Raw genomic sequence first — 72,089 nt, forward strand, 5'->3', positions numbered from 1 at the left:
GTCTCCAAGCCCAAGATATGATCAGTAGCTCCATTTTCAGCCCAAATGACATTAGTGACATCCTCAGCATTTTTATCCAGATTTGATACTCCAATAAATGCCATTTGCTTTGTCAAGGTGTCTTGCACTAGCCCACTCAAAGCTTCCTTAATTCTTTTAGCTCTTGCTCTTGTGATTGGTCCAGTTGGGATTTGCAATGGATCATTGGAAGTTGAGGAGTTAGCTTGCTGTATCGCATCAGTATGAAGGAAATGAAATCTAAGATAGCCAACAACAATTCTTTCACCAATTCTAGGATGAGTGCATTGGATCAGAAGATTGAGCAGTGGGAAACTAAGTCTGCTGATCTGAATAATTTTGTCACTCAAATGTCTAATACACTTAACGATCTGTAAGCAAGAAGTGGAGGGTCTCTACCTTCAAATACAGTGATTAATCCAAAGTCATTGAATGCCATTTCTTTGAGGAGTGGAAGACAAGTTGGAAAACAAGTCAGTTTTACTTTGGATGAGGATGATGAACAACTTAAAGAATCTGATAATATGCAACAAAATGATGATTTTGTGGTGACCCCTCAAGTTCAATCTGAAAACAAATGTGAGAAGAAATTGTTGTCAACAAAGAAAAAAGAGAAAGAATCAATTTCCACACATGATGACGATGTAACTTGGGCTGCGAACTCTCAGCATTCTGGAATTAAGGAGTTACAGCAAGTACCCAAAGTAGTCCCAACTCCTTGTGGTCAACAAAATGAGGAACTTCCAGAAATTCAGAAGCAATCAAGGAAGGGTAAGAATGAGGTAAAGATTTCAGAGCTTCCTTTTCCTAAATCATTTATTCTTAGTAGGAAATTGTTTAATGAGCAAGTTGAGAAAGATGCTTTGAATCTATTTAGCAAGCTGGAAGTTAATGTACCCTTGTTGGATTTCTTGAAAAGTATGCCTAAGTATGTGAGATTTTTGAAGGACCTGTGTACTAAGAAGAGGGAAATGCAAACCCAATGAATTGTTTCAAATAGGCTCAAGTGTTTTAGCACTTTTTAAGCCACATTTACCAGTGAAGTGTTCTGATCCAGGATCATTTACAATTCCATGCACTATTCGAACTTATTATATTAGATTTATATTAATATTAGATAATAATAATAGATTAATGATTAATAAAAAAATCGATAAAAAATAGAAATCATAGAAAGATAATTAGTCTATCTATAAGAGGAGATGATATCATATGAAAAATATAACCGATTCTTTCCTTTCTTTGGGTTACTGGCCATCCGCCGGGAGTTTCGGGTTTAATACCGATATTTTAGCAACAAATCCAATAAATCTAAGTGTAGTGCTTGGTGTATTGATCTTTTTTGGAAAGGGAGTGTGTGCGAGTTGTTTATTTCAAGAATAGGTTGGTTCCAACCAACTGCACTCTTTTTTTTCGTTATAACTAGGAAAAGGTGCATGATCCCGCGAATTACTTCTGAATAAATTATGAATAAATTAAGAAATCATATTTAAGAACCATAGCATTTCGTGATTCATTGGTACACTTTGATTCTCTATCAACCAATAATCTGGGACCATTAACATGGTTAAAGCTAAGCAGTTTGAAGTCTAGACGCAGCGTAGTACTCTTTCTACTACTATGTTAATATAGAAAAGGTTTCAAAAAAAAAATAGTTGGAATTTCTTTTTTTCGATATAGAACACTCATGTCGATAAAATGATTTGAACGGGTGAAAAATGGAAAAAATGAGTATTTCATTTCAGCCCCCCCTTTTAGTAAATTGAAAATTTTGAGATAGTGACGAGGTTTTTTGGCATGAAACATGCCAAAATAAAATCAGCCTCCAATAAGTGTCTTAATTGTGGAATTTGGCAATGATATCTTGCTTTCTAGAATACTCATGTGAAATCGAGCCTAAAGGGAGTGTTCTCATAGAATTTTGAGTTAGTGACGAGATAGCTTCGGATGAGTACTGAAATGCTTGAATTTGCCCATAACATTTTGCTTTCTCTAATCCTCATGCAAAATTGAGCCTAACGGGAGTCTTTTTGCTGCATTTCGAGATAGCGACAAGATTTTTGTTCTATTAGCCTAAAAATTGCCAAAATCAAACCTGCTTTAAACAGGTGTCCAAATGGTGGAATTTAGCAATGATATCTTACTTTCTGGAATCCTCATATGAAATCGAGCCTGATGAGAGTGTTTCTGCTGCATTTTGAGATAGCAAGGACATTTTTGTTCTATTGGCCTCAAACAGGCTAAAATAAAATCGGCTTCAAATGAGTGCCCAAATGCATGAATTTGGCAATGATATATTTTTTTTCTGGAATCCTCGTTCGAAATCGACGCTAATGGGAGGGTTTTCTCTTAATTCAAAGATAGTGATGAGGTTTTTACTCTATTGGCTTCCACTAAGTGTCCAAATGTTGGAATTTGGTAATGGTATCTTGCTTTCTGGAATGCTCATGAAAAATCAAGCCTAAAAGGAGTGTTCTCACTCAATTGAGTTAGTGGCATAACTTTGGTTCTATTCTCCAACAAGTTTTTGTCAAATCAAATTCAGATGAGTACCCACATGGTTAAATTTGGCAATGATATCATATTTTCTTGAATCCTCATGCGAAATCGATGCAAACAGGAGAGTTTCCATTGCATTTTGAGATAATGACGACATTTTTGTTCTATTGACCTTAAACAAGCCAAAATCAAATCGGCATCAGATGAGCACCCAAATGGTTGAATTTGGCAATGATAGGGCTTTCAGGAGTCCTCATCCAATATTGAGCCTAACAGGAGCATTTTCACTGAATTCTGAGTTTGTGACGAGACTTTTGTTATATTGGCCTTGAACAGGCTAAAATCAAATTGACTTCCAATAAGTGTCCAAATGGTGGAACTTGGAAATGATGTCTTGCTTTTTGGAATCCTCATGTGAAATCAAGCCAAGTAGGAGTGTTCTCACTGAGTTAGGGATGAGTCTTTTGTTCTATTGGCCTCAAACAGGCTAAAATTAAATCAGCTTCGGATAAGTATCCAAATGCTTAAATTTGGCCATAACATTTTGCTTTCTCAAATCTGATATTAGGGTACATATGGGCTGGCCAAAAACAAGTATAGGATTGGATGAGATCCTAAGAGAATCTGCCTCTTGTAGTCCCAAACATGATAAAACTGAAGGGACGATTGAGGTAAGACCTTAAGAGAACCTGTCTCTTACAACCTTGATACTGTCAAGTATTCTCACAAGAATACAAGGATGCAAGCAAGACTCACACAAAGAGAAATAAAATTATCATATTATTAATTATTTAAACCCTAAACCCTAAAAACCTAATTGGTAACCTAAGCCCTAAAAGCCCATTATAAGCTATTAGAGCCTAAAACACTAACTAAATAAAATGCATCAAAAATAGATGCGAAAATATAATAAAATTATGAAAATCAAAAAGACCTTCTAGAATACTCTAACTTATAGAATAATCTAGATCACACACTACCTAGAAGGATCCCATCATCAATGAGAAGGATCTTATTTGACTCTCTACTATTTAATGCAATACAAAATAGGTAAGTCATTGCATTCAAGAAGCAATCAATACAAAATAAGAAAGTTTAAATTAGTAAACTACTTAAAGCAAATAGAATCCTAATTGCTGTCATATAAAATCACTCTTGATGCTTCTTGAATCTTCTTAGACCTTCCAAATGGATCATCATAAATGCTACTCAAGTTCATAAGCATGTTTGGGCTTTTAGACATCCATTTGGACTTGAATATAGTTGAATCACGTTCTGTAACTCCTATGGACTATAACACAATACATTTAGACCCCAATTTAAAAGATTATAGATCCAATGGACTCCTCCATACATATATAATTGTGTTGGGCCTTGAATAGCATGAGAATTGGCTTCAAATACTACTTTTGGGCTCCTAGAACATGCTCTTATCTTTCCCAAGGTCCATGTTTATACTCTAATGACTCACTTGCCATGGTGGATTTGGGGTTGACCTTTCATATATCGTGTCAAGCTCTATATATGTCCATGTCACCCTCCATGCAATGATCTATGTTATCCTCCATGTAAGTATTCTTGATCTAGAGATGTACCAAACACTTTGGATGGCTTGTTGGACTTTAGGACCTCTCTATGGAATGCCTCTTGGTATGCTATTAGAATTCTTACGTGAAATCAAGCCTAATGGGAGCGTTTACACTGTATTTTGAGATAGCGATGAAATTTTGTTCTATTCACCCGAAACATGCCAAATCAGCTTTGAATAGGTGTACAAAAGGTGAAATTTAGCAATGACTCACTTGTTTCTATTCACTTAGCTCAGTACTCTCATTTTTAGTCTCATTATTTGCACAGCACTCAATGCTCTCTATTGCACTTGTTTCTGTACTCAAACTCTCTTCTTTTTTACAATTACCTACAACAATAGAGTTATTGTCATTTAAATTGAATGTGGAGATGACATCTTCCTCTTGGTTGTTCTTGTTTGAAAAGGAGCATTTTCTTTTTGAATGCTTCTTTCTCTTGAGTTCTTGCTCATGCTTGCTAAGTAGAGAAACCAAATCATTAATCTCCATGAAGCTGGACATTTTTGCAACATGGGCTAATCTAGGATTAAGCCCACATATAAAATGATCCATAGTGGCTTCTGGAGTCTTTTTCACACCAGCTCTAATCATAGCTAACTCCATCTCATGATAATAATCCTCAATATTCATGGAGCCTTTTTTCAACTCCTATAATCTTTCATGCAAATCTCTTTTATACTTAGAGTTGCGATTAGACTTTATCTGATCAACTTGAGCATTGTACCTTTGGACTTCCTTAAGAAAGACTGAAATGTTAGAAATAAAGAGAAATGGACCTCACCACTCTGTTCACGCATTTTACTCAAAACAATTTAGGCCACTCATGTTTCTCTCAAATTTGGTTTTTAAATTGATGCAAAACATTCTTGCCTTTTACCACTCAAGCTTGCCTCCTATAATATTCTTGATTGAAACTCAACAAAAATAAGAGACAATGTTAGTTTGTGGCAATCTTCACAACCAGAATTGGTAAGAAACTATGAGAGAAAATAAGGAATATGGGATAAAGGAAAAAATGTGAACGAAAAGTATGTGATGGAAAAAAAGATAGGAGCGAAAAACGTGAATAAAAAGGACAGAAAATTTATGGACACAAATACAGTTATGGAAAAAGGAAAGTGGGAGCAAAAGACTTTAGGAAAGGTACTACCTTGAACGCATTTTAGGAAAGTGAGTACCTTACAAGAAAAAAAATTCAAATTAAGGCAAGTAGTATGAAAAGGATAGAAAAGGAATAGGAAACAAAAGAAAGAAGAAAACTTGAAGAAAGAGAATAGGAAAGTAGTATGAATAGGAGACGAATTCAAAATAGGAAACTAGATAAAACAAAAGAAAGTTGAAATAGGAAAGTAGGAGTCTTACCACTCAAGTATAAAGATTTAGGAAATTAATTGTGACTTGCAATGGAAGCTCTTTCAAATTAGGAAACTTGCCTCTTATTTTGCAATCTCCAAAAACCTGAAACTCTTTCTTTTCTTTTATTTTCAAATTTTTTCCCCAGCAATTTCGCAGCCCCTTTTTTTTTTTTGGTTTCAACACAACAACACTCTTTTTTTTCTTCTTTTTTTTAATGATTTTTTGCTTTTTTTAACTACTCAAAAGAACAAAACAAGTCAAATAAACAATAAAACAACGGGTGGGAAGGAAATGAAAAGGGAAAAACAAAAAAAAGGGGGATGGAAATAAGGAAGAAAGAATGAGGAGAACGGAAACGAAAGAAAAATGGAAGCAACAGAGAAAGAAAAAAACTGAAAACACAAAAGGAAAGTGGAAGTAACAGAGAAAGAAAAAAAATGAAAACATAAAAGGAAAGAACTTGAAATCTAGCAAACCTTAGCTTTGATACCACTTGATATGAACAGGATGCACGGACCGGCTAGAATCAAGTAACAAATGAACGGTTGATCTAGGTAGGACCTTAAGAGAACCTGTCTCTTACAACCCTAGCCATGATGACACCAAGGTTGATCAATCCCTTGATACTGTCGAATATTTTCACGCAAATGCAAGGATGCAAGCAAAGCTCACACAGAGAGAAATAAACTCAATTCTCATTCATCTAAGTCTAAATTTAATTACAAAAAAACATAGCCTATATATAGACAATCGTAGAACACTTTAGAATCAGTATCTTAAGACAAAAATGCTAGGAATGATGCCTCATTAATAATTATTTAACTATAGAAGGCACTATTTATTATATAGAAATAAAAGGAAATAACTTAAACTTCAAGAACAAGTCTGCTATTTGAAAATAAGAAACTAGATCAAAACATAATCTTCTAGAACAATCTTTGACAAAAAAAAAGCAAATTTAAATCATAATCAATTCATAATGATGCCTTCTTGACCTTCTTGAATGTTCTTGGACCTTCCAAATAGATCTTCATAAATGCTATTCACGTCTACAAGCATGTGTGGACTTTTTAGACATCTATTTGGGCTTGAATATGGTTTAATCACGTTCTGAAACTCTCACGTTCCACAACACAATGTATTTTGGCCCTAATTTAAAACGTTATAGCTCTAATGGACTCCTTTAGGCACATGTAATTGTGTTGGGCCTTTAATAACATAGGAATTGACTTCAAATGCTCCTTTTAGGCTCTCAGAATTTGCTCGTCTTCCTCAAGGTCCAAGTGTCTATACTCCAATGACTCACATACCGTAGTGGCTTATCACACGTCACTTCAAGTTTTGTATTTGTAATTATCCATATCATTATCCAAGTAATGATCCATGTCCTCCTCCATTAAAGCATTCTTGAGTTATAAATTACTTGAATACTCTGGGAGGCTTGGGCCTCTAATTGAATAAGTGCTATTTAGGCTTCATGACCTTCATATTGAACACTTTCTGGTATGATATTAGTTTTTGATGTAGTTTTCACTACCATTATTGTTATTGAGTCTGGTTAGAGATTTTAATGGTTTTTGGGAGCTAGAAAACCTAAGAGGGCATGCTGCATGAAATTTAAGAATAGGGAAGGATGAAATTGATGTTAGAATAATGATTAAAGGCCTGAAAGGAACAAGAATCAAGTGGTTTTGTGGTGAAATTGGTTGGATTTCATGATTATGTAACTTAAGTAATATTTCAGCCAAGGCTTGTTCAGGGGAAAGGAGTTTGATTTTGATTATTTTGAGCTTAGAAATAAATTATACATGCAAAATTATATGGGATTAGCATGTGGAATTAATTTTAGAAGGGTTGGAAATCAAGCTCGAAAGTTAGAAGCTAATATACCTCAAAGAAAACAAAGTATTCATATTGTCAATTATCATGGCTCTAATGAATGAATGGAAATGATGTGTTAGTACATTTAGAGCCATGAGACATCAAGAAAAATGAATAGAAAAGGTTGAGCAGGCAACCTTAATGGTTGGAAGCAAAAGGGAGTAAGAAAAAAGCTTAAGGATACAAGGTAGTGAACTTACCCCTTTATATGCTTGATATGGTATGCTTATGTGTTGTGTTGATTATATGATGTAGTGACATGATAATTGTTGCTTAAAATGCTGTTCTTAATATGTTTTTATGGTCATGTTTTTTTATACTAAGCATAAGGCATGATGGCATGTCACTAATTAACCTAAGTTTATGAAAAATTACATACCATACATTAGCATCCATCTTGCACATGTATGTAGTAATGTTTGCTACTAAGATTCTCCCAAATCTCACCCTCCCTTAACCAACCATAATAGGTGATAAGGATCAAGCAAATGATGCATGAAGGGGAAGCAAGGAAAGAGAAAAATAATTGAAGAAAGTTATTGTATAACATTGCATAGATTGTATAATTTGAATGTTCATGTATGATGTCAATATACCATTAATGCTATGTGATGTTAAATCATGATGATGGCTTGTATAATTGGCTATGATGCTGTATAGGAATAGTTTATGGATTGATGGAATGATATTATGCAAGGAAAGAATTAATTATGAATTATTAATGTAAGTTAGGGAGATAAAGCATCCCTAAAGGAGCCACGAATTAGTGAAAAAGTGGATGTAAGACAAACGATTAATTCTACCCATGAAATTTGATATGATTAAAGTACACATTCTAAGCTTTAAAACAATGGTAGACCACCTAAAATGGATGTGTGTGCTAAGAGCTATGCTTGATCAAAGTTAGGGCAGAAAAACTAGAACGTGTAGTTTTGACCAAATGAACAATAAATTTTAATGAATAAACTGTACGAATTGACAAAGGTTAAGTCCAATTTTTATATTTTTTCCTTATAGAAAACTCCTAGAGCTTCAAATAGAATTTTGAATAATCTCAATATGATTTTTTTATAAGTAGTTATGATTTTTTAAAGTTGGACCAAAAATCTGAAATTTAACCAGTCAACAGTAACCCGAGAACTAATTGCCAATTTTCAATCTATGGGCTTGTTTCATGAATCGCTTGAACCGCAATGCTTCCAAACATGTACCCTGAGGGGTTAAAGGAATGATGTTTTATTTTGGTATCAAAGCAAAGGTTTTGGCAATTATTTAAACAGAGTAAAGTCTCTGGTAAAAGTTGTGACAAGGGTTTAAATAGAGCACTGGTTCAAGCGAAGCCCGGCATGAGAGAAAACCTTACATGCAAAATGATGTGTTACTAGAATTGGTCCAACTAAGGTTAAGAGATTGAGGTGATTTCTCAAGGAAAAATGGACATAGAGGAGAAGTAAAGAATGACAAAAAGTAACCTAAGAGATAGGTAGTCACTACTAAGAGACTCCCTCTCAAGAAAGGAATGGTTGAGTTGAGAGAGCTTGACCGATGTATGAGTCAAGGCTAAAAGACTCTCCTGAAGGGTAGTGGCTAAAAGTACAGTGAGTCAGTCAGGGGTATGAGTCAATGCCCCAGTAGCGGAACCAAGTGGCAACCTAAACCTTAGGTAATCCATGTGACCTTGATAAAGGCAAGGTAATAGGACAAGATGCTTGAGGTTTATTCAAATGCCTGAATAGAGGCAGAAACCCCTAAGGGATAGTAAACCAAGAGGGATAGAGATTAGATGATATTAAATGAAGAATTAATGATGAGTTAGGTGTCTGACCTAGACATAACACAGCAAGGTGATTAAATATTCACTGTGTGATGTGATCAGTACATGATGTTTAATACCTGACCATAGGAATGATTGGTTAAAAGGTAAAGAAGGTTAGAAAGAGTAGAGTCAAGCAAGATCCCTCTTGAGGATAGAGTTGAACAGAAATAGATAAGAATGTGATAGTTGATGGTTGCACTAGGAATTAAGTAAGTTCCTGATGATACCTAGAGCCCGACAATGCTTAGATATACGGTAATGTTTGGGACTAGTGAGTATCCCTTTATGTCTTTAAGGCATCTATAAGAAGTGTGACCGTAGCACTCAAGCCAGTAAGGAATTTAAGAGGTAAAATTCCTATAGATGGATGCCACTACCATAGTGATCGAACGAATTAGGTCAAGAGGCTCCCCTAATAGGGATTTGACATGCAAGAATGCACCGGGATAGAGATTAAGTAACAGGCACGTCTTGGTCATAGAATGTCTCTCAAATTAGGAGGTGTTTCTCTGGGTAGAGTTAACACTGTTTTACTAAGGGCGAGCTATTCTCTGAAGGAAAAGAAAGGAAACAGTTACGATGGGGTTGATAATGTTATAAAGATAACAGCGCATCCTCGCAGAGCGGTAGAGTCAGCGCCATACCTGTGAAAGTGTTATGTCCTCCATCAAGGCAGGGAAAGTGGTTTAAGTGATATTGCTCTGGTACAAGCAATACATTCTCTCCCATCCCCACAAGAAAGAGTAACAACCACTGAGGAAAGGCTCACGGACTTAACCTTACCCTAATGAGAGTGAAGTTGGCCAAGAGTAATGAAGGGATGGAATACCTAAGAAATCGTAAGACATGGCAGACTAGTATTGATACGATGACAAGCCCAGAAGGCCATGGATATGAGCCAATGGCCTAGAGAATTAAAAGGGCACAATGAAAGGGAAATAGGCTGAGGTAGCTAAAAGCTAAGAGAAAAGGAAAGGCAGTAAAGATGAATGATTTTGAAGTTGACAGAAATGATTGAGTAAGGCCTAAGAAGACAATACTGGTATTTGTGATTAGTCTTCTGGAATGATTAGTCAAGTTACTAGCTGAGGGTAGGCGACTTATTTTTTAACTTAGTCCACTAGTCCAAAGGCTCCAAAGAACGGACCATGGCTTGGTATAATGCGAAAGAATCTAGGGTCATGGTAGATCCTAAATAGGCCTACGGGAGAGCGTGCTAACTCTCAAGGTCACAGTAGACTAAGCCTAAAGGAAGGTTATTGAGCCACAGGGGTAGTATCTCTTTGGAGGGTGAGATTTAGATGACCAGGAATGAGTCTAAGATAAGGAAACCTCCTCAAGCTGGTTGCTTAGTACGGAGAGAGTACCCTTGACTTTTCCACAGACACTATTATTGTTGAATAGGCTGATCTCAATTATGTTCTAGTCAATAAAGGAAAGTAAAGAGTTAAGGGAACCATAGGCTGTAAGTCCTGAAAGTTATGTATTCAGACAAGCTGTATGTGAAACGAGAACGTAAGAGAAAGAAGATAGGCCCTTAAGATAAAGACGAGAAAGGTAGAGTATGACAAAAAGAACAGATACATTATTAGAGGAACCTAGAATGCTATGGTACAGTAAAAGACCATAAAGACAGGTACACTACTATGGCATTATTATGAAAGAATAGGCCTAAAGCATAGGAAAAGTGCGAGCGGTAATGACAAAATATGTAAAAGCAAAGGCCATGCTCGTATAAATGACAGAAAAGTAACAAAGGAAAAGCTATGTAAGTATGAATTCCAGGATTGAAACCTGTCAATGAGATATAATGAGAAGTTGAAAAGGAAAAAGTTAAGTATAAGTGGGGATATTCTCCTCAGTTAACCTCTCATTAGGGGTAAGAATAGAGGTTTAATTCAAAAATTTGGAGGATAAAATTTCTTTTGAGAGGGAGAGAATTGTCACATCCCAAATTTTGGGCCTAGAAGTACCGGAATTAGCTTGAAATGAGCAGGCTACCAGACTTTTTTTGGCAGAAGTTCCAGAGATTTAGGCTTAAAAGTACCAAAATTAGCCTGAATTGGACAGGCTACTAGACTCCTTTTTGGTAGAGGTCCCAGAGATTCCCTAGAAGGACAGTGAGATTCCCGGGGACTAAATCGCAAAAAGAAAAGTTTTCTAAGACTGAGAAAAGAGAAAGATAGAGACTCTAGTGAAGTCTCGAGGCCTAAGAATAAGAAATAAAGATGAATGTAGGCCAATAATTATATTGAAGGCCTCAATAAGGTGAATTTTGAGGTTAAGCCAAACTAGGGGCAAAATCATAATTTTACAAAGTTTTGGGCTGGTAAGAGCAAAAATGGAAATTATGCCTGAAAATCTCAGAAAATAGTAAATGGTAGGTTAAGGCCTGAACGCTTCAAAAAAATTCTAGAAAAATGGGAATGAGGTTCAAAGGCCTATATGAGGCTAAAAATGACAAAAATACCCCTAGAAGGAAATTGTGGAATTTTTAGGATTTTGACTGATTTGGAATATTTTAAAAAATGATTTATTTAAAGTACAAGGGGGCTTCAGATAATTGGAAGAAAATAAGAGAAAATACTTGAGAAATTATCACGGGTTTTAAAAATAATTCCATCCCCAGAAAGCGAAGAGGTTGGCTTTAATGAAATTTAAAACCTATTTATACACTATCCGCGGAAAGTCAAAGTCGAAGGTCTAGAGGTTGACCTTAGACTTAAGAAAAATTAGAGGAATTCCCCGTGATGAATAAATAGTATTAGTACCTAGAGATAGATTTTTGGAGTTATGGACCGGTAGAAAGAATTCGGTCAAGATCACTTCAAAATAAATATTATTTATTATTTTAATTACTTTAATGGAAGAACAAGGGAGGAGCATCACTCCCTCTTTAGGCATGTTATATAATGCCATGTGGATTTATTTGAGGTGAGAAAATAGTGCCAAAACATGTTCCAGTGGTCCCGGGTAAGTCAAGACTAAAAAAAGTACCATATACGATGCAGAATAGCAAGATAGGTAAAGGAATACCTAAGGGCTGTATTTTGCACGAATTTTATATTAATTTCCTCCCTATTTTAATGCTAAAATGATAAAGGGACATGGAAGAGACAAGCGTACAGTTATATAGGAAAAGAAGGTATTATGTGTATCGTTGGACGCAAGACACGTGCATGGTCAGACGCAAGACACGTGTATAGTCAGATGCAAGACACGTGTACGGTTGGATTAAAAACATATGTATTGATGAGGTAAGCATGATGTCATCATGATGAGGTAAGCAAGATGTCATAGGACACTTGTCACCATAAGATTAAAAGAGAAAATAGACGGTCCAGATCAAGCCCCACATTTTTAAGATCAACAGTCCAGATTTAGTCTTGTTTTCTATAAATACCCCTTCTCCTCCCTCATTTTCATCCAACCTAGAGGAAACCTTAGGGAAGATTTGGCAAAATAGTTTCTAGAGAGAGAAAGAAGTGGGAGAAAGAAAGGCCAAGCGGTCATATGCGAGATCAAGCTCTAAAACAAGGTATGTTCATGGTTTTTGATATAGTTTTCACTACCCTTGTTATTGTTGAGCTTGGTTATGGATTTTAATGATTTTTGGGAGCTTGAAACTCTAAGTAGACATACTGCATGAAATTCTTAAGGATAGGGGAAGATAAAATTGATGTTAGAATGATGTTTGAAAGCTTGAGAGGAACAAGAATCAAGTGGTTTTATGTTAAAATTGGTTGAATTTTATGATTGTGCAACTTGACTAGTAATTCAGCTAGACCTAGTTCTTGTGCCTAGAATGTGATTTTGATGATTTTAATGCTTTCAATTTGTTTAAAATGAAAAATTGTGTGAGCTAAAGGTGAGAAAACAAGTTTGGAAACATTGGAATTGAAAATGAAAATTTTGGACCCTAAATGCATACTATCCAGTCAAGGTTGATTCATGGGAAAAGAGTTTGATTTTGATTATTTTGAGCTTGAAAATGGATTCTACATGCAAAATTATGTGGGAATAGTATGTGGAATTAATTTTAGAAAGATTGTAAATCAAGCTCAAAAGTTAGAAGTTAATATAGTTCAGAGAAAATAAAGTATTGATGTTTTTTATTACCATGACTCTAATGAATGAATAGAAATGATGTGTTGGTGCATTTAGGGTCATGAGACATTGAGGAAGATGAGTGGCAGAGGTTGAGCAAGCAACCTTAATGGTTGGCAGTAAAGGGAGCAAGAGGAAGCAAAGAGAAAGTTTAAAGACATAAGGTAGCAAACTTGACCTTACTCTTATGTACTTGGTATTTGCTTGCATGTATGACATTTTTCTATGTTATATGATTTTATGAACTCGTGTTGTGATTGTGAATGTGTTTGAGATATGCCATAGGCCTATATGTTTTGTGATAAATGCATGATGATTTCCAAACATGTCATTATGTTATAAAGATGTTAAGTTGCAAGCATGTTATAAATGCCAAGCTTGCCATGTATGTTTGGGTGGTTATTGTTTGCTACTAAGATTCTCCCGAATCTCACCCCTCCCTAACCAACCATTTAGGTCAAGTATGATGGATAATGATTGCATGAAGGAGAGCATGAGAAGGAAGGAGAAGAAAGTAGAGAATTATTTATGTTAATTATTGAAGCGATTGGTTAATGCATAACTCTCTTATTGTGTAAATTATGTATATGAATGTTTATGGCATGAATGGAAATGTATAAGAATGAATGGGAAAGGATAGGGCCAAGCTATGTATGCCAAAACAATAAAAAGAATTAAAGCAAGAATTGTCCAATGGATAAAACATAGGTCCTAGAGCAGTCAGTTTCCAGCTCCAATTTGACCTATCAAATATATGAGTTAAGCGATGGAATTCGATATGTTAAAGTACACAACCTGAGCTTTAAAACAAGTGGTAGATCACCTAAAATGGATCTTTGTGCGAAGAGTTATGCTTGGTCAAAGTTAAGGTAGAGAAACTAGAACGTACAATTTTGACTAAATGAACAGTAAGATTTAATGAATAAACTATACGAATTGGGCAAGGATAAGTCTAGTTTCATAATTTTTTCCTATAGAGAATTGAAAGAGCTTCGAGTAGAATTTCGGAGCACCCCAATATGATTTTTATAGAATTAGTTATGATTTTTCAAATTTGAACCAAAAATCTGAAAGTTAACTGGTGAACAGTAGCCTGAGGACTAATTGCAAACTTTCAATCTACGGGCTTCTTTCATAATCTGCTTGAACCGTAATGCTTCCAAACACGTACTCTGAGGGGCTAAAGGAAGGATGTTTCACAATGGGATTCCCGGGGACTACATCACAAAGGGAAAGTTTTTTTTGGGATTGAGAAAAGAGGAAGTTAGAGATTCAGTGAAGTCTCAAGACCCAAGAATGAAAAATAGAAATGAATATAGACTAAAGGTTATGTTAGAAGCCTTAATGAGGTGAATTATGGGGTTAAGCCGAACCGGGGCACAATAGTAATTTTGCAAAATTTTGGGCTAGTAAGAGCAAAAATGAAAATTATGTCCTAAAATCCTAGAAAAAGAGAAATGGTAGGTTAAGGCTTGAATACCTCAAAAAATTCCAGAAAAATAGGAATAAGGTTCAAAGTCTCATATGAGGCTAAAAATGATGAAAATGCCCTTAGAAGGAATTTATGGAAGTTCCAGCGCTTTGACTAATTCTGAATATTATTGAAAATAAATTATTTAAAGTAGGGGAGGCCTCAAATAATTGGAAGAAAATAAGAGAAAATACTTGAGGAATTATCATAGGTTTTAAAAATAATTCAGTCCCCAAAAAGCGAAGAGGTTGGCTTTAATAGAATTTAAAGCCTATTTATACATTATTCGGGGAAAGTCAAAGTCAAATGTCTAGAGGTTGATTTTTGACTTAAGAAAAATCAAGAAAAATCCTCGTGGTGAATAAATAGTATTGGTACCCGAAGACAGATTCTCAGAGTTATGGACTAGTAGAAAGAATTCGGTCAAATTTACTTCGAAATAAATATTATTAATTATTTTAATGGAAAAACAAGGGAAGAGCATCACTTCCTCTTTAGGCTGTTATATAATGCCATATGAATTTATTTGATGTGAGAAAATGATGCCAGTTCCTAGTAGTCTCGGGTAAGTCAAGACCCGAGAAAGTACCGATATAGTACAGAACTGCAAGATGGGTAGAGGAATGACTAGGGATGTATTTTGCATGAATTTTTTTACTAATTTCCTTCCTATTTTAATGCCAAAATGATAAAGGGACATGAAAGAAACAAGTGTATGATTAGATAAAGGACAAGTGTATGGTTAGATGAAAAAAATACTTGTATATTGGATGCAAGACACGTGTACAGTCGGATACAAGACACGTGCAGTAGAATTAAAGGCATGTGTCTTGATGATATAAGCATGATGTCATGAGGATACTTGTCACTATAAGACAAAGAGGGAAAAATGGATGGCCAAAAGTTAATCTTGCAATTTTAAGATCAATGGCTATAAGACAAAAAGGCAACCTTAGTGGTTGGAAGCAAAAGGGAGCAAGAAAAAAAGCTTAAGGATACAAGGTAGTGAACTTACCCTTTTATGTGTTTAATGTGGTATGCTTATGTGTTGGTTTGTATATGTTGATTATATGATGTTGTGACATGATGATTGTTGCTGAAAATGTTGTTCTCAATATGTTTTCATGGTCATGTATTTTTATACCAAGCATACGGCATGTCACAAATTAACCTAAGTTTATGAAAAATTACATACCATACATTAGCATCCATCTTGCACATGTATGTGGTAATGTTTACTATTAAGATTCTCCCGAATCTCACCCTCCCTTAACTAACCATAACAGGTGATAATGATCAAGCAAATGATCCAAGAAGGGGAAAACAATTGAAGAAAGTTATTGTATTACATTGCATAGATTATATAATTTGAATGTTCATGTATGATATCAATATACCATTAATATTATGTGATGTTAAATCATGATGATGGCTTGTATAATTGGCTATGATGCTGTATAGGAATAGTTTGTGGATTGATGGAATGGTATTATGCAAGGACAGAATTAATTATGAATTATTAATGTAAGTTAGGGAGATAAAGCATCTCTAAAGGAGCCATGAATTAGTGACAAGATGGATTGAGACAAATGATTGATTCTGCCCATAAAATTTGGTATGATTAAAGTACAAGTCTTAAGCTTTAAAACAAGTGATAGATCACCTAAAATGGATATGTGTGCTAAGAGTTATGCTTGATCGAAGTTAGGACAGAAAAATTGGAACGTATAATTTTGACCAAATGAACAGTAAACTTTAATGAATAAACTATACAAATTGGCAAGAGTTAAGTCTAATTTTATATTTTTTTTCCCTGTAGAGAACTCTAAGAGCTTTAAATAAAATTTTGAATCACCTCAATATGATTTTTTTATAATTAGCTATGATTTTTCAAAGTTAAACTAAAAATCTAGAATTTAACCAGTGAACAGTAACCCGAGAACCAATTGCAAATTTTCAATATATAGGCTTGTTTCTGAATCGCTTGAATCGTAATGCCTCCAAACACGTACTCTGAGGGGTTAAAGGAAGGATGTTTCATCAAGCCTTGCCATCAGCTTCTTACCCCCCCCTTTTTTTTTTTTTTAAATTTGGCTTTTATGCAGTCTTTACTGATTTCTCTTCTTCCTTCTCATTTTTTTTCTTTTTATTTTCTTCTTATCTTTTCTCTTCTTTTTTTTTTTCCCCATACTGCCTCTTTTCTAGTGCTAAATAGCAAGATTTCCAACTCTCTGATTTATATATATCCAACTACTACTACTCCCTTCAGACAAGTTTGGCAACGTAACATGATATTCCAATTAGTTAGTGCAGCATCACAATAATCATGTAGGGTTCTATTTGGGGTGAAGGGTTTTCTTAAAAGAAATGCCCTCCTCATTTTCACAATCTCTAGTTACCAATGTAGTCTCAACTAGGGATCCAGACAAGTTATGAAGGGAGCTTAAACAAGATGCCCACTCATTGATATGGAATTACGGCTCAAGTTTCCTTCCAACTGGCTTACTCTCCCTGCTCCATTTACCAAGATTAAACTACATAAAATCTGAACTTAAAGCCTTTATATATCTTATTCAATGTATCTTTCAGAAAAAAATAGAAATTCAAATGACCTACAAATCGACAGAATTCATTCCAAATCATTGCATAACAGTCCATTAATTCAGAAAGATCTTATTTAAATTCAGAGTCATTGAAACATTCTTCCTTTAACCCCTCAAAGTACATATTTGGAAGCGTTATAGTTCAAGCAGATCATGACACAAGCCCATGGATTAAAAATTTCAACATAATTACTCAGATTACTATTCACTGTCTAAGTTCCAGATTATAGGTTCAACTTTGGGAGGACATAACTCTTAGCACACACATCTATTTTAAGTGATCTATCACTTGTTTTAAAGCTTAGGATATGTACTTTAATCATGTCAAATTTCATGGGCAAAATCAATCATTTGCCTCACTTCTGCTTTGCCATTATTTTGTTACTCAATTAGGGATGGCTTATTCCCATAACTTGCACTAACAGTTCATGATTAAGTCTTTCTATACATAATACCATTCCCATACATTATCATAGCCAATCACACAATCCAACATCATCATTTATCATCACATACCAGCAATGGCACAATTACAATATACATTGGTATGCAAAGTGTACAACGTAATGTAATACATTTCTTAAATTCTTTTCCTCTCTTTCTTGCTCCACTTCTTGATTTCTTCTCCCATCCTCTTGCACCTAGTATGGTTGGTTAAGGGAAGGTGAGATTCAGGAGAATCTCAGTAGTAAACATTACCATTTATGCATGCCAGATGGATGTAAGTGTATGACATGCTTTTGTGCACATAACTTTATCATTCATGCATAGTGAAATGCCATGGAAAGTAAGCCAGTTCATTCATATTCAATAACATAATGCCAGGGCATGCTTAACATAAACATAGCAATCATAATTCAACAATATAGCTTAGTCACATCATGGCATTTATAGCACATACACATATACACATCAAGCACACAAGAAAGGTAAGTTCGTTACCTTGTATCCTTAAGCTTTCTTTTGCTTCCAACCATTAAGGTTGCTTCCTCAACCTTTTCCATTCCTTTTCCTTGATGTCTTATGGTCTTAAATGCACCAACACATCATTTCCATTCATTCGTTAGAGCCATGGTAATTAACAACATCAATACTTTGTTTTCTTTGAGCTATATTAGCTTCTAACTTTTGAGCTTGATTTTCAGCCTTTCTAAAATTAATTCCACATATTATTCCCACACAATTTTGCATGTAGAATACATTTCTAAGCTCAAAATAATCAAAATCAAACTCCTTCCCCATGAACCAGCCTTGACCAAAATATAACTCAAGTTACATGGTCATGAAATTCAACCAATTTCAACATAAAGTCACTTGATTCTTGGTCCTTTCAAGCCTTTAAACATTATTCTAACATCAATTTTATTTTCCCCTATTCTTAAGAATTTCATGCAGTATCTCCTCCTAGAGTTTCAAGCTCCCAAAAATCATTAAAATCCATAACCAAGCTCAGCAACAACAAGGGTAGTGAAAACTACATTAAAAACCATGAACATACCTTGTTTTAGAGCTTCATCTTGCATATGACCACTTGGCCTTTCTTTCTCCCTCTTTTTTCTCTCTCTAGAAACCATTTTGCAAGAGTTTTCTCATAGGTTCCATGGCTTGCACGAAAATGAGGGGTGGGGAGGGGGTATTTATAGAAAACAAGACTAAATCTGGGCCATTGATCTTAAAAATGTGTGGCTCAATCTGGACCGTCCATTTTCTCTTTTAATCTTATGGTGACAAGTGTCCTACGACATCATGCTTACATCATCAATCCACATGCTTTTAACCTAACCGTACATATGTCTTGCATATAGCCGTACACGTAATACCTTCTTTTTCCATCTAACTGTACACTTGTCTCTTCCGTTTTTCTTCATCATTAAGGCATTAAAATAGGGAGGAAATTAATATAAAATTCGTGCAAAATACCACCCTTAGGCATTCCTCTACTTATCTTGCCATTCTGCACCATATATAGTACTTTTTAGAGTCCTAACTTTTCCAGGACCACTGAAACATGTTCTGGCGTCATTTTCTCACCTCAAATAAATCCACATTGCGTTATATAACATGCCTAAAGAGAGAGTGATGCTCTTCTTTTGTTCTTCCATTAAAATAATTAATAATATTTATTTTAGAGTGATCTTGACCGAATTCTATCTATCGATCTACAACTCTGAGAATCTATCTCCGGGTACCAATACTATTCAATCATCATGGGGAATTCCTCTAATTTTTCTTAAGTCAAAAGTTAACCTCTAAATATTTGACTTTGACTTTTCTCGAATAGTGTATAAATAGGTTTTAAATTCCATTAAAGCCAACCTTTTTGCTTCCTGGGGATGGAATTATTTTTAAAACTTGTGATAATTCCTCAAGTATTTTCTCTTATTTTTTATCCAACTATCTGAGGCCTCCCTATGCTTTAAATAATTCATTTTTGAAAATATTCCAAATAAGTCAAAACCCTAGGAATTCCACAAATTCCTTCCAGGGGCATTTTCATTATTTTTAGTCTCATATAGGCCTCTGAACCTTATGCATATTTTTCTGGAATTTTTTTGAAGTGTTCAGGCCTTAACCTACCATTTCCCATTTTTTGGCATTTTTCTGGGATTTTCGGGCATAATTTTCATTTTTGCCCTTACTAATCCAAAACTTTGCAAAATTATAATTTTGCCCATAGTTTGGCTTAACCTCAAAATTTACCTTATTGAGGCCTCCAACATAACCTTTGGCTTACATTTATCTCTATTTCTCATTCTTGGGTCCCAAGACTTCTATTGAGTCTCTAATTTCCTCTTTTCTCAGTCCCAGAAAACTTTCCTTTATAATTTAGTTCCTGGGAATCCTACTATCTAGATAACCTCGGGACCTTTGCCAAAAAGAGTCTCGTAACCTGCCCATTTTAGGCTAATTTTAGTACTTCTAGGCTCAAAATTCGGGATGTGACAGTCATTCCCCCCGACACTTAAAATAAGCATTGCCCTTAATGTGATAAAAGATCTAAAAGAAATTCAGATGACTTTTATGGAATGAGGAGTTGCAATAGAGCAAGAATGACTTCAAGAGCAACTGTCCTACTAGTAAGTCCCATCCCCCTCGACACTTAAGAGAAGATTAAAATTGGTAGTAAAGAAGAAACAAAAAGACATGAAAAAAAATAACACCAACTACTAAAACAGAGTGTGTAAGAGGGAAAGAGACAACCTTAGTTTATGGGGGTTGGAAGGTCTCATTATATTTCTTCAGAAGGTGTCCATTAACCTTGAGTGTTTAGCCACTATCCTCTTCCAGAACTTCAATCATCCCAAAGCTATGGACTTTAGTGACTAGGTATGGTCCTTCCCATCCAGTATTCAATTTCCTAGGTTTGAACAAAAATCTTGCCTTGAACAAGAGTACTTTGTCTCCTACTTGAAAACTTTTTCTCAGGATGTGTTTATCATGAAGTTGTTTAGTTCTTTCTTTATAAATCTTAGAGTTCTCATAGGCCTCTAGTCTGATTTCTTTGAGTTCTTGCAACTGCAATAGCCTTTCTAATCTAGCAGCTTTGAAATTCAAGTTACAAACCTTAACTGCCCAAAAAGATTTATGTTCAATCTCTACAAGTAAATGGCAAGATTTTCTACAAATCATTCTGTATGGGGACATGCCTATTGGAGTTTTAAATGCTGTTCTGTAGGCTCATAGAGCATCCTCAAGTCTAGTACTCTAGTCCTTTCTTAAAGGTTTGACAATCCTTTCTAGAATTCTCTTAATTTCCTTGTTTGACACCTTAGCTTGGCCATTAGTTTAAGGATGATATGGTGTGGATGTCTTGTGAACAACACCATATTTGAAAGCAGGCTATCAACCAATTTGTTACAAAAATGTGATCCCTTATCACTAACCAAAGCTCGTGGCACTCCAAATCTAGAAAGAAGTTTTTCAAAAATTTCAATACCGTTGCTGCATCATCTTTTTTTGTGGCTATGGCTGCCACCCATCTTGAAAGACAATGTACAGCCAAAAGGATATAATTATATCCAGCAAATGGAGGAAATAGTCCCATGAAGTCAATTCCCCATACTTCAAAAATTTCACAAAATAAAATAGGTTGCTATGGCATTTCGTGTTTCTTACTCAAGCCACTAACTTGTTGGCACCTATCACAATTCTTGCAGTATTCATGAGCATCCTTAAGAATGCTCGGCCAATAAAATCCAGCATCAAGAATTTTCCTGGCTGTTTTCTTTCCATTGAAATGGCCTCCGCATGTTGCAGAGTAGTAGTCTGTGAGTATGCTTTCAATTTCTTCATTTGGAATACACCTCCTCACAATTTTGTCACTGTAAAGTCTCCATAACAGCAGTTCATCCCATAAGTAATATTTGGCTTCACTCCTGATCTTCTGAGCCTGAAACTGAGATAAGGAAGGTGCAATGAGACTAGTAGCAATGTAATTAACCAAGTAACAGTACCAAGGTTCAGTTATGGCTATAGTAGAGATGCTACAATCTCTGAAATCATCACAAATCAAATCAGGGTCAATCAATCCCCTAGTGTTTTTAGGTAATTGGCTCAAATGATCAGCAACCACATTCTCAACTCCAACCTTATCTTTGATTTCCACATTAAACTCTTGATATAATAGCATCCATCTCAACAATCATGGTTTAGTTTGTGTCTTGTTAAACAGATATTTAACAGCAGAATGATCAGTATAAAGGATGCAAGCAGAATTTAAAAGATATGGTATGAACTTGTCCAAAGCAAAGACAATGGAGAAAAGTTCTTTTTTATTTGTAGTGTAATTTGACTGAGATTTGTCCAATGTTTTAGACTCATAAGCTATGACTTTTGATGCTCTACCATCTTTTTCTTCTAAGACAGCATCTACAGCATGATTAGAAACATCACGACAAATTTCAAAGGAAAATTCTAATTGAGACAAGTGAGAATAGGAGGAGCTGTCAGTTTAGCTTTGATATTTTTAAAAGATGTTTTGCAATCAGCATCAAAATTAAAGACAGGATCTTTTTGTAGCAACTTGGATAATGGAAGAGCTATTTTACTAAAATCTCTTATAAATCTTCTATAAAATCTTGCATGGCCTAAAAATTATCTAAGCTCCTTCACATTTGAAGGGTAAGGCAAAGAGGAAATTACTTCAATTTTAGCTCTATCCACTTCTATGCCTTTTTCAGAGATGAGATGTCTTAACACAATGCCTTGTTTAACCATGAAATGACACTTTTTAAAGTTAAGAATCAAGTTCTCTTTTATACATTTGGATAAAGCTTTTTCTAAATTCAGCAAACATTCATCAAAATTATTTCCATAAATGGTGAAATAATCCATGAAAACCTCAATCTCGTGTTCAAGCAAATCACTAAAGATGGAAACCATGCACCTCTGAAATGTTCCTAGGGCATTACATAGCCCAAAAGGCATCCTCCTGTATGCAAAAGTGCCAAAAGGACAAGTAAATGTGGTCTTTTCTTGATCTTGGGCTGCAATGGGTACCTGATCAAGGAAACAATAATGAGATTTGCAAGCTAACCATTCCAACATTTGGTCTATAAAGGGAAGAGGAGAATCATCCTTTCTAGTTGGATCATTGAGTTTCCTATAATCAATACAGACCCTCCAAGCATTTTGAATTCTAGTGGGAATCAATTCATTATTATCATTTCTTACAACTATAATTCCACTTTTCTTTGGAACAACTTGCACTGGGCTAACCCCACTCACTATCTGAAATTGGGTATATTATTCCCACACTTAAGAGCTTTGTTACTTCCTTTTTCATTACATCAAGAATCAAAGGATTCAACCTATGTTGTGGCTGTCTTATAGGTCTGGCACCATTATTCAATAGAATTCTATGGGTATAAACAGAAGCATTTATCCCATTAATGTTAGCCAATGACCAACCGATAGCCCCCTTAAAATGTTTTAGCACAGACAGCAACTTAAGTTCCTCAGTTTCAGATAGAGCATTAGATATTATAACAAGTAACTTTTCATTTTTAGCAAGGAAAACATATTTAAGGGTAGGTGATAGTGGTTTCAATTCTAATTTAAGTGGCTAGACTACAGAAGGAATAAGTTTTTGAAGTTCTAAACCAGTTGTGCAATTGACCAGTTACTGTCCAAGTTTTGTGTTACAGACGGAGCCCACTTCCATTAGTGGAACTGCACATATATCTGCTATTCTTCAAGAAGAATTAGAGTTAAGCAAGTAATCTTGAGGAATTCCAATTTCACAAGTGAAAATAGGTTCAAAGAGAATACTGGGCCAATCCACAAAGATCAGCAAGTTGGTTTGTCTTCCCTCCATTCAATGCCACATTCTCTTTGAGTGTAGAACCACTTTTCAATTTTATCTTCCCCAGTAAAATTAATAAAATCCATGGTAAGATTTTTGAAGAAGGGAGTAAAATACAAAATATCATAAGGGTTGAGACAGGAGGATTTAAGCTCCTTAAGGGAAACATTCTGCAAGTGATTTTGTTCTACAGATTGAATCCCTCTACTTCCAGCCCAGAAAGTGTTACAGAACCAGCAATCTTGTCATCCTGATCTTCATCACAAGTAATGTCTGTTGTCTGCAAAGGGAAACCCCCTGAAGTGGCCCCATCATATTCTTCCAAGATTCCAATAGAAACATTCATCTCTGATGGTTTTAGCACTTTTTCTGCAATATCTTCATTACTTGCAATAACAGAATGTAAGTCTGAGGATAAATCAAAAGATGATGAACAAGAAAAAAATTCACCTAAAGATCAATTTCAAAATAATTAATGCTTGACACATCACTGTTAGGTGAAGAAAAATTAACAGAAAAAGGAGTTTCATAGAGGGAGGAAGAAGGGGTGGAGGACTTCGCACCCTCAACATTTTCAATCAAACGAATGGTCTCATAACTACCTTCAAAAGGTAAATCGATCATGTTCAGTCCTAATAAGGAATAATCTTCATAAGGGTGCTTCATCATCTCAAACATGTTAAATTGAATAACATGATTCCCAAATTCCATTTTTATTATACCATCTTTCATGCATATCATTGTGTTAGCAGTTTGCAAAAATGGTCTCCCTAGAATTAATGTTCCATCATTTAAAGAATCATGAGACATGTCCAGAACATAAAAGTCAGCAGGAAAGACAAGATCTTTTACCTTAACTAAGATGTCGTCCAAAATACCATGAGGATGCCTAATGCTCTTATCTGCCAATTGAACTAAAACACTAGTAGGCTTTAAAGTTTTAATTCCCAAAATAGAATAAAATGAACTAGGCATCACGTTAATAGCAGTACCTAAATCTAACAATGCATTAGGGATATTCAGCTTATCAATAGCACATGGAACTGAAAAAGAGCCTGGATCTTGGCACTTCACAGGTAATTGTGTCTTAAACAAAGATGAGACATTTGGGCCTATTTGCACTCTTTCATTAGGATGAAATTTCTTTCTATGAGTGCTTTTAGAAATTTTGCATATTTAGGAACCTTTTTCACTAAATCAAGCACAGGAACATTTATTTCTATTTTGCTAAAACATTCCAAAATATCTTTATTTTGTTTTTCCTTATCAATTTTCTGACTTTTTAAAAATGCATTAGGGAAAGGTAAATCTTTAAGTTTTACCTCCTCATCAAGCTGTGTAGTGGTTCTGATTCTCAGGTTCATATGCATCAGTGCTGACTTCACCTTTTGGCTTATCAACTTCTTGAGTTGCAGTATGTGGCACCTTTAGGTCTAGAACCTTGTACTCAATCTTAGTTTCTAGGTCTTGCTTTCTGATATTCTTGGGTGCTTTCTCTACCCTTTTATCCCTTGCCAGTAGTCTTATTTCCTTCGTACTTTCTGAATTTCTAGCAGAAACTCCATTGACAAATTCTGTATTAGATCCATCTGACTCAGTCTCTTCATTAGTGGCAGTGAATGAGACCTTTCTTCCACTCCTTAGACTCATAGCATTAAGGCCTTCGAATTCATTACTATATTGGAAGGTAAACTGCCTCTACTCTTGGCTTGGTAACTATTGAAGTTGTCAGATAATTGGGTGACCAAACTGGACAGATTTGTAGCCTTTGTTTCCTATTGTTCAACTCTGTTTTCCACGGCTGACATCCTTGCATCAGATGTTGCGATGTGTTTATCAATTATGTCCATTTGAGAGGCCATGGCACTTATATTAACATTCATAATATTCATACTTTTAAGCAATAAGGCTGTCACATCCCGAGAAATTTTATTTGGACGTAGGGAATTAAAAGTTTGGATGAGGGCCAATGTAGAAACTAGATAGAGAGGCGAAACAACTTTTGACGTGAAACCCCGATAAGGTCCAGATTAGTGTTTTCATAATTATCAATCTAAGAAGGGCAACACAGGAAATTTTGAGAAAAATTCTAGAAAATGGTAAAAGTATAAGTTAGAGGTTGTGAAAACTCAGTTGAAGCCCAAAAGGTGAAATTATTGTGAAAATAAATTATTATAGAATTTCCTGTAAACGGAAGTTTTTCGAGAAAATATTGGGAAATCAGACAAAAATAATTATTTTGATCAGTTAGAGACCTCAATAATTATGAAAAAAATGAACAATTCATCTAAATTTTTTTTTTTGAATTTATAAAATTAGTTTTAGGTCTTGGAAGTTCAGGAAATCATTTTAGAAAATTTATTTCCCCGTAGTGACACCGATAAAGGCCTAATCAGAGAAAATTTACAATAAATACCTAAGGTGGTGAAAAATTCTGAAAATTTCTAGATCATGTTCTTATATTAAAATGTGAATTATCATGGAGAGAAATGAATTTTTGGAGGCCTGGAAAAATTATGAAATGTTACTAGTGAATATTAATCGATAAAGCATCGGAATAGTTTGGGATTTTGATTTGGTTTGCGGGCCATTTTATGGGACCCACATTAGGCCCAATTCAAGCCTAATTTCATGCAGCTTCTGGACAGCACTATTTTAATTAAATAAAATACAAAATTAAGGGATAAAGCTTGGAAAAATCTAGAGTTTGGCCACTTGGAGTGATCTGGTTTATTTTGCCATTGATGGCTGCCACATACCCCCCATCATGTGTCATATTTTGGCCAACAAGAGGGGAGGAGGGGCAGATTGGATTTTCTATAAATACCCCCTCCTAAAATGCAAGAAAAATATTGGAAAATTGGAAAAATAGAATTTGAGAGGGTTTGAGCAAAGAATCATTCAGTTTATATCAAGAAAACATCAAGGTATGCTTAAGCTCTCTTATCCCTAAGTTTTAAACTAGTCTAGTTAGGGTTTTGGATTGGAAAAATTAAGGGAAAACACTTCACGAATTTGGTTAACATGCTTGGCTATTAGGAAAGAATAGAAACCTTAAATATGATATGAAAAAGCTTGTTTAAGTGGTGTATGAAGTGGTTGTTAGAAGAAAATCAACCTAGGGTCTATGCTCTTCAATTCAGCCAATAGGTTTTGATGATTCCAATAGGTTTAAAATGTGTTTTTGTGTAGGGATATACTATTGGGAAATGTTTAAAATCATTGGAATCAAAAATAGAATTTTTGAAAGTCATATACCCCTTGTTCAACCAACATGATTTCATGGGAAAGGAGTTTGATTCTTAAAAAACTGATTAAATATTTGAATTCCTCATGAAAAATTGTATAGGATTGAGCTAAGAGATCATTGATTCTAAAGGAGGAACTATTTTGTTAAAAATCAAAGAAAATGGGGAAAATGTTAAGTTAAAGATCAAGTGTTGTATTTAAATTGTTTAGTTGTTAATATAGTTATATTTATGCTTGAAATAATAGGCTTTGTGAGGAGGAATCAAGGACAATCATTATCCTTTGAGGAGACTGAATTAATCAAGTGATAAAAGGTAGCATTGGATTATCATTTGATTGTTTATCTTGCTTGTTTAATGTGATTATGTTGTTTGCTCAGATTGAGAAATTGTGTTGTGATCTTAGTTGATAGGAAGGGATTTGGATTATCCTTTGGCCAAATGCATTGAATTATGTTATTGTGGAAGTGTTGGTGTTCCTCTCCTAGCATGATATTAACTATGATTATATGTGGTTTAGTTATGACTTGAGGTGTGATAACATGTCACATTGTAACTTGCTTGATTTACATTACAATTATAGTTCAATTGCTACTAAGATTTCTTTGAAATCTCATTCCTCTTATGTTAATTTATGTACCAATTAGGGGATGATTCATCCATTGGCAAAGGCAAGGAAATAGTATTGGGATGAAGGAGCCCTCTGGAATTCATAATACTTTGAAAAATCATGTAATATTTTAATGAACTTTATGTTAAGTTGTAATGAATTATGGTTGATGATATAACATAAATTGTATTGTTATGACATGCCCTAATGTTAGAATAATGAATGGTGTAATGTCAAAAGGATAAGGAAAAAGGAAAAAAGGAAATAATTTCAAGAAAAATACAATTAATGGATAAAAATACCTAAATCAGAGGTAAACTTGTGACACATAAAATAAAAAGCAATTGAGAAAATCTGGACCTGATATGTTTTAGGCAATTAGATCTCATTTTTATCTTTAAATCAAGTGGTAATCCATCAAATTTGGAGTTGTGTACTAAGATTTATGTCCTTCCAAAGTTGGGCTAACATACTGGAAATTTGAAAATTGACTATATGAATAGTGTACTTTGTTGAATTTTCTGGTGCTATTCTGGATGGAATTGAGTCCAATGAATATTTTTCTCTAAATAAATCTTACCAAGCTTCAAGTAAAAATTAGAACCACTCAATTTTGATTTTTCTAGATTTAGTTATAAATTTTCAAAGCTGACCTTAATTCGGATAAACAGTGTAGGGATAGACTAAAAAGGAGAATTTGGAAATTGAAATTTCTCACTCAGAAACATCGGGTAATGCGTTATAGTAGTTCCAATTGATGTATAATGAGATAATAAAGGAGGTGTGACAAAGGCGATATCGTCCCTTTTGAAACTGCTGCCCTCTTGTGCAGATTGATCAGGAATTAATGGTTGCTTAGGTTGATATCTATGCTAGAACTTGTTTTGCATAAATTTCTCCTTATTTTTCTCTCCCCCTCCCTATCTAAAGTTGATAGCATACCAAGCAGTGTTCAATATGGAGGTCTTGAAGCCCAAGAAATGCTCATCCAGTTAGAGGCCCAACCAGCCCTCCAAAGTGCTCAAAGGATTTATAGCTTTAGAATGCTTACATGGAGGATGATATGGATCATTGCTTGGATGATGACATGGACACATACGGAGGTTGACATGACATATGGAAGGCCACCCCGAAAGCCACCATGGCATATAAGTCATTAGAGTGTAAACACTTGGACTTTAAGAAAAACAAGAGTGCATTCTAAGAGCCCAAAAGGAGATTTAAAGCCAATTCCTATGTAATTAAAGGCCCAACACAATTATATGTACCTGGAGGAGTCCATTAGAGCTATAATCTTTTAAATTGGGGCCTAAATGCATTGTGTTATGGACCATAGGAGTTCCAGAACGTGATTCAACCATATTCAAGCCCAAATGGGTGTCTAAAAGGCCCATACATGCTTATGGACGTGAATAGCAATTATGAAGACCCATTTGAAAGGTCCAAGAAGATTCAAGAAGCATCAAGAGTGATCTTATATGATATTAAATAGGATTCTGTTTGTTTTAATTAGTTTCTTTTTTAACAGTTTGCTATTTTGTATTGATTGCTTCTTGAAGGCAAAGATTTACTTATTTTGTATTGCATTAATGAGTAGAGAGTCAAATAATATCCTTCTCATCAATGAAGGGATCTTGCTAGGTAGTGTGTGATCTAAATTATTCTATCTTGACTAGCAAGTTAGAGTATTCTATAAAGTCTTTTGATTTTCCTAATTTTGTTGTATTTTCGCATCTATTTTTGATGCATTTTATTTACCTAGTGTTTTAGGCTCTAAAAACTTATATTGGGCTTTTAGGGCTTAGGTTATCAAATAGGGTTTTCAAGAGTCTTAGTCTATAAATAATTCGGTATATACTCTTTTCAGAGGGGAGATGATTTCAAATAATTAATAAAATGAGAATTTTATTTCTCTTTGTGTGAACCTTGCTTGTATCCTTGTATTCTCGTGCGAATACTCGACAGTATCAAGAGATTGATCAATCTTGTGGTGTCTTCATGGTAAGGGTTGTAAGAGACAGGTTCTCTTAAGGTCCTACCTAGATCAACTGTCCGTTCGTTACTTGATTCTAGCCAGTTCGTTCGTTCCTCTCATATCAAAAGTTAGGATAATCCTTCCATCCTTCATTATAAGTATTGGAAAAAGGATTTCTTTGTTGAAATTGATTGGTCTCTGTTGATACATAGCTGCTATTTCTTCATAGTGAGAAGGACAAGATTCAGTCCGGTGCATCAGAGTTACAAAAATCACAAGAGGGGGCTATCAAATCTTGGGAGGTTCTAATAGTACCACATTGTTTATTTGTCAAGAGCTGATTCATTCTAGTCATCCTCTTATCTATCCTCTCTGTCAAAGCAGTAAATTGAGGATCCAAATTGCTAGGATTAGACTTCCAAACCTCACTAATAGATTGAGTCTCCCTTGTGCAGAATTACTGATTATTATTGGCCATTTTCTCCAATAATTCCCAAGCATTGTGAGGGGTCAAGTCGAATAATGAACAATGAGCTGTAGTATCTATTGTGTTTTTATGGTGAGACAACAAGCCCTAATAGAAATATTAGACCAAATTGGACTTGCTTATTTGATGATTTGGATGTTTAGAGAGCATAGCTAAAAATCGAGTCCAATATTCATAGAGGGTCTCGCTATTGTCTTGTTGAAATCCATAGATGGCCTTCTTCAATTTAGATATTCTTGATATTGAAAAATATTTCTCTAGAAAAGCCTTTTTAAGTTGCTCCTATGTAAGCGTTGTGAAATGTTGAGGTAGACTTTGTCACCATTCCTTAGCATTCCCTTCCAATGTGAAATGAAAAGCTCTCCTCAAAATGTCTTCTAATTGAGCTCCATGAGGCTTCATGGATAAAGAGACAGCATGCATATTTTGAAGATGCCTATATGGATCATCACTTGCAAGGCCAAAAAATCTTGGTAAAGTATTGATTAAAGCACCCTTAAGCTCAAAATCATCTTCAAAATTATAAAAACCACATGAATCACAGTTTATACTCGAATTATTAATTTCCCTAATACTCCTATTTTCCTCATCTCTATTCAGCTACAGATTATCATTATTAAGAGCATTTTTTGTTTGCCTTTTATTTTGAGGTCTATTTTCAGAATTATCTCTTCTAGTTTGACCATTATTGTTGTTTTTATCCATTACAAAATGATTATCATCAAAATCTCCTAATATAGATTTAGAGTTAGAAGAACAACTAGGCTCAGCTTGAGGGAATGGTTCTATTACTTTAGGTTGCTTGCTAGAACCGGTTACTTTCTTGGTTTTCTTAATCTGCCTAAGAGTTTTATTAATCTACCTATCCAATGGAAAGAAGGTATTGTCCTTGGACATACAAACGGAAAACAAATAGAAAGAATAACAAAAATATCATGCAGAAAATGAAATGAATAAATTGAATGAAATGCTGCAGTCAACAATTGTCAAGAACAATCCTGCTATAGCCCCTCCAACAGTTCCATTGTAGCTTCCTATCCGAAAGGTTGTCTGCATAGGCATTCTTCTTTGACCCAACTACAAAACACACTCTTCAAAAGAGCAAATTACCCAAATATTAGAAACGTATTGAATGACATTATCAGTAGCTTTTAGCTTCTAGAATCAGACATAAATTCACTACAATGAATCATGTAATAAAACTCAATAGCCAATACTAGCAGTAATGAGTCTAGAAATAGACTAGTCCCAATGGCTTTATGAGTCAAACAGGAAATGGCAGAACCAAATTTATGCAAATGAAAATTGGATACTCAATGCCACAGTAGCAAACAAATGCTCTATATACAGTAACTTAACTACAAAGTTCAGAAAGCTTATAAGCCAGCTCTTCTTGCTTCTACAGAAGAGATTTAAACTTTGTTCAGATTGTTTGGTCACCAGTGAATTACTAGGAACCTTAACAAGTGAGGCTCCCCAGTGATGGTGCCACTTGAAAAGCCAAGTCATAATGACTTCTCAAAAACTAGAGTTAGATTATGTAGAATGGCAGTCTAACCTAGGTCTTCTCTTAGGGAACCTAAAATTGTGTCAAAATCCTAGTTAATTCACTAAGTTACCAATTTAATTTTTTGTGAAAATTTAGAGTTCAAAATTAAAATGCTTATAAAAGAAGAATTGAACAGCAGGACAGTTTGGTTAAGGATAGAATTGTAAAGAAAAGGAGTTAACAAATGTAAAGAGTTCACCTAGCAATCCACCTTTGTCTTCATTGTTGACTTGTAAAAAACTGAGTTTCTCAGATCAATTTCCAGACAAGAATTAACTACTGTTAAATCCTCCTTAACCAGTGCTCAAAACAACAATTCCACTGATCTATTGCAATCAATCAAGGGTTAAGGTAAGGAAAATCAATCAGCAAGAAAATGTCAAAGAGGAGAATTGAAATTCCTTTTCGTAATTGCAACTACTAATCACCTAAGAATTAATCGAATCAATCTGGAAAGATTAACCTACCACACTAAAATTCCTTAGATTAACTCTACTCAAATTTAGGACTTGCATCTATTCAACTGAAATCAAATGCTAACAATTCATCGAACAATTACATTAAACAGAATTGAAGTTCTTGGCAAATTAACATTGTGATCCAGTAATCAAACTATCCAGTCAATCATACACACCGTTACAATTGAATGAATGAGAAATGTAGATCTTCAACTCTATGGAGTCACTCCATGAACGCTCTGGAACTCTAACTTTGGGCAGGAATTGCCAGATGAATGAAGAAATTTAGCTTCTCATGCTTAGGAAGTGCGACGACAATGATGAATGGAATGGAAGCGCCATTGAGGATTGGATGTCAGAAAACTGTTTAGGAGAGAAAGAAAAATGCCAATCTGTAGCTCGTGTGTTGCTCAATAATTCCCTAATCTTATATAGAAATCAGAATCAGTTCTCCCTTCCTCAAAGCTGATGTGGAGCTTCTTCACTTTTACGGTTAAATCTGTTGAAAAGGGAACAGATCCAAGAATCTGTTTTGTGCTCCCGCTCCTCCTCTATTTCAAATTTTTGTTGAAGCTTTGACAAAAACCTCTTTCCCTTGCTAATGGAATTGGTTTTCCATTTGTGAAGGAACCCTTTTCCCTGGGATTCTGTTTCTGCTTGGACGTGGAATTCCTTCCAGATTCCCATAAATTCTCAATTGTCCTCCTAAAATGAGCAACACATAAAGGCTAATATCTAAAGTGGGAGAAAATTTATAAAAATTCGCCAAAGTCTGATGATTCTGATTCAAAAGAATTAGACTCTAAATGATTACAAATGATAGCCAAATTGATCAATTAAAACTATAAAAAGACCATTTTATACAGATTGGATTATGTCAAAATAGTGGTCTATCACCAAGATCAACAATACAAGTATCCAAACTCCAAACATAAATTATTACAAATTTACATAACAAAGTTCACATAAAATTATGAATAAAATAAGCATAGTCAATCTGTATTCCATCATAATCTCCTCAACCTTCTCTTGGGATGTTCCAACTCTTAAATTGCTGATTAATTAAACAGGGAAAAAGTGAGATTTCATAGAAATCTCAGTTACAAGAACCACAATAATCATGCTAAACATGCAATGAAAGAATGTCATGTGTCACTAACTAAATATCATACATACTAATATGCTCTTATGTCATGGAAAGGGAGCAAGTAAACATATCATTCAACCACTCAACATTACATAAAGCCAAGGCATATTATGCATGGAGTTAATCAAATTATCATCTATCTAGCTCTACCACATAATGACATAGAAAAATCAAATAACACATAGCAAACCAAGCAAAGCAAGCTTGCATTCAAATTGCAAGTTCATTGCTACCTCTTTAATAATCCAAGTATTCAGCCTCTTTGATTCTTCTTGTTCATCCTTGTGTCTTTGATTATGCCTATCAATTCATGCATAAATATATGCCATATTATCAACAATGTCACATAAAATTCCATTAGGTATCAAGACAACTCTATAACCTTCTGTTCTTTGACTTTTAACTTTGATTTTCCATCTTTATTTTGACAAGTCTCAAGGGCCATTTCTACACAATTTTTTTTATGTATAATCCAAATATCAAATTGGTTTTATCAAAATTAAATCCATTCCTAGTGTTCTTCCCTTTGGCCAAATAGTGTATATATCAGGGTTAAAAGTTTTACTTTTGATTTCAATGCTTTCAAACACTTTCTCTTGGTGTTTTCCACACAAAATCACATTCTAAACTCATTGAAATCATCAAATTAATCTAAAACAATCTCGAACCCATTGAACCATGCTTGGTTGAATTGCTTCCATTATTAGGGAATTTGGAAAATCAATCAAAACATCAACCAAACAAGCTAATCCAAGCTCTAACTCATGGTTTCTATTCTTCCCTAATCATTCCTCAATATTTCATAATTCTGGACGGCATGATACCTTAGGATTTTTGTCACTAAACTCTACTTGAAACAAGCTAAAACCATAATCAAATGAAAGCTCTTACATACCTTAATTAATCTTTGATCTTTACTTGATAATTCCTTGATGATTTTAGCGTGTTCCTTGCCCTTTTAGTTGAGTTTTTCAGCAGAAAAATCTTCCCACTTTAAGATGCCAAAATGACCAAATTGAAGGGCATAGGAGGATGTATATATAGGCCACAATTTCGGCCTCCAAGCCCTCCAAGTGTCACATAAAAATCTGCTACTCTAAGCCCATATGTCCACCTTTATATGCTATGAAAATTTCAGGCAAGCCAAGTGTCCCATATAATTATGTGTTTAGGATAAACCATGTTATAATTTTCATTATTTTATTCCTTAATCATATGAGCTACTTGGGCCATAAAATTTCTAAACATTCCTGGCCCAAAATCACACCCTATGGGCTAGAGAAAGAAGGAAGAAATGTTACATTTCAATTCCCAACATTTCTTGGTCAGATTTTACCATATCGGCTAAAATTCCTGTCTAATTTCTAATAATCATTTTAGACCTACAAAAATTCATTTCTACCCATCGTAAATCTTCTTTTAATATAGAAAGGTCTTCTAAATTTTTTTAGAATTTATTTCACCCTCTAACTACCTGTACTGAATTTTTTCCGAAATCAGCTAAAGATTTTAGCAATAATCATTCTAAAATTAATTCTTTCACTTTCAGAGCATGAAAATTAATTTTATAATCTCACATAAATCCTTAAATAATTTTCTCATATTTTTTCTAAAATTATTGAGGCCTTTATATATTTAAGAGAATTGTTTTGACTGATTTTCTACTATTTTACAGAAAAAAACCTCTAGTTCCAGAAAATTCTGTAGTAAATCATTTTTATGCTTCTTTTACTTCTAGGGCCTCAAATATAGTTCCAAACTCTCTATTTTATTTTTCTATGATTTTTTATAAATTTTTTGGAATTTTTACCCAAATTTTCCATTTTGCCCTTCCTAAACCGATAATTTCAAAAATGTCAATCCAGTCAGAGGTTGAATCCAACTCTAGATCTACTTTAATACTTGGCCCTCTATCTAATTTATTAGTCACAGTCCCAGGGTTAAAACTAGTGGGATGTGACAGCAAAAATATTGAGGAACTTTATGTCTAAAATTTGAATTTATTGAGGAATAATTAGGAAAGGATAGAAGCCATGATTAAAGGTTTGAACTAGTTTGTTTGGTTGTTGTTTTGATTGATTTTGGAAGAGACTCCAAATTCTCTAATTATGGACCCTTTTGGCCAAGCTAAGCTCAGGAGGTTAAAGGTTATTTTAGATTAATTTGATGATTCCAATAAATTTAGCATGTGATTTTATGTAGGAAAACACTAAGAAGAAGTGTTTGAAAGCATTGGAATCAAAAATGAAGTTTTGAACCCTAATATACATACCTCTTGGCCAAGAGCAATAGAATAAGGAGGAGTTTGATTTTGATAAAACTAAGTTGATATTTGAATTCTACATGAAGTGTAGGAAAGGCCCAAGAGACTTGTCAAAACAAAGGTGGAATATTAATGTCAAAAATCAAAGAAAAAGGGCTATAGAATTGTCTTGATAGTTAATGGTATTTTATATGGTATTATTGGTGATATGGAATATGTTTGTGCGTGGATTGATAGGCATTGTTCAAACCTATGAAGAGGAGCAAGAAGAAGGGAATAAGGCTGAAAACTTTTATCATCAAAACAAAGGTGGAATATTAATGTCAAAAATAAAAGAAAAAAAGGCTATAGAATTGTCTTGATAGTTAATGATATTTTATATGGTATTATTGGTGATATGGAATATGTTTATGCCTGAATTGATAGGCATTGTTCAAACCTATGAAGAGGAGCAAGAAGAAGGGAATAAGGTTGAAAACTTTTATCATCAAAGAGGTAGCAATGAACTTGCAATCTGAATGCTAACTTGCTTTGCTTGTTTTGCTATGTGTTGCTTGATTTTTCTATGCCATGGTATAGTAGGGTTCGATAGATGATGATATATTGACTCTATGCATAAAGCGCCTTGGCTATATGCAATGTTGAGTGGTATGATGGTATGCTTATTTGCTCCCTTCCCATGGCATAAAAACATGTTAGTGTGCATGACATTTTGTTAGTGACATATAGCATTCTTGCATTGCATGTTGAGCATGATTATTGGGGTTCTTTGCTACTAGGATTCCTATGAAATCTCACTCTTTTTATGTCTAAATAATCAACAGTCTAGGAGTTGGACCATCCAAAGAGAAGGGTAAAGAAGTGATGTTGGGATGAAGATTCATATGCTTACTTTATTCATGAACTCATGTAGACTTTATGTATGGAAAGTCTGTAACAATCATGTATGAAGTATGGATGCTTATAGTTATGATCTTGGTAGCTGTAAAGATGATTAATAGCGTGCTTAGACATGCTTTATATGAATGGAAATATTATATGATGCCAAGATAGGGAATGGTTAAGAAAAAGCATGAAATGGTATGAAATAACCCTAAAAATGATCAATGTTCATGCCAACATGATTCTGACCAAAGGAATGAGTTTTAAGCTAAAACTTGGTATTCATATAGATCATATTTTTAGTTTTAAACCAAGGGGTAAGTCATCAAAATTGGAGTTTTGTACAAAAAGTTATGCCTATCCAAAGTTAGGCATAAATTCTGAAAAATTAGAAATTTATCAAATAAACAGTGTTTGCTTGCATGAAATCTAGGCATAATTGACAAGGGCTTGATACTAGAGAGCATTTTGCCTCTAAAGATCATTGTAAGAGCTTCAAGTAAAACTCAGAACCGCCTCATTTTGATTTTTTTTTAGAATTAGTTATGATTTCTTAAAATTTGGCTTAAGGTTAGAGTTACAATGAATAGTAACTTGAAATTACAAAATTTTGAAACTTGAATTTTTCTTATTTAAGGCCTTGAGAAGTGGTTTCGATTGGTTCTATTTGAAAGGTTATGTGGTCTAAAAGGAAGGGGTTATAGGATCACATCTTAAGGAATGATTTGATGATATTTTGTGAATTTTTTGTTATAATGTTGTAATAATTATGAGATGATGAATGGTTGATTATTTGGAACGTGTAACCCATGTGAATATGCTTGATATATGCTGTGAATTACGGTTCAAATATGTTTGTGAGTTATGGCAAGTTGAACACCTAAGGGATTAAAGTTGACCTAAAGTGAGTAAAAGTTTAGCCACACGAGATTTTGAGAAAAAGGAAGGAATCTAGTTATAAAATTTGGTAGATCAATAGATCTTATTTTTAGCTTTAAAACAGGTATTAATTCATAAAATTTAGAGTCTTTTTACAAAAAGTCATGTCTTTCAAAATTAGGCATAAGTTCTAAAAAATTGACCAAATAAATAGTGTATTTTTTTTGTGGGAATTGAGCACACATTAATCACACTCTAGAAGTATTTTTCCCTTAAATTATCTTATTGGAACCTTCAAATAGAACTTAGAACCATGTTATTTTGATTTTTTTAGAATTAATTATGAGTTTTCAAAGTTAGGCTAAATTTAGGGTTATAATAAATAGTAACCCCAGAAAAAGGGATTTAAAAATTCAATTTTTTCTAACTTAGGGGCTAAATGGTTCCAATTGCTTCCACATCCAATAAAATTCAGTGGTAAATTAAGGTATTACACATCACATGTCACCTATCACACATGTGGAGAAAGCATAATACTTTATTACATAATTCAATTCATTCAAATTTAACCCTTAATAAAATGTATTATTCCATTTATGTCCCCTCATCAAATTTGTCTTAAAATAGGGAGAAATTCATGCATAACCTTACGCTTGGCTATTCCTCCACTTGTTTTATGATTTTACGTCCTATTGGGTATTTTTTTGGGTCCTGACTTACCCGTTAACCCTAGGACATATTCTAACACCCTTTTTTAATCATAATTAACCTTACATGACATTATATAACATGCCTAAAGAGGGATTGGTGCTCTTTCCTTTGTTCTTTTATTAAAATATTTAATAATATTTATTTTAAAGTAAACTTAACTGAATTCTCTCTATAAGTCTATGATTTTGAGAATCTATCTTTGGGTACAAATACTACTTTCTCATCACAAGAATTTTTTTTAATTTTTCTTAAGTCAAAAGCCAACACATAGACAGTTTATTTTTACTGTCCTCGAATAATGTATAAATAGGTTTTAAATTCTGTTAAAGTCAACCTCTTTATTTTTTGAGGACGGAATGATTTTTAGAACCTGTGATAATTTTTTAAGTATTATTTTCTATTTTTCTCCAATTATCTGAGGCCTTCTCATGTTTTAAATGATTCAAATTCAGCTAATATTCATAATTAACCAAAACCCTAGGAATTTCATCAATTTTCTCTAAGGGTATTTTCATTATTTTAAACCGCATATAGGCCTCAAAACCTCATTCTTCTTTTTTGGAATTTTCTAAAATTTTTCTAGAATTTTCGAGCATAGTATCCATCACTGTCCTTTTTAGCCCAAAACTTTCTAAATTTATGATTATGTCCCTATCGGGTTTAGCCTAAAAATCATATCACTGAGGTTTCTAATACAATCTTTGGTCCTTAATAATCTCTAATTCCCATATTAAGCCCTCGAGACTTTATCGGAATTTTTAACTTGCTTGTCTTGTGGTTTCAAAAAGTTTTATTTTGTGGTTTGGTCCCTGGGAATCCTCTCATCCTTGTAGGGAACTTCTGAAATTCTTGCCAACTGCCAAGAGGGGTCTGGTGGCCTGCTATTTGTAACATCCCGATTTTTAGGCCTAGAAGTATCAGAAATAGCCTGAATGGGATAGGGTACCAGACCCCTTTTTAGTAGAGGTCCTAAAGATGAGAAAGGAAGTTAAAGCAGTTTCAGGGACTAAACTGCAAAGTGAAGGTTTTAAGGGGCTAAAAGGTAATCAAAGTTAGAGGCTCCAGTAAAGTCTCAAAGGCCCAGAAAGAGAAAAGAGGCTAGATACATACCAAAGGTTAAGTTAGAAGCCTCAAATAGATGGTTTTATGAGGTTGAGCCTAAGCAGGGGTAAAACCGTAAATTCAGAAAGTTACAGCCATCTAACATAAAAATGGAAAGTACTTAGAAAATTCTAAGAAAATCCCAAAAAATGGGAAATAATATTCTAAGGCTCTTTTGTGAAGAGAGATGATGAAAATACCCCTGAAATAACTTAAAAGGAATTTATAAGTTTATGGCTCAGTTTGAGATGTAGAGGTAGATTTAATTGTTTGAGTCATAAGGAAACCTCAGAAAATTATGGTAAAATAGGGATGTATGATCTAAGAGACTTTAGAAAATTATAAAATTAGTCTCATCCCCAGAAGACCAGCAAAATGGCTTTAAGAATACTTAAAATCTAGTTGTGCCGAAAAAGGGCATTTTAAAGAATGATTTTTAAGTGGGGCTACAAGTTGACTTATGATATGAGAAAATTCATAAATTTTCTACAGAATTAGATGAATTTTATGGTATAAATAGATAAATTTTTGGAGTTCAAGATGGGATAAAATGCTCCAGTCAAATGTTAAATAATTAATGTCTCTTAATTAGGAGACAAAGGTATAAAATATCTCAGATATTTTGAGGAAGATAAGTTCAACTTGAATTCTCTTCTTCTTTCCCATGTGCTTCATTTATGAGGGTGATGAGTCATCGTATGAGTCACCAAAAGATATTTTATGGGCAGTAGAAAAATTAGAATGCAATACGGGTAAGTGTTAGACAGTTCCCTATCTACCTGGTAGAGCAAAATTTCTACTATGTGACTCAATAAGGTTGACTAATTGGCCAATAGTGTTGACTATTTTTTTCCCCTCTGTTCCTTTAAGGTGGCGCCATATATGTGCCTTTTATTGGCCAATATCAATTATTAAAAATACCTAGAGATCTCAGAAAATTATGAAAAATTAAAGAAAATTCATTTAGAAATTATGGAGATTTATAAAATTATTTCCAACCCTAAATGATGAGGAGGTTAGCTTTAATTGAATATAAAGCTAAATTAATATTGGTAGATTGTCTGCTTTTACGGAAACGGCAATTTAAAGAGTTATATGGGGAGAAAAATTATGAAATTAATCAAGAAAGTTCCCTTTACTGAGATATAATTAATGGTGATCTGATATAAGAATTATGAGATACTAGAATTTTTCGGCTATCAGATAAAATAAACCAATATTATATTACGATTCAGTAGACTGTCAGGACAACCGGGGTGGTAAAATTTCTGAAGAATGTCAAGGACACATGTCATGCCCAAATTGGCCAAGAAAGGGAAAAGGAAAATAAAAAGAAAAAGAAAAAGAAAAAAATAAATTAAGATAGGTTAAAACTTAATTAGGTTTAAGTAAGATGATTAGGGTTAGGTCATCTTCCGTAGGATTGTGACATGTGGCAAACATGGTTCATTGGATGGCTAGGATTCAACCATCTACTTTTGAAAAGTCAAAAGTTTCTAGAAGGGTGATTAGCCAAGTTAATCAAGGGATTAAAAGAGTTAACCTTGATTAAAGCCTAATTAATCTTAATGGATAAGAACGATGACATAAGCCCTAATGACTCACCATCCAAGTGTCAACATATTAAGCTACATAGCCTAAGATTTGTACATGTGGAAAGAGGTAAGAATTGGAGGGCTAAGATTAAGTCTTATGCAAGAAGGGCAAATGTGGAATTAATGAAATATGGAGCCTATAAATACCCCCTCACATGTTCATTTCATGCAAGACCTTTCAAGTAGGAAACCTCTTGCAAATTTTTGTGTAGAGAGAGAAAGAGAAGAATTCTAGTGAGAGAAAGTCATTTGAAAGCAAGGTAAGCTTCTAAAACTCTTCCATTTCAAGTTATAATGATGGTATGTTAGTTTTAGGCTATTTTAATGATGATGGAAAGTCATTTTCTAAGGGGAAGTGCTGCCCAAATTTTATCAAAATGATAAGGAATGGTTTAGATGAAGATTAAGCATGGTTAAAGGTTAAAGATTAAGTGGTTACATGTTAGTTTGGTTGAAAATCCTTTTCCCTACAAATATATATATGGTTCGGCCAAGCTAAGTCAATGGGAAGGGATTAGATTTTCATAAAACTAATATGATAAATGGATTCTACATGGAAAATTATGTAGGAAAGGCACAAGAAAGTTCAAGAATCAAAGCTAGAAAAATAAACCCTAAAAGTCAAGAAAACAGGGGTTTAAGGGGTTAAGTTATGGAGTTGAAGTAATGCTTAATGTTATGTCATTGGTTGCCTAATAGGCTATACACAACAAAGGGGCAAAGATCTAGTCAAGAGAAAAGAGTTCAAGAGGAAGGAAAGCCAACGAGGTAGCATTTGCATTCTATTACTTGTTAGAGTTACTATACATCGTATGTTCATTGTTATGTGTTATGATGTTATGCCATGATGCCTCCATGCATGTATACCTTGGTTTATGCAAGGTTGAGATGATATGTTATGTTATGATGTTATGTTTTTCCATGGCAAGTACATAATACTCAAGTATGTATGTATGCATGTAGCTTGAATTACATTGTGATGTGTAACCATAGTAATGTATGCAATGTGCTACTAAGATTCCGCAAGAATCTTACCCCCATACTTAACAAACCCTAGGGCCTTCAACCTCCAGGAGCAAAGGAAAAGAAGTAGCTATAGTGGAGAATTAAGTTTGCTTCAAGAAGAAGAAGAAGAATGAAGAAAAACCTTATGTTGCATGAATGTAATTAAGAGTATGCTTTAAGGTTTTAAGTTATGGATATATGCTAGCTTATGTGTTAATATGTGAAAGCATGCTAGTGTTGTCCAATATGCATGATTATATGGTAGGAGAATTAGTATGCAAGTACTTGGTCAAGTAAGACAATTTATCCTTCCAAGGGGGATAAAAGTCAACATTATGGACCTAAACTTTGACCAAAGTCAAATTAAGCGATTGAGTGAGTATAGCCATAAGATTCGGTGACCAAATAGATGGGATTTTTCTCTTTAAGATGAGAGTTGGTTCACCTGAACCTGATAACCACACAAGGAGTTATGCCCTTCCAAAGTTGGGCTAAAATAAGTGGAAAATAGAAAAATGACCATATGAACAGTAACTTTTTCAAGAAAAACTGGGCTTGAATTTTAAGGCAATCAGTTTAGAAACTATTTTCTCTCAAAATTTTATCCAAAGAGCTTTCCATAGAACTTGGAATCAGTCGATTTTGATTTTTCTACAATTAGTTATGAATTTTTGAAGTTTGCTACATTTTTGGGTTACAATGAATAGTAATCCGTAAAAGAAAATTTTCAAACTTGATTTTTCATAACTTGCAGTCTTCAAAGTGATTCCAAATGCTTCCGCAAGGCAAGTTAATTGGTATAAACATAAGGTGTTACACTATTTCAGGCTAATTCTGTCACTTCTAGGTCTAAATTTTAGGATGTTACAATTCTTTCCCTCTCAAAAGAAATTTTATTTTCAAAATTTTGGGATCAGACATCTATTCTTACACTTAATGAGAGGTTAACTGAAGAGAATATTCCTACTTATACTCATCTTTGGCTATTAACTTTTTGTTGTGCTTTATCATTGGATTTCGATCCTAGAATCCGTACTTAGATATCTTACTTTTTCATAGTTTTCTATCATTTACATGAGTATGACCCTTACCTTTAAGTATTTTATCGTTGATGCTCACATTTTTTCTATTATTTAGGTACATTCTTTCATGATCATGCTATGACAGTATATCTGTCTTTATGGCATTCCATTATACCATGGCATTTTAGTTTCCTCTAACACTACCCTTATTAGGTCTTTTTAGCATATATTATCGTTTTAAGGGCCTATCTCCTTTCTTTCATAATTTCATTTCATATTTAGCTTACCTGAATACATACCATTTAGGACTTAGCTCTTAATTCTTTTAACTCTTACTTTCCTCACATTCCTTCATTGATCAGAACTGTCACACCTCTCTTTATATACCATTATATGTCAATTGGAACCATTATAAGTCGTTTCGTAACATTTTTGGATGAAAAATTTCAAAATTCAGGATTTTCACTATTCATCATGTCTGTACACTATTCATCCGAAAATAGGCCAACTTTGAAAGTTCATAACTAATTCTAGAAAAATCAAAACAATGTGGTTCCAATTTTCATGCGATGCTTGCTAAGAGTTCTATGGAGGAAAAATACTTATTAGGTCTAATTCCATCCAGAATAATTCCAGGAAATTCATCAATGTGTACTGTTCATTTGATAAATTTTTAAATTTTCAGTATTTTTGCCCAACTTTATAAGGGCCTAACTCTTAGCACACAATTCCAAATTTAAAAAATTACCCTTGTTTTAAAGCTAAAAATGAGATCTATTTTCTTATGAAATTTCATACCCAAACTCCAACAATTACTTATTATTTTATGTGCCACAATTTTGGCACGTTTTAGAAAATTTCTATTCCCTAATTACCATTTTCTTGATTTATTTCCTCTTTTCCTTCATTCACATTCTTTACACAATGCATCAAGCATAATCCCAACATTGAAACATGGAATAACCATATAATTTACATCAAAATGTCATCCATAACTTATCATAAAGTTTGATGCACTTGATAAAAGTTTTCTAACATAACATAATATTCATAAAGCCATTTTATGCCAAGGCCAATTCTTTCCCTTGCTCCATGCTTGGTCCACTTCCTAATTAGTGAATAAAATAACATAGGAGGAATGAGATTTCAAAGAAATCTCAGTAGCATATGAATTATAATTATCATGTAAATCAATGCAAGTTTAATTGTGACATGTCATGCAATCCAAACCATTCCCAACTCATAGGAATTCATACCAAATATCATTAAAGGAGAGGAACATTATATTATCCACATTGACATATCACAAAGTATTTGGCCAAAGCATAACCAATGTCAATCAAACAATCAAGATCACCATAAAGTTCCTCCAATCCAAGCATCAACAATCACAACAAACAAGCAAGAGTAAACAATCAAATTATAATTCAAAGCTACTTTTGTAAAGCTTGTCCAATTAATTCCTCCAAGAAGCAATGCTTCTCCTTAATTTCTCCTCTCAATGCCTATTAAACCAAGCATAAACATAGGCGATATTAATCACAAAACAACTTGGTTCCAATACTTTAGCATTAACTTAACAATTTCTCTTACTTTTTCTTTGATTTTTAACAAATTGATTCCTTCTTTAAAATCAATCATCTCATGACTCAATCCTACACAATTTTTTATGAGGAATCCAATGGTGCAATCAAATTTTTAAAATTCACACTCATTCCTCATGAATTTCACTTGGCCGAATAGGGGGTTTTTAACTTCCAAAAATTCTATTTTTGATTCCAATAATTTTAAACACTCCCCAACAACATATCCCCACACAAAAATATATTTTAAAGCCATTAAAATCACCAAATCAAGCAAAATCAAATTGCTTCTTCATGAATAGTGCTGACCAAATTGCTTCCTCCAAAACCCTAATCCTGATTTCATCCAAAAATCAGTCTATACACCACTTAATCTTCCTTATTCCACTTGATTATTAAGGTTTCTATCTTTTCCTAAGCATCACACATCTCAACTGAAAATTTCAGAATTTTTCAGCATTTTTTCAACATTTTCCCAAGCAAAAGTTCTTATTTAATCAACGTAAAATTTAGAGATAATGATGCCTAGACATACCTTAATGTTTTCTTGAAGTAATTTGGATGATTCCTTGCCTAAAACACCTCAAGATTTTCAAAAAAAAATAGGACTGGATGAACAGTGACAGAGTCTCCCCTTATTTTCTCAAATTTTCTAACATTTTTCTTGTATTTTCTAAGGGTTGTATATAGAAAATTCAAGTCTTCCCCTTTCCCCTTCAATTGGTTGAAATTGGACACCTAATAAGGTGTATGTGGCAGTCGTCAAGTGCCCAAAATATTTAGATCACTTCATGTGGCTTTTCTCTAGATTTTTTCACAGAAATATCTCTTAATTTCACATTTTATTTAATAAAAATAGAGGAACCTGGAAGGTGCATGAAATTGGGCCTTTAATGGGTCTATTATGAGCCCCACAAATGGTTTGGGCTGGCCCATAAACCAAATCACTATCCCAAACCAATTTGAAACTTTATCGGTTACTATTCACTAGTAACATTTCATAATTTTTCCAGACATCCAAAAATTTATTTCTCTTGATGATAAGTCACCTTTTAATATGAAAATATGATTTGGAAATTTTTAGAATTTTTCACCACCTCTAGGTATTTATTTTGAATTTTCTCCGATTAGGCCTCTATTAGTAAATCTGAGGGAAAACAAATTCCTTAAAATTAATTCCTGAGCTTTCAAGGCCTAAAAATAATTTTATAATTCCAAAAAATATTTAGATGATTTATCCATCAATCTCCCAAATTTATTGAGGCCTCTAACTAATTAAAATAATTATTTTTCTTCAATTTTCTAATAATTTCCCAAAAATCCTCCGTTTACGGGAAATTCCGTAATAATTCATTTTCACTAAAATTCTACCTTTTGGGCTTCAACCAAGTTTCCAAAACTTCCAATTTACACTTTTCCCATTTTTTGGAAATTTTCTAGAAATTTTCTTAAATTTTTCTCTTTTGCCCTTTCTAGACCGATCTTTGTGAAGATGCCAGCCCAGACCTTATCGGGGTTTCACATCAAAAGTTGTTTCATTTTTCCATCTAGCTACTACATTGATGCTCATCTCAATTTTTAATCCCTTATAGCCAGGTGAAGATTTTTGAGATGTGACAAGAGCATATTCAAGCTCAGCCTAACCAACAATAAAGGTATCTGTGAAAAAGTTAAAGCTACTTTCTCTGTGCTAGTTGACCACTAGAGGAGGTTTTCATATCTTGAACTTATCCCTGGTCATCATCTTCCCAGAGACATACTATATGCTTACTCTTATGGCTCAACCACTCTACTTAGGCTTGGTTTATTACAACCTTAAGAGCTATTGTGCTCTACCGAAAGGCTCTTTAGAATCCACTATGACCCTGGAATACTATGATCTGTTAGACCCATGTTAAGATCTTGGAGACACTCTAGACCATAGGACTGAGTAACTAATAGCATACCGAGAAGTCCTCAATGTGGGGGTCCTGAAGCCTAAGAAATACTTATCCAGTTAGAGGCACAACCAACCCTCCAAAGTATTCAAAGAATGCGTAACGTTAAAATGCTTACATGGAGGATGACATGGATCATTGCATGGAGGATGACATTGACATATGCAGAGCTTGACATGACATATGGAAGGCCATCCGTAAAGCCACCATGACATGTGAGTCATTAGAATATGAATACTTGAACCTTGAGAAAGACAAGAGCACATTCTAAGAGCCCAAAAGGATCATTTAAAGTCAATTCACATGCTATTGAGGGCCCAACACAATTATATGTACATGGAGGAGTCCATTAGAGCTATAATCTTTCATGTTAGAACCCAAATGCATTGTATTATGGACCATGAGAGTTTCAAAACGTGATCCAACCATATTCAAGCCCAAATGGATGTCTTAAAAGTCCATACATGCTTATTAACATAAATAGCAATTATGAAGATCCATTTAGGAGGTCTAAGAAGATTAAGAAACATCATGAGCAATCTTATATAACATTAAATAGGATTTTGTTTGTTTTAATTAGTTTCCTATTTTATAGTTTCCTATTTGTATTGATTGCTTCTTAAAAGACTTATCTAATCTGTATTTTGTTAATTAGTAGAGTCAAATAAGATCCTTCTCATTAATGATGGGATCCTCATAGGTAGTGTGTGATCTAGATTATTCTATCTTGACCAGCAAGTGAAAGTATTCTAGAAGGTCTTTTGATTTTCCTAATTTTATTACATTTTCGCATCTATTTTTTATGCATTTTATTTAGTTAGTGTTTTAGGCTCTAATAACTTATATTAGGCTTTTAGGGCTTAGATTATCAATTAGGACTTTCATTTTAGAGTTTTCAATAGTCTTAGTTTATAAATAATTCCATGTGTACTATTTTCATGGAGAGACGATTCGAATGATTAATAATATGAGAATTTTATTTCTCTTTGTGTGAGTTTTACTTTCATTCTAGTATTCTAGTGAGAATATTGTGACAGTATGAAGGAATGATCAACCTTAAGGTGTTGTTATGGCTAGAATTGTAAGAGACAGGTTCTTCTAAGGTCCCACCTCGATCATTTGTTTGGTTTCTTATGCTTGTGGTTACAAGAGGCAGGTTTTCCTTGGGTTTCATTTCATCCGATACTTATTTCTAGTCGGTCCATACATACGTACCCTCACATCAAGTGGTATCAGAGCTAAGATTTGCTAGATTTCAAGTTCTATCCTTTTGTGTTTTCTTTTTTTTTTTCTTTGTTGCTTCCATTTCCCTTTCATTTTGTTCTCCTTATTCTATCTTTCTCCTTTCTTCCTTATTTTCATCTCTGTTTTTTTTCCTTTTTATCTTCTTCCTACCTATGTTTGTGTTTGTTTGAATTTCTTTGTTCTTTCAAGTAGTAAAAAAGAAAAAAAAATTGTGCAAAAAAAAGAAAAAAATGTCTAGTTGTGCTGAGCAAAAAAAGAACAAAAGGATAAAACTGTAGAATTGCCCCAAATAAAGAAAAAAATCCAAAAATTCAAAAAACAAAAAGAGGAAAGAGTTGTAGGTTTTGAATATTGCAAAATAAAGGCAAGGTTCCTAATTCAAGAGAACTTTCATTGCAAGTCACAAGTAGTTTTCTAAATCTTTGAATTTGGGTAGTAAGACTCCTACTTTTCTATTTAATTTCTACTTTCCTTTCTTTTATCTAGTTTTTTATTTTGATTTTCTTCCGTTTTCATACTAATTTTCCTATTTTCCTTCTTCAAGTTTCCTGTCAGTCTTTTATTTCCTTTCTTTTTCATACTAATTTCCTAATATGAGTTTTGTCTTACAAGGTACTGACTTTTTGAAAATGTTCTCAACCTAGTCGTACCTTTCCTAAATTCTTTGTTCTCACTTTCCTTTCTTTCCACACTTCTCTTAGCATCCATAAATTTTCTATCCTTTTCTATATGCTTGTTTGAATTTCTTTGTTCTTTTAAGTAGTAAAAAAGACAAAAAAATTGTGCCAAAAAAAAAGGTCCAATTGTGTTGAGGAAAAAAAAACAGAAGGACAAAATTGCATAATTACCCCAAATAAAGAACAAAATCCAAAAATTCACCCAAAAAAAGAGGAAATAGTTGCAGGTTTTGAATATTGCAAAATAAAGGCAAGATTCCTAATTTGAGAGAACTTTCATTGCAAGTCACAAATAGTTTCCTAAATTTTTGAATTTGGGTGGTAAGACTCCTACTTTCCTATTTCTACTTTTTTTTTCTTTTATCTAATTTCTTATTTTGATTTTCTTTCCTTTTCATACTACTTTCCTATTTTCCTTCTTCAAGTTTCTTGTCAGTCTTTTATTACCTATTCTTTTTTCTTCTTTTTTCATACTAGTTGCCTAGTTTGAGTTCTTTTCTTACAAGATACCTACTTTTCTAAAATGTTCTCAACGCAGTAGTACATTTCCTAAATTCTTTGTTCCCACTTTCCCTTCTTTCCACACTTCTCTTTGTGTCCATAAATTTTCTATCATTTTCTATGTTTGTTTGAATTTCTTTGTTCTTTTAAGTAGTAAAAAAGACAAAAAAAATTGTGAAAAAAAAGGAAAAAAAAGGTCCAGTTGTGTTGAGCAAAAAAGAAACAGAAGGAAAAAACTGCAGAATTACCCCAAATAAAAAAAACCAAAAATGAAAAAAAAAGGGAAAGAGTTTCAGGTTTTGAATATTGCAAAATAAAGGCAAGGTTCCCAATTTGAGAGAACTTTCATTGCAAGTCACAAGTAGTTTCTCAAATTTTTGAATTTGGGTGGTAAGACTCCTACTTTCCTATTTCTACTTTCCTTTGTTTTATCTAATTTCTTATTTTGATTTTTTTTCTTTTCATACTACTTTCCTATTTTCCTTCTTCAAGTTTCCTGTCAGTCTTTTATTTCCTATTCTTTTTCCTTCTTTTTTCATACTGGTTGCCTAATTTGAGTTCTTTTCTTACAAGGTACTCACTTTTCTAAAATGTTCTTAACTCTGTAGTACGTTTCCTAAATTCTTTATTTCTACTTTCCTTTCTTTGCATACTTCTCTTTGCATCAATAAATTTCCTATCCTTTTCTATATGTTTGTTTGAATTTCTTTGTTCTTTTAGGTAGTAAAAAAGACAAAAAAATTGTGCCAAGAAAAAAAGAAGAAAAAAATGGTCTAGTTGTGTTGAGCAAAAAAAAAATAGAAGGAAAAAACTGTAGAATTACCCCAAATAAAGAAAAAAATCTAAAAATTAAAAAAAAAAAAAAAAAAGAGGAAAGAGTTGCAGGTTTTGAATATAGCAAAATAAAGGCAAGGTTCCTAATTTGAGAGAACTTTCATTGCAAGTCACAAGTAGTTTCCTAAATTTTTGAATTCGAGTGGTAAGACTCCTACTTTCCTATTTCTACTTTCCTTTCTTTTATCTAGTTTCTTATTTTGATTTTCTTTCCTTTTCAAACTACTTTCCTATTTTTCTTCTTCAAGTTTGCTGTCAATCTTTTATTTCCTTTCTTTTTCATACTAGTGAGAATTAAGGGAATCACAAGCTGTAAGTCCTAAAGGTTATGCATTTAGGCAAACTATATATGAAATGAGAATGTAAAAGAAAGGAGATAGGCCCTTAAGATAAAGATGAGAAAGGCAGAGTATGCCGAGAAGAACAGATAAAGGAAGTGTTAGAGGAACCTGGAATGCTATGGTTCAGTGAAAAGCCATAAAGACTGGTACACTGCTATGGCATTATTATGAGAGAATAGGCCTAAAGTATAGGAAAATTGTAGGAGGCAATGATAAAATACGTAATAGCAAAGGTCATGCTTGTATGAAAGACAGAAAAGTATGAAAGGAAAAGCTATGTTAGCATGAATTCCAGGATTGAAACTTGACAATGAGGTATAATGAAAAGTTAAAGAGGCCAAAGTTGAGTATAAGTGAGGATATTCTTTTCAGTTGACCTCTCATTAAGGGTAAGGATGGAGGTTTGACCCAGAAATTTTGAGGATGAAATTTCTTTTGAAAGGGGGAGGATTGTCACATCCCGAATTTTGGGTTTAGAAGTATCAGAATTAGCCTGAAATGGGCAAGCTACCAGACCTTTTTTGGCAGAGGTCCTAGAGATTCCCTAGAAGGATAGAGGGATTATTAGGGATTGAATCACAAAGGGAAAGTTTTCTAGGATTGATAAAAGAGAAAGTTAGAGACTCGGATGAAATCTTGAGACCTAAGAATGAGAAATTGAGATAAGCATAGGCCAAAGGTTTTGTTGGAGGCCTCAATGAGGTGAATTATGGGGTTAAGCCGAACCAGGGTCAAAATCATAATTTTGCAAAGTTTCAGGCTGGAAAGGGCAAAAAATAGAAATTATACCCAAAAATTCCAGAAAAATCCCAGAAAATAAGAAATGGCATGTTAAGGCATGTATATAAACAAAAATAACAAAAATGACCTTGGAAGGGTTTTATATAAATTTTAAAAGATTATGGCTTGTTTTGAGGTATAAACTTAGATTTAATTATTTGAGCTATGAGAAGGCCTTAGAAATGTAAGTACAGATGTGGATTCATGAGTTAAGAGATTAAGGAAAATTATAAAATTAGTCTCATCCCCTGAAGGCCAACGGAATGGCTTTAAGAATATTTAAAAGCCAATTATGCCGAAAAATGGTGTTATACGAGATTAAAAAAGAAATAGCTACAGGTTGAGTTATGACCCAAGAAAATTCACATATTTTATCTAGAATATGAGGAATTTTATGGTATTTTTGGATGAATTTTTGAAGCTCTCGATTGAATAAAATACTCTAGTCAAATATTAAATAATTTTTATCTCCTAAATAGGAGACAAAACAAGAAAAAATATCTAAAGGCCATGATGATGGTGTTGAGTCAGCATGCTAAGTCACCAAGTGCAATTAGGACACCTCTGAGTCAGCATACTGAGTCATTAGAAGATATTTATAGACAGTATAAGAATCAAAACCAGTACAAGTATGTTTTAGACAGTCATTTGTCTATCTATTATAGTGAAATATCTACTGCGTGACTCAGTAACGCTAAGTAGCTTGTCAGTGAAGCTAATTATTTTTTTCTATGCTCCCCTAAGAAGGCATGACATGTGGACTTAATTGGGATGAGAAAATAGTGTTAGAACATGTCCTAGTGGTCCCGGGTAAGTCAAGATCCAAAAAAAATACTCGATAGGGTGCACAATGGCAAAATAGGCAGAGGAATACCTAAGTGCTATATTTTGTATGAATTTTATATTAATTTCCTCCCTATTTTTATGCCGCAATGATGAAGGGACATGGGAGAGACAAGTGTACGGTCAGATGGGGAAAAGATGGATGACACGTGTACGGTTGGATTAGGGACATGTGGCTTGATGATGTAAGCATAATGTCATCATGATGAGGTAAGCATAATGTCATAGGACACTTGTTACCATAATTTTAAAAGAGAAAATGGATGGTCCAAATCAAGCCACACATTTTTAAGATCAACAGCCCAGATTCAATTTTGTTTTCTATAAATACCCCTCCCCTCCCTCATTTTCATCCAACCTAGAGGAAATCTTGGTGAAGCTCTAGCAAAATGGTTTCTAGAAAGAGAAAGAAGAGGGAGAAAGAAAGGCCAAGTGGTCCCATGCAAGATCAAGCTCTAAAACAAGAGATGTTCATGGTTTTGATGTAGTTTTCACTACCCTTGTTGTTGTTGAGCTTGGTAATGGACTTCAATGATTTTTGGGAGCTTGAAACCCTAGAGGGTTATGCTGCAAAAAATTATTAAGAGTAGGAAAAGATGAAATTGATGTTAGAATAATGTTTAAAAGCTTGAAAGGAACACGAATCAAGTGGTGCTAAAATGGTTGAATTTCATGATTGTGTAACTTGAGTAAATGTTTTGACCAGACCTAGTTCTTGTACCTAGGATGTGATTTTGATGCTTGCAAAGTGTTTAAAATGAAAAATTGTGTAGGGATAAGTTGGGAGAATGAAGTTGTAAGCATTGGAATCAAAACTGGAAATCAAGTGGCAGATTTCGGTTTTGGCCCAGGATCAAGGAAGGAGCTAGATTTTGATGGATCTAAGCTCATATTTGGATTCTTTGGGTAAAATTATATAGGATTGGCCTAAGGGAACAATTTTTACAAAGCTAGAACACTATATTATAAATTAAGGAAAAATGGATTAAGTTTAAGGACATAAGTCTTCCATCTTGTGTAATTCTTGGTCCTAATTAGTAATGTGATCCTTGTGATTGTGATTAGGACCTTCAGGCATCTAAGAGAAGGTTTGTATGTGGTTGAGCAAGCAATCTTAATGGTTGGAAGCAAAAAGAAGTAAGAAGAAAGGTTAAGGACACAGGGTAGCAAACTTGACCTTACTATTATATGCTTGGTATTTGTTTACATGTATGACATGTTTCTATGTTATATGATTTTATGAGCTCATGTGTTGTGATTGTGAATATGTTTGAAATATGCCATAGGCCTATGTGTTTTATGATAAATGCATGATGATTTTCAAACATGTCATTATGTTATAAAGATGTTAAGTTGCAAGCATGTTATCAATGCCAAGCTTGCCATGTATGTTTGGGTAGTTCTTGTTTGCTACTGAGATTCTCTCAAATCTCACCCCTCCCTAGCCAACCATTTATGTCAATCAATGATACACAATGATTGCATGAAGGAGAGCATGAGAAGGAAGGAGAAGAAAGTGGAGAACTATTGATATTAATGACTAGTTAAGGATTTATGTATAATTCTCCTATTATGTAAATTATGTATATGAATGCCACTGATGCCATGTATTTGTTTAGAATGTTTATGGGATGAATAGAAATTTATGTGAATGAATAGAAAAGGATAAGGCCAAGTTATGCATGCCAAAACAATAAAAAGAATTAAAGCAAGAATTATTTAATGGATAAAACGTAAGTCCTCGAGCAGTCAAGTTCTAGCTCCAGTTTGACCTATCAAATGAATGAGTTAAACCATGAAATTTGGCAGACATGTTGTACACATCCCAAGCTTTAAAATCATAGGTAGATAACCTCAATTGGATGTGCATACGAAGAGATACGAATTTTCAAAGTTAAGGTAAGAAATTTGGAGGTTCCAGAATTTACCAAATGAACAGTGATTTTCATGGATTAACTGTATGAATTGGCTTGAGATAAGTCCAGTTTGATTTTTTTTTTCCCTGTAGATAATTGAAGGAGTTTAAAATAGAATTTTAAACCACCTCAATAGGATTTCTCTATATTTAGTTATGAATTTTTTAATTTGGACCAAAAATCTGGATTTAACTAGTGCACAGTAACCTGAGAACCAATTGTAAATTTTCAACCTATAGGCTTGTTCGTGAATCGCTTGAGCCATGACACTTCCAAACACGTATTTTGAGGGATTAAAAGAAGGATGTTTCATTTTGGTATCAGAGCAAAGGTTATGGTAATTGTTTAAATAGAATAAATGTTCTGGTAAAAGCTCTGACAAAGGTATAAATGGAGCACTGGTTCAAGTAAAGCTCGGTATGAGTGAAATCCTTATCCAGGAAAGTGATGGGTTACCAGGATTGGTCCAAATAAGGTTAAAAGATTGATGTGATTCTCCAGCAAAAATGGATATAGAAGAGAAGTAAAGAATGACAGAAAGTAACCTAAGAGATAAGTAGTCACTGCTAAGAGACTCCTCCTCAAGAAAGCAATGGTTGAGCTAAGAGAGTATGACTGGAGTATGAGTCAAAGTCAAAAGACTCCCCCAGGGGGTAATGGCTGAGAGTATAATAAACCTAGTAGGGTAGAAGTCTATATCCTAATAGGGAAGCAGGATGACAACCTAAACCTTAAATAATCGATGTGACCTCAATAGAGACAAGGTAACAAGACAAGTTGCTTGAGGTCTTTTCAAATCCCTGAATAGAGGTAGAAATCACTAAGGGATAGTAAACCAAGAGGGATAGAGATTAGATGATATTAAATGAAGAAGTGATCATAAGTTAGGTGCCTAACCTAGACACAACACAGCAAGGTGATTTAAAGGGACTGAATCATAAAGAGAAAGTTTTCTAGGGCTGAGAAAAGAAAAAGTTAAAGACTTGGATGAAATCTCGAGGCCTAAGAATGAGAAATTGACAAAATTTTTGTTAGAGGCCTCAATGAGGTGAATTATGAGGTTAAGCTGAACCTGGGGCAAAATCGTAATTTTGTAAAGTTTCGGGTCGGTAAGAGCAAAAAAAAGAAATTATGCCCGAAAATTCTAGAAAAATCATAGAAAATGGGAAATGGCATGTTAAGGCCTGTAGATAAAGAAAAATGACAAAAATGACCTTGGAATGACTTTTAATGAATTTTAAAGATTATGGTTTGTTTTAGGTATAAACCTAGATTTAATTATTTGAGTTATAAGGAGGCCTTAGAAATATAAGTAAAAATAGCGATTCATGAGTTAAGAGACTAAGAAAATTATAAAATTAGTATCATCCCTAGAAGGCCAGCGGAATGGCATTAAGAATATTTAAAACCCAGTTGTGCTGAAAAAGGGCGTTATACGGGAAATTCAAAAAGAAATAGCTACAGGTTGAGTTATGGCCCGAGAAAATTCACATATTTTATCTAGAATATGAGGAATTTTATAATATTTTTGGATGAATTTTTGGAGCTCTAGATTGAATAAAATACTCCAGTCAAATATTAAATAATTTTTGTCCCATAAATAGGAGACAAAACGAGAGAAAATATATAAAGGCCATGATGATGGTGCTAAGTCATCAAGTGCAATTAGGACACCTTTGAGTCAGCATGCTAAGTCATCAAGAGATATTTATGGACAGTATAAGAATCAGAACCAGTACGGGTATGTTTTAGACAGTCATTTGTCTATCCGTTATAGTAAAATATCTACTGCGTGACTCAGTAAGGCTAAGTAGCTTGTCAATGAAACTAATTATTTTCTTCAATGCTCCCTTAAGATGGCACGACATGTGGACTTAATTGGGATGAGAAAATGGTGTTAGAACATGTCCTAATAGTCCCAGATAAGTCAGGACCCAAAAAAGTACTTGATACGGTACACAATGGCAAAATAGGCAGAGGAATGCCTAAGGACTATATTTTGTAGAAATTTTATATTAATTTCCTCTCTATTTTTATGTCGCAATGATGAAGGGACATGGGAGAGACAAGTGTACAGTCAGATGGGGAAAAGATGGATGACACGTGTACGGTTAGATGTAAGACACGTGTACAGTTGGATTGGGGATATGTGGCTTGATGATGTAAGTTTGGGGATTTTTCATAACCTCTAACTATTTATTTCACATTTTTCTCCGAAACCGGGCTTTTACCAATAGAATTTCATAAGTGAATTCCACATAAATTATTTCCTTCATTTCCAATGCTTGGAAACAATTTTAGAAATTCACATATATTTCCAAGGAACTTACTCATATTTTTTCTTGAATTATTGAGGACCTTATATAATTAAAATAATTATATTTCCTCAATTTTTACTATTTTCTTCAAAAATCACTATTTTTGAGAAATGTCGCAATAATTTATTTTGGGTTATTTTCACTCCTAAAACATCATATATGACTCAAAAACCCCTAATTTACCCCTTTTCCATTTTTAGGGAATTTTTGAGAATTTTTCATAAATTTACCATTTTAACCCTTAAGGGACCCGACATTGTCGGTCTGGCTCCTTTCTGGGTTTCTGAGCATTGCCAATGTATCTTCCATTGACTCTTAACTTAATCTCCTCATGGTATACTTATAGAGAAAGGAATATCCCATCCCTCTCTCCTCAGTGACATAATTAATTAAATAATATTTCATCAGAGTCGGTTTTACCAAATTCTTTTCTACTGGCTCATAACTCTGTTGATATGTCTCTGGGTTTCATTCTTTCCCTTTCATCATAGGGAATTCGTCTAATTTTTCTCGGGTCAAAAGTCAAACTGTAGACAGCTATTTTGACTGTCCCCGTATAGGATATAAATAGGCTTTAAATTTAATTAAAGCTAACCTTGTCAGTTTCTGGGGACGGAATTAATTTTACAATCTGTGTAAATTCTTCAAATACTGTTCCCCAATTTTTCCTGATTTTTTGTGGCCGTCTCATAGCTTAAATAATTCAATTTAACTTACTATCTCAAATTGTCCAAAACCTGGAATAACTTCAGGGCATTTCTGTCATTTCTAGCCTTATATCGGCTCTGGGATCCTATTCTCATTTTTTTGAAATTTTTATAAGTCATTTGGGCCCTTTTTGCTAACTCTGAGCATTGGCCAACCAGAACTTTTATTATTTACAATTAGGTCCCTACTTGGCCTGGGAATCTTTTCTTTGCAATTTGGTCCCCCCTTAGGCCTAACCTTCGGAACCATCTCTTGCAAGTTTCTGGCATAACCTCTGGCCCTTAGTTGTTTCTAGTTCGTCATTCTTTAGTCCTCAAACACTATTGTTTTACACATTTGCCCTTGGAAAATCTCTTTTTCTTCTAAGGAATCTCCGGGACTTTCGTTGCATTGGACTTAGTAATCATCCTTTCCTTGTGCTATTACTTGTATCTATGAGCCAAAATTTGGGATGTTACATTTCTCCCTCTCTTATAAAAATTTCATCCTCGAAATTTCAAGATTAAACCTCAACCTTTGTTTTTCCTGGGAGGTTTCTTAGGGAGAATGTTCTTTGGCTCTCACTTTCGGCCTGCAGATTCTGCTTTTTGCTTTCTCCTAGAACATGTAATTACTGAAATCAAATAATTGGGTTTTTCACCCAAATGGTAGAATTTTGCAATGTTGGCCACCATTTTGGAATCCTCTTAGAAATTATGAGTTTCTTGTGAAGTCACGCTGAATTCTTAGCCACTAAGAAGATTTTGTTCCCTAGCACATGAAATTGCTGAAATTAATGGCTTCCTATTTATTGCCCAAATGGTATAATTTCACAATGCTTGCCACTATTCTATAATCCTCATTCAAAATCACTAGTTACTTCGCGAAGCAATGTTGAATTCCAAGCCACTAAAAAGATTTTGTTCCCTAGCACATGAAATCACTAAAATCAAATTGGCTTCTTGTTCATGGTCCAATTAGTGGAATTTCATAATGATGCCTGCCATTCTAGAATCCTTATGCCCAATCGTGAGTTTTTTTGTGAAGCCATGTTGAATTCTGAGCCACTGAAAAGATTTTGTTCCCTGGCACATGTAATCCTAGAAATTAAATAGCTTCTCGTTTATTGCCAAAATGGTGAAATTTTACAATGCTAGCTGCCATTCTAGAATCCTTATTTGAAATTGTGAGTTTCTTTAGGAAGTCACGCTAAATTCTAAACCACTGAGAAGATTTTGTCCCCTAACACATGTAATCTTTGAAATCAAATGGCTTTCCATTTTTTGCTCAAATAGTGGAATTTCTCAATTCTAGCCACTATTCTAGAATCCTCATTCAAAATCTTGAGTTTCTTTATGAAGCCATGTTGAGTTCTGAGACATTGAGGAGATTTTGTTCTTAAACATGAAATCGCTCCAGTCAAATGGCTTTTTGTTCATAATCCAAATGGTGAAAGTTTAGAATGCCATTTACCATTCCTAAATCCTCATTCAAAATCCTAAGTTTCTTTGTGAAGCCATGCTGAATTTTGAGGCATTGAGGAGATTTTGTTCCTTGACACATGTAATCCCTGAAATCAAATAGCTTCCTGTTTATTTTCTAAATGGAAAAATTTTGTAGTGCTAGCCACCATTCTAGGATCCTCATTCGAGATCGTGAGTTCCTTGGTTAGGGCACACTAAATTCTGAGTCACTGAGAATTTTCTTCTTTAGCACATGTAATCCCTGAAATTAAATGTCTTCTCACTTGTTGCCTAAATAATAAAATTTTGCAATGCTGGCTGCCATTCTAGAATCCTCATTCAAAATCATGTGCTTTTTTTGTGAAACCATACTGAATTCTAAGCCACCGAGAAGTTTGTTCCCTGGCACATGTAATTGCTAAAATCTAATTGCTTCCTGTTTGGCACCTAAATGGTGGAATTTCACAATGTTAGCCACCACACTAGAATCCTCATTTGAAATCCTGAGTTCCTTTGTGAAGCCACACTGAATTCCTAGCCATTAAGAAGATTTTGTTCTAAGCACATGAAATCGCTAAAATCATATGGCATTTTGTTTGTAGGATAATAGTGAAATTTTGCAATGCTATCCACCATTCCTAAATCCTCATTCAAAATCCTCAATTTCTTTATGAAGCCACACTGAATTTCGAGGCACTAATAAGATTTTATTCCCTAACACATGTATTTCCAAAAATCAAATGCCTTCCATTTGTTGCCTAAACAGTGGAATTCATAATGCTTGCCACCATTTTAGAATCCTCATTTGAAATTGTGAGTTTCACTAATGAAATGTTTTGAGCAAGATTACTACAGGATTAAAGGTTCAACAAAAAAAATGATGCAACAAAGCAATTTCCATCAAAAGTATTGAATGTAGCTAATAGCATACGAGGAGGCGTTGAATATGAAGGTCATGAAGCCCAAATAACACTCCCTCAGTTAGAAACCCAGCAAGCCCTCCAGAATGTTCAAGAGATTTATAGCTCTAGAATGCTTACATGGAGGAGGACATGGATCATTCCTTGGATGATGACAGGGATACATGCGGAGCTTAACGTGACATATGGAAGGCCACCCCGAAAACCACCATGGCATATAAGTCATTGGAGTATGAACACTTGGACCTTGAGAAAGATAAGAGCACGTTCTAAGAGCCCAAAAGGAGCATTTAAAGCCAGTTTTCATGTTGTTGAAGGCCCAACACAATTATATATGCATGGAGGAGTCCATTGGAGCTATAATCTTTTAAATTGGAGCCCAAATGCATTATGCTATGGACCATGGGAATTCCAGAACGTGATTCAACCACATTCAAGCCCAAATGGACGTCTAAAAGGCCCATTTATGGTTCTGGACGTGAATAGCAATGAAGGTCCGTTTGGAAGGAAGGTCCAAGAAGATTCAAGAAGCATCAAGAGTGAAATTATTGACATTAATTAGGATTCTGTTTGTTTTAATTAATTTCCTATTTTACAGTTTCCTATTTTCAAATAGCATATTTGTTCTTGAAGTTTAAGTTATTTCCTTTTATTTCTATGTAAGAAATGATGCCTCCCATAGTCAAATAATCATTAATGAGGCATCATACCTAGCATTTATGTCTTAAGATGCTGATTCTAGAGTGTTCTATGGTTGCCTATATATAGGCTACGTTTTTGTACTTAAAATCAGATTTGAATGAATGAATTTTAGAGAATTTTATTTCTCTTGAGTGAGCTTTGCTTGCCGCCTCGTATTCTCGTGAGAATACTCGACTGTATCAAGGACTGATCATCCTTGTGGTGTCTCCATGGCTAGGGTTGTAAGAGACAGGTTCTCTTAAGGTCCTATCTTTGATCGTTCATCTAGTTTCCTAACTTGTTTCTAGCCGATCCGTATCCGTACCTTATATCATTTGGTATTAGAGCTAAGGTTTGCTAGCTTTCAAGTTCTATCCTTTTGGTGTTTTCATTTTTGTTGCTTTCTCTATTGCTTCCGTTTTCCCTTTCGTTTCCATTCTCCTCATTTTGTCTTCCTCCTTTCTTCCTTATTTCCATCCCTTTTATTATTTTCCTTTTCATTTTTTTCCCCTTTTCGTCTCCTTCCCACCCATTGTTTTCTTTGTTCATTTGACTTGCTTTGTTCTTTTGAGTAGCAAAAACAAAAAAGAAAAAAAAATCGTGAAAAAAAGAGGAAAGAAAAAGTGTTGTTGTGTTGAAACAAAAAAAAAAAAGGGCAAAAAAAAAAAGGCTACAGAATTGCTGGAAAAAGAAATTCGAAAATTGAAAAAAAAAAAAGGGAAAGAGTTTCAGATTTTGGAGATTGCAACATAAAAGGCAAGTTTCCTAATTTGAAAGAGCTTCCAGTGCAGGTCACAATTAATTTCCTAAATCTTTATACTTGGGTGGTAAGACTCCTACTTTCCTATTTCTACTTTCCTTTATTTTATCTAGTTTCCTATTTTGAATTACTTTCCTTTTCATATTACTTTCCTATTTTCTTTCTTCAAGTTTCCTTCTTTCTTTTGTTTCCTATTCCTTTTCCTTCCTTTTCATATTACTTTCCTAATTTCAATTCTTTTCTTGCAAGGTACTCACTTTCCTAAAGTTGTCTCAAGGTAGTACCTTTCCTAATTACTTTGTTTCCTATTTTCCTTTACTTTCACAACCTTATTTTCATTTTGCAATTTCTGCCTCCCTTTTTTCCACGTTTTTTTTCCTATCCATTTTTTTAAAATCATAAACTTCTTCTCTCCTCATTTTGCCCCTCCTTTTATTCCATCCTCACGTTTGGCCTATCCTTCTTTTCCCCTCTTTCACATAGTCACTGGTTTCTTACCAATTTTGGTTGTGGAGACCATTTACTAACATTGTCTCTTGATTTTGTTGAGTTTCAATCAAGAATACTATAGGAGGCAAGCTTGAGTGGTAAAAGGCAAGAGTGTTACGCATCAATTTAAAAGCCAAATTTGAGAGAAACATGAGTGGCATAAATTGTTTTGAGTGAAACACGTGAGTAGAGTGGTGAGGTCCATTCTTCTCCCTGTTTCTAACCTTTCAGGTACCAAATATGTATGGTCATAAAGAGCTTAGGGAAGATCTCAACTTCTTCCTAAAAGAAGTCCAAAAGCTAAATGCTGAAGTAGACCATTTGAAGTCTAATCGCAGCTCCAAGTCTAAAAGAGACTTGCATAGAAGATTACAGGAGTTAAAACAAGGCTCCATGACTGTTGAGGGCTATCATAATGAGATGGAGTTAGCAATGATTAGAGCTGGGATAAAGGAGACTCCAGAAGCCACTATGGATCGCTTTATACATGGGCTTAATCCTAGATTAGCTTGTGTTGCAGAAATGTGCAGCTTCATGGAGATTAAAGATTTGGTTTCTCTACTTAGTAAGCATGAGCGAGAACTCAAGAGACATAAATATTCAGAAAGACAATGCTCCTCTTCAAAGAAGAATAATCAAGAGAAAGATGTCATCTCCACATCAAATTCAAAGGAGATGGATTCCATTATTTTGAATAATTGTGAAAAAGAAGAGAGTTTGAGCAAAGAAACAAGTGCAATAGAGAACATTGAGTGTTGTGAAAATAATGAGAGTAAAAATGAGAGTGTTTCTTTGAGTGAAGAGAAACATGGAAAGAGTTGTAAGAAAAATGAGGTTAAAGGTGATTGCAAGGATATTTCTTTGATTACTAACCATCTTAATCATCCTTTGCCCTGTGTTTCTAGTGTGTTGCAGGTAGTCGATTTGACTCCTAAAGAGCCATCCGATGGATTCTCATTTCATTCAAGCAATATTGAAAAACATTCTGATGGCCTAAATTTTGTTATTCCTAATGACTTGTTGTCTTTAAGATGCTGTGAACTTCATACATTGGATTTTAATTGTTACACGAATTTTGTTGTTCATTGGTGTTCTTATCGTATGCATATTGTGGTTAAGAGGCTTTCCTATTATTTGGATTTTGTTATTGCTTTAGTTTATGTTGTCGGTGCACGAGGAATTGAAATGATCATTTATATTTGGGTGCATGTGAGAAAGAAAAGCTTTCTAACCCAAAGCAATTTTCACCAACTTTCAATATTAGAGTATCCTCATGTGACTTCAAGGAATCAAGATCCTTTTCAAGATCTTGCCAGGACCCATAACATAACCTACATGATTTTTCTACTCAGTAAGTATTGTTTTCAAATTATTTTTGCAAATTCTAACTTCTTTCCTTTTGATCCAGGTCAAGATTCGAGGACGAATCTTTTCGAAGAGGAAGGGAATAATAGCATACGAGGAGGCGTTGAATATGAAGGTCATGAAGCCCAAATAACACTCCCTCAGTTAGAAACCCAGCAAGCCCTCCAGAATGTTCAAGAGATTTATAGCTCTAGAATGCTTACATGGAGGAGGACATGGATCATTCCTTGGATGATGACAGGGATACATGCGGAGCTTAACGTGACATATGGAAGGCCACCCCGAAAACCACCATGGCATATAAGTCATTGGAGTATGAACACTTGGACCTTGAGAAAGATAAGAGCACGTTCTAAGAGCCCAAAAGGAGCATTTAAAGCCAGTTTTCATGTTGTTGAAGGCCCAACACAATTATATATGCATGGAGGAGTCCATTGGAGCTATAATCTTTTAAATTGGAGCCCAAATGCATTATGCTATGGACCATGGGAATTCCAGAACGTGATTCAACCACATTCAAGCCCAAATGGACGTCTAAAAGGCCCATTTATGGTTCTGGACGTGAATAGCAATGAAGGTCCGTTTGGAAGGAAGGTCCAAGAAGATTCAAGAAGCATCAAGAGTGAAATTATTGACATTAATTAGGATTCTGTTTGTTTTAATTAATTTCCTATTTTACAGTTTCCTATTTTCAAATAGCATATTTGTTCTTGAAGTTTAAGTTATTTCCTTTTATTTCTATGTAAGAAATGATGCCTCCCATAGTCAAATAATCATTAATGAGGCATCATACCTAGCATTTATGTCTTAAGATGCTGATTCTAGAGTGTTCTATGGTTGCCTATATATAGGCTACGTTTTTGTACTTAAAATCAGATTTGAATGAATGAATTTTAGAGAATTTTATTTCTCTTGAGTGAGCTTTGCTTGCCGCCTCGTATTCTCGTGAGAATACTCGACTGTATCAAGGACTGATCATCCTTGTGGTGTCTCCATGACTAGGGTTGTAAGAGACAGGTTCTCTTAAGGTCCTACCTTTGATCGTTCATCTAGTTTCCTAACTTGTTTCTAGCCGATCCGTATCCGTACCTTATATCAGTAGCACAACTGTTACAAGCTACCAACCTACTCAATCTCTTTTCCAATAAAAACAAAGCTCTGAATCTAATAGATGCTTGTTGAAGATCAACTATAAATAGACCAAACATTTAATGGAGCGTTAACGAATGAGAACTACCATCTTGCTGTATTTACTCTACACATTCATTGCTCTATTTTTTTTTTCTTTTAGTGATATTCTTGAGCTTTCTTGTTTATCATTCACACTTTGTAAGAGAAACATTAGACTAGACTAGGGGTATTAAACCCGTGGTCTGGTTTGGTTTAGTCTTTGGGCTGGTCATCCTAGCCTAAGGTCTGATCCAACCTGATCAACAACCCCTTGTCTACCGCGTTGGGCAAATGGGATCGAGTTTGTGGTTTGGTCCAGTATTCCTTATTTTTTTAATTAGATGACTGGATAAAAACTACATTGAAAATAATTGACCTAAATATGTAAAATTCCACTTGGAGAATATAGATAATTGATAAGGATGCATTCAAAATCAAAATCTTGCATTAATAGAGAGAAAGAGCTTGTTCAAAAGGCAAAATAAAATTAAAATTCTAAATCAAAATCCCAGTAAGGAATTTTATTTCCTTATATTTCTCCTAGAAGCAAATAGAAGCCAAAATGAAATTAAAATTCAAAATCAAAACGACATTCCATCAACAGTCCCAGGCCCTAGTATGTCTTCTTGATAAACCCCTGATCCCAATATTGCTTATAAAACCCTTATAACTTATGCTATCAACATCTTATAAAATTCTTAATAATATTCAATATGCTTGGCCAGAGGATATTTTAGTTGTTAAACATTATTTTTCAGAAATAAACTACAATTCTAATTTATTCCTAAACAATTAGAATAAATATATTTCTAAATAAAAAGAATTCAGGAAGCTAGAAAAAGTAAATGAAATAACTAATGACAACTATTTCACATCCTAAGAAATTTCACCTGGACATAGAAAATTAAAATTTGGGATGAGGGCCAATGTAGAAACTAGACGGGGAGACGATACAATTTTTGATGTGAAACCCTAACAAAGTCTGGGCTGGCATTTTCATAATTATTAGTCCAAGAAGGGCAAAATGAAAAATTTAGAGAAAAATTCTAAAAAATTCTCAGAAAATAGGAAAAATGCAACTTAGAGGTTTTGGAATCTTGATTGAACTCTGAAAGGTGGAATTATTGTGAAAATAAATTATTATAGAATTTCTCGTAAACGAAGATTTTTCGAAAAAATATTGGGAAATTGGAGGAAGATAATTATTTTAATTAGTTAGATGCCTCAATCATTTTGGGAAACATATGGGAAATTCATCTAAATATTTTTTAAATTCATAAAATTGGTTTAAGGCCTTGGAAATTTAGGAATTAATTTCAGCGAATTTATTTTCTCGTAGTGACATTAATAAAGGCCTAATCAGAAAAAATTCAAAATAAATACCTAGAGGTGGTGAAAAATTCTGAAAATTTCTAGATCATGTTCTTATATTAAAAGGTAAATTATCATTGAGAGAAATGAATTTTTAGAGGTCTGAAAAAATTATGAAATGTTACTAGTGAATACTAACTGATAAAGTGTCGGAATGATTTGGGATTTTGATTTGGTTTGTGGGTCATCTTTTTGGACTGTGGGGCCCACATTAGGCCCAATTCAAGCTCAATTTCTTGCATCTTCTAGATAGCACTATTTTTAATTAAATAAAATGTAAAATTAAGGGATAAAGCTTGGAAAAATCTAGAGTTTGGACACATAGTTAAATCTGAAGTTATGATGCACTTAATGACTGCCAACTCACCCATTTTCTATCATTTTGGGCATCCAAGTTAGAGGAAAAATAGCATGTCCAATTGTCTATAAATATCCCCTCCTGAAATACAAGAAAAATGTTGGAAAATTAGAAAAAAATAGGCCAGGTGCTACCACTTTGTGTCCAGACTAAAGGAAACTGAATTTGAGAGGGTTTTGAGCAAGGAATCATTCAGTTTATAGCAAGAAAACATCAAGGTATGTGATTGATCCTAATTGCACAGGCCATTCAAAAAATACTAGAATTAATGCAGTTCAGGGAAAGCAACTCTAGGTGTTGATCTCTTGTTCCCTATGACATTAGACCAAATGTTCAGTGGAGAGAATAATCAATTTAAGTAACTGATTGGTAAAAGAGTTCTAATTTTTGGTTTGGTTTGTTTAAATGAACGAGATTCAGAAACAAAAGAAAGAATTACTATGAATTGAAGCAAAAGAGGCTGATGATTAATGCAGAACAGAAATCAATTGATTAATTCCTCCTGGAAGTTTCACCTCACCATCATCACCGAATCATGAGTAAAGAAATTCATCTCTGTGTCCCTATCACAATTCACGAATTGAGAATAGAGGAGCAGCAGAAGTGAATTGAATACTCAAAGCATAAAATCATCCAAAACAATCAGTAACACTAAGTGCCAAAAATTAAGTTCAATCTTGCGATACAATTTCTAATCGACCGATAGAAATCTCGATCACAAAATCTCCACACAATCAAGGATGAACACCAATGACTTCAAGAATTCAATTCGGTTTATCAAATCTAATCGAATAGAAATATAATGTACTCCATTACTAGCTTGGCTTCAGACATCATATGACCAAGAGAGGCAAAAGATTAGAAACTATAGATTGATAAACTAAATTTCCTCTGTGTTAGCTAGAAGGTTCAGGTGCTATTTGCTTCCAGGAAGAATGTAGTGTTTAGCCGAGCATGGTTGTTATGTTGCACCTACTAGAATTCGTGTTCTCCATTGCTGAGCTTCACACCGAATCACCGAGGTTGAGAGTAGATGGTGAATAGAAGAGAGAGAATTAGAATACGATCCCCCGTTCTGTTCTTTTTCATTCCTTATATTCACCGGCAAGCTCTTCTCTCATTCCTGCCTTCCCCCCGGTTCTTTTCATTCTTTTTTGTTGAAATTCAATTAGACAATCCCCTTTCTTTCGGTTTCCCACTTCCCTCATTTGATTTTTCAGTTTTGGAGCCGAGGGAATCCGTTTCTTACTGGTGATGGAATTTGAATTCCCTTTTCTGACGGAATTGCCTTCCTTTGACTTCATTTTCCTCCTGGTTGGAATTGCACTTACCGCAAGTGTGAAATTCCAACTTTGTCCTTGAAATTAATCCAATAATCATAAGATAATATCTAGTCTGAAGAATTAGTCAAATGCTTATTAAAAACCACATTTCATCCCATTTCCACTATTTATGTGCATCAAATGTTACTTCATCAATAATGCAATTAATTCCTAAATAATTCACTAAAATATCCACAAAATACACTTGTTAATTTATCAAAATAGTAGTTCATCAATTCCCCCCACTTGAACTTTTGGCATTCCTAGGACAAAATGATGGAAGAAAACTAAAACACGTTATCAATGAACAATATCAAATCATGCTCAAAGATGGATTAATTGTATTAACCAATCATTCTTTCAAATGTCATCAATCCAAGAGAGTCTCATACTAAAAGATCAATCATACTCAAGCAATTTAGCCAAGAGGAAACAAATATAAGATGAGATTCCTCATAAGGTTAAGTGTTTCTCTCACTCTTATTGATGAACGTCACATCTTAATTTTTAAATCTAAGAGCCTTAGAAGTAGCCTAAAAAAGGTGGGTTACTAAGCCTTTTTTGAGCAGAAGTGTCAAAGATGAGAAAGGAAGTCAAAATAGTTTCAGGGACTAAACTGCAAAGTAAAAGTTTTCAGGGGCTCAAGTATAATCAAGGCTAGAGGCTCCAGTAAAGTCTAAAGGGCCTAGAAAGAGAAAAGAAATTAGAAACAGGCCAAGGGGTAGGTTAGAAACCTCAAAGAGATGGTTGTATGACGTTAAGTCCAAGCAGGGACTAAACTGTAAATTCAGAAAGTTATGGCCAATAGAAGTAAAAATAGAAAATATACAAAAAAATTCTAAGAAAATCTCAGAAAATGGGAAATAATGAAGACTCTTTTGTGAAGATAAATAATAAAAATACCCCTGAGGCAGCTTAAATAGAATTTATGAAGTTATGACCGGTAAAAAGTATATCATTTGAGGTGATTATTTAAAATAGCAAGAGACCTCAAAAATGTACACAAAAATAAGGTTAAATGGTTGAAAGGTTGTACTAATTTATAAAATTAGTCCCGTAACCAAAAGGCCTGTGGAATGGCTTTAATAAATTAAAAAGCTTATTATGCTTATAAAAAGGGTATTTTAGTAAATGACTTTTATGCAAGGCTTAAAGAAATGTTATGGCCTGAGAAAATTCATAGATTTTTTCTAAGGGTGGAATTTTGTAGTAGATAGAATAATTTTCAGAGCCCCAAAAAGCCAGAAAGAAACCCCGAAAAACGAGGACCAAGTAAATAGAGGAAAATATCTAAGGAAAAGACAAATGTCATGATGGCTCATTAATGCATCATGTAAGGCAATCATGACACAGGTGAAAGCATTAATTAGGAGAGAAGAGGTAGTGGAATAAGACAAAGGTGAGGTGACAAATATATCAGTGCTCCAGGAGATTGAAATTGTTTTTCCGTTAAAGAGAACTTAAGGAGCTTTCAGTGAGACTTGGAACCACTCAGTTTTGATTTTTATAGAATTAATTATGAACTTTCAAAGTTTAGCAAAAATTCTGAAATTTCTATGTGAACAGTACCCATGAAGCAAAATTTTCAGATTTTATCTTTTTGAATCTGAGGCCATCTAAAGTAGTCCTAATTGACAAGAAATGGACCTTAAGGATGGGAAATGATGAGATTTATGTTAGAAAGGTTAGAAAGAAAACCCTAAAACCAAGAGAAAGGGTTGAGGTTCAAGAGAGCTAGTCTTGAACATTATGTCATCTCTTAGTTCTAATAGATTGAATGATCAATATGGCTATGTTTAAGACCTTGGAATATCTAAGAGGATGTTTGATGATATTGACTGAAAGCCCTTATGGTTGGGAATTCAAAGGAATCAAAGGAAAATCAAGAGAAAAGCTTGAAGTCCAAAGGTAGTGAACTTTGACAATATGGCTATTGTCATTGTTTGATGTTGTATACTTGTGTGTTGCTGTGTACATGTTATTTAAATGTTATTGTAACATGTTTTAGCTGCTGTAATTACTATTCATGATGAGTAGATTATGTCTCCATGGCCATGCATCAAGAAGTTAGCTTTGAGCATGCTAATATGTCACTAATTAACAAGAGAATAAACAAGTTGCGTGTAGTGCATTAGCATCCATCTAGCATGATTAATATGGTATTGTTTGCTACTAAGATTCTCCTGAATTTCACCTCCTCCCTAACCAACCATTTAGGCCAATCAATGATAGGCAATAATGGCATGAGAAACAAGGAGAAGAAAGTGGAGAATTATTAATGTCAATGAATGAGATTAATGTTCAATGTATAATTCTCCTATATTGTAAATTATGTTTATGGATGCCTTGATGCAACTTATGTGCATAGAATGCTTATGGAATGCATGAAAATGTATGAGCATGAAGGGGAAAGAGTAAACCCAAGTTATGTATGCCAAAGAAATAAAAAGAATTAAAACAAGCAAAGGTGAAAGGATAAAAGGTAGGTCCTGGAGCAGTTAGTTTCAAGCTTCAGTTTGACCTATCAAGTGAATAAGTTAAGCTACAAAATTTGTCAAATTTATAGTACACATCTTAAACTTTAAAATAAGAGGTAGATCATATCAATTGGATGTATACATAAGGAGATATGAATTTCCAAAATTGAGGCATAGAATCTGGAAGTTCCAAATTTTATCAAATAAACAGTAATTTTTATCCAATAAACTATATGAATTAGGTAAGGATAAGTCCAATTGGATATTTTTCCCTTAAAGAGCATTAAAAGAGCTTTTTGTAGAATTTCGGCATACTTTCATACGATTTTTCTAAAATTAGTTATGACTTTTCAAAGTTAGACCTATAATCTGAAAATTGCACAGTGAATAGTAATTTCTGAAAAATAATGTTCTAAATGAGATTTTTGAACTCAAGACCATCTAATTTGGTCCAAAATGGTTGGAAATAGGCTCTAAGGTATTATATAAGTAAGGTATGATAATAAAGGTTATATCTCTCACGACCATCTAGCCTAGGCTTCACCATAGGCTTATAACCATTCTACATCTCCACCACTTATATACTACAAGGTCTTGTGAATCAAAGGGTCTTTGCAAGGGTTGTAATGTTGGGAAAGCCAAATGATGAAAATGAATGCCAACGATTAATAGAACACTGCACATGAATTTTATTGAATAGATGCATGATTGTTACTGTCACGACTAAAATAAACTAATGAAGATATTCAGATAAAGAGATCCAATAGTACATTAATATGACAATCATCATGAATACATGTATTCCTCCATCCCCTTCGCTACTTATGTACTCTTATCCTTCCCTCTTTTTTTTTTTTCCGTTTCTCTTCTGTTCTGGTTCTTTTTTCCTTTTTATTTCTTTTTTTTTTTTTCTATCTCAAATCTTCTCCTCTTGCTTCTCTTTTTTTTCCAATGCAGTAGCAGTAACTGAATGACAAGGTTACACGGTTTTATCAAAGCTTCCAGCAATTAACTCAGCTACTTTCAATTGTATCACCATAGAAAGTTACGGCAAACTGAACTGCATAACAAACTCAGCATTTCCATTTATTTTGACTTCAGAAACTCAACAATCTTCCACTCATATGCGATGCTCATTAATCATGGATGGCTATTAAAGAAAAGGAAGAGCCTAAGGGGTTAAACAATGGATTAATATGTATAGGTTGCTGTTTGCTTTTGAATGAAATGCCCTTGTCATCTTCACAATTCCAAGAGCTCATGTGGTCTTGAATTAAGGATTGAGACAAGTTCTAGGAAGTTACCAAACTAGATGGCATCACACAAAATTTAGGAATGAATTAAGGCCCAAAATCCTTCCAACTGGTTTACTCATTCCATATTCACTCATCATGGTAAAATTGCATGAGGACTGAACTTAATGCATAAGAGAATCACTTCATGATACACATTTTCCAGAGATACATTGGTTATACAAGAAGAACACATCTGAACAATCTTCAGCATAATTCAAAGTAGTGTATTCAAAGCTCAATTAAATTCCATAACAAAGATTAAGGACAAAATGAAGTTGTGTTAAGATGTTGCAGAAGCAAAGCGATACTGAATCATAGCATCATTAAAGAGGAAAACTAGTCTAGGGATCAAACCCTTTAATCCCCCACACTTAGAATACACATTGTCCTCAATGGGTCACAAAACGGATGATCAGCTAAAGAGGAAATATAATGAATACTGGGAACCACTGAGTAGGAGGGAATAATAGAATCGTGCTCTAATTGTGTGGTGTAGTGTCCAAGCAAGCAGAGAAGGGAAACCGAACATCTCTCTGTTAGTTTTTGTTTGTTTTTTTATATATTCAGTATATGTATGCTACCATATTTCTACCGGATAGAGTTTCTATTCCCCCACACTTAGATTCAGCAAAATGTGAAAAACAGGAGGATAATAATGTTAATACAGAATTTAAAAGAACAAGGGGGAAAGAAACAACTGATGAACTAAGGTGGTTGGGTGTTGGCATGGAAGTGCTTCAGAAGGTGTCCATTAACCTTGTGAATCTGTCTAGTTTGTTCATCCAATATTTCCATCATCCCAAAATCGTGTGCCTTTACAATGATGAAAGGCCCATCCCATCTGGTTTTCAGCTTGCCCTGCTTGAATGTAAATCTGGCCTTGTATTGTAGCACCTTATCACCCACTTTGAATTCCTTTCATAGTATTCCCTTATCATGAATTTGCTTTGTCTTCTCCTTATATAACCATGAATTTTCATATGCTTCCAGTTGTAGTTCTTCTAGCTCTTGTAGCTGAAGTTGTCTCTGTTCTGCAGCATCATCCAGATCCACGTTATAGCTTCTAATAGCCCAATAAGCTTGATGTTCAACTTCTACTAGAATATGACAAGCTTTGCCATAGAGCAGTCTAAACAAGGACATTCCTATGGGAGTCTTGTGGGCTGCTCTATAGGCCCATAAAGCTTCATCTAATCTTAAGCTCTAGTCCTTCCTACTAGGCTTAACAATCCTTTCCAATATACTTTTGATTTGCCTATTAGACACTTCAGCCTGTCCCTTTGTTTGTGGATGATAGGCGGTAGAAACCTTGTGTGTAACTCCATATTTGGACAACAAATTATTCATCAGCTTATTACACAAGTGACTATCTTGGTCACTCACCAAAGCTATAGGCACTCCATACCTACAAAAAATGAAAGATTTTAGAAACTTCAGCACAGTTTGAGCATCATTTTTCTAGGTAGCAACAGCCTCAACCATTTAGACAGGTAATCAACAGCAAGTAAGATGCAAGAAAACCCACAAGAATTAGGAAAGGGCCCCATAAAATCAATTTCCCATACATCAAATAGTTCACAAAATAAAAGGGGTTGCTCGGGCATTTCATATTTCTTTCCTAGACTCCCAAACTGTTGACACTTTACACATGATTTGCAGAAATTGTAAGCATCCCTAAATAAAGTTGGCCAATAAAAACCAGCTTGAAGGACTCTTTTGGATGTCCTTTTAGCACTAAAGTGCCCACCACAAGCAAGAGAATGACAGAATTCCAAAACAGATTTAACATCACTATCAGGTATACACTTCCTAATTATTTGATCATTGCATATGTGCCATAAGTTAGGTTCATCCCAAATATAATATTAGGCCTCTCTTTTGAGTTTTTGTACTTGAAAATTGGTCATAAACGGAGGCACAACATTAGCTACAATGTAATTGACAATATGAGAGAACCACGGATCAATGGTGCTGACAACAAGTAATGCAGAATCTGGAAATGCATCACAAACATAACTTGATTCAATTATACCCTTAACATCATTCGACAACCTACTTAAATGATCAGCCACCAAATTTTCTGCCCTAGATCTATCCTTTATTTCTATATCAAATTCCTGAAGTAACAGCGTCCATCTCAGAAGTCCAGGCTTGCTTTGTGGTTTTTTAAACAAAAATCG

This window comes from Neltuma alba, unplaced genomic scaffold (genome assembly GCF_004799145.2).
Source record: "Neltuma alba isolate B1F8T4 unplaced genomic scaffold, ASM479914v2 tig00010649_pilon, whole genome shotgun sequence".
In the NCBI taxonomy this organism is placed as follows: domain Eukaryota; kingdom Viridiplantae; phylum Streptophyta; class Magnoliopsida; order Fabales; family Fabaceae; genus Neltuma; species Neltuma alba.